Below are 69119 nucleotides of genomic sequence, written 5' to 3' on the forward strand. Positions count from 1 at the left end.
AATAATAGTATCAGAAGACATTTTTCTGCCTATGACAGTAGTTTCTGGATGCGATAAAACTGAATATGTATTATTTGTATTGTAGTATTCAGGTTAATATCAGCAATAGCTTGTTGAATTGAAATTGAAATAGTAACAGTGTAATTTAAGTTAGGAATAGTATGCACCAGTAAAGTAAAAGGAAGTAGGTTAGCAGCTGTAGAATAATAGAAGGTGTGTTCATGTTCATGATAGTATGTATGTCAGTTAGTAAGAGCATATGTATTATTATTGCTGGTTATGTAATTGAAAGAGCTCCCAAGCTATAACCCGTTAATAATATGTAAATTCCAGCCCAGTGAGGAAAACACAGTTAAGATGTGATACATTTATTTTGTTGCAAATTACACTTTTTGGTCCCTGTGGCACTATGGATAATGTCTTACTGAATGGGTGGGGTTTAGGAAAACATTTACACACAGGCGGGGATATGGTGCAAAATGATGCATTTTACAGACAGTGCACATGGTGATTCAAATAAAAAAGAATCAAAACCCACCACCCCACCTCTCCCAACCAACAGGATGTGCTGACTTCTTGTTTTCTGCAGGAGCCGGGCCAATCAGAGGAGTCAAGTCTTCAAAATCATGAAAGGCATCGACTACATCAAACCAGAGGAGCTTTTCCAGATCAGCAGGGACACACGCACCCGGGGACACAAATGGAAATTGGGCTTCAAGGCATTCAAGACAGAAAACAGGAGACACTTCTTAACACAGAGAGGCATCACAATCTGAACAAACTCCCCAACGATGTGGCTGAAGCAACAATTTGGGAACATTTAATCTAAGACTGGACAGGATCCTTGGATCACTCAGTTATTAATGGACACCAAACGAGCACGATTGGTTGAATGGCCTCCTCTCGTTTGTAAACTTTCTTATGTTTCTTATAAAGCTGATCTAGACGTCTTGGGGGATTAATCAACTTTGGGTAGGCACCTGACTCACAGGACTCCTCTGATTGGCCCAGCTCCTGCAGAAATACTGTTTTATTGTTTGGAGTATTTTACATTTAACAAATAAAAACAATTCAAATTTTTTAATACTTATGATTAAAAACTTTTTTTAAATCAATTCTTAAAATCACTTAAAATTTTTAAAATCTTTGTGATTTAACAAAAAACGAAAAAAACTTAACTTTAAATAAACAAGTGCACAAAACAACAAAACAAACGTGATTAAAGCAAAACTGCTAACCAACATAAAAGTCAAATACATTGATAATAACTGAAAATGCACTGGACAAAATAAAAAAACAATTAAAAAGGTAAAAATAAAAAACAAACAAAAAGTTCCAATGCATTTAAAATTAAATCCAAAACGGACAATGTATTTGACAAAAGAATAGAACAAAACTAAACCAAAAAACCCCTAAACAATTAGTCTTTTAAAAACAACTAAATCTTTAAAAACAGTTAAAATTCATTTTTAAAAGTCATTTTAAAAGCAATCATTCATAAGCTCCTGCAGAAAGACTGGAAACCAGTACACCCTGGAGTTCTGGGTGGTCATTTTGTGTCCCACTGCAGCCCTATCCTATATATTCACATATTATAATGGGATTATGGTGTAAAAACAGCTTAATTACTCTTGGGGCTATTTACATATACTTATACTATCATACATACTATCATGACATTTAGAACACTTGCTATTACACTAAACTACTAATTAGTATACTACTGACTGTAATACTATAGGGTAACGGGCGCTCTTTGATGACGATGCCTGTGAACCCGTGGACTGGGCGCTTGAGTTTTGCGAAAGTACCCAACATGGCCAGGGCGGCGCTGTCGTGACGTTCAAAGCCCTTTTCTATTGAGCCCGAGTGACGCACTACGTCCCAACGTAAAGTGACGTCAGCGGTCCTGCGTCTGCCGGCGAGCCAGCTTGGGCCGCATGTGAAGCACAGAGAGACGGGAGAGCCGGGGAGCAGGGCTGCTGCTACACTACACACATTTAGTTTTGTATTCCCATATTTTAACCCTAGAAAGGCCTTGTATTCCTCCAGACGACCGCAGTCTCGGATATATCCTTTAGGAGTGCCAAAGATGCCCAAGAAAGCGAAGGAAGTGGCGGAATGGCAGGACGGAGAAGCCAAGGCGCAAGCTGGTGAGATCCACATTATGTGAAAATGACAGTTAGAGAAAGAAGAGGGATGTGTGGTGTTTGTTCTCTCATGAGTGATATTGGTCATTATTAAAGGAGACATGCGTTATATACGTCCGATAACGATACATTGTGTCGGCAGTTAACGTACAAAGCATGAGTGAAACAATGTCCACTCTCTCAGGGGGAATCTGATGACGGGTACTTTTGAATGATGTAACAGGCCGTCACATCTCTAGTGTCCCAGTTGCTCGTCTTTGCCATTGACTGCAGATTGTCCACTAAAATGTATGATCTATTGGCTCAGCCCGGGGGGTTAAGGGCGAACAGAAGGGAGAGTAGGAGCACACTGGTGTGCAGCAAACTGGCCAGCCCGGGGTCATTCAGAAACAGACTAGTGATGCTCAACTGATGTAATGTAGCTATCAGGTGCAACCCCACTTGTAACGTTTCTCTATTATTAATATTATTATATTGATTTGCAGCAGTAGTGTTCCCCTGTAGGATCTTTATCTAGTTTTGACGTTATAGTGTAGTATTGTGCAGCACAATACATAAAGTATATTACACAGTCTGCAGTATATGACAGTACAGTATATTATAGTGCAATGGTATATTAAAGTATAGTACAGTGCATTTGTCTGAAATACTTGTAAGTTTATTTGTAGATAATGATGTATCACAAGCATTTCAAAGAAACTTGCAACTAACTATGCAATGATATGAATGCACTGTGACACGTTATTTGTCCATATGTTTGTCACATATCCCGTCCTTGGTTGTATGTGACACTTTTTAGTCCAGTATGACTTTTTATACTACTACTTAGTTTAAGCTCTACTTGATGCAACTGGCTAGGTGAACTATTGCTTAATTGGTGGTAATTGTGCTATTAACCATATATATATATATATATATATATAATGTATAATGATGGGTTATATAATTCTTCTTTTTTTTTTAAGATAAAGTGGTGAAGAAGAGCAAGAAAGACAAGATGGGGAAGAAATCAGTAAGCCGTTCATTTGTGTTTTATTAGTCCTCTGGGTTTTGAGCTCACACCTCGCTGCTGACCTGTGTGGAGCCACCCTGCCATGGGCTGGGAGTCATGTCTCTGATCCTCTGATTGGCCGGGTTATCCGTCTGATCCTGTGATGTGCTCTCTCTCTCCCGCAGTTCTTTAAGGAGCTGGCCGCCGATGACAAACAGGAGAAGGAGGAGGAGCCTGTTGTCAAGGAGGGGCGAGGCAAGCAGGTGCTGTGCTGGGAGCGGGGGGAGGGGCTTGTTAAAGCGGGGCAGGTAGAATTTGATCAGTGGGAGGGGCTTGTCAGAAAATCAAATTGACTTTTAAGAAAGTAAATGATAGACAGATGGATTCACTTGCAGCGCAGCCTGGGGTCCATTGTGATCAGTGCAATCCCTGAGCTTTTGCTACACTGTACAGCAGTCTGACGATTTGTTCTCTCTCTGTTTGTCTCCTTGCTGTGTCTCCATCCTTTCTTCAGCCCCAGAAGAAGAAGAAAGACAAGAAGAAAGGCAGGGGAGGAGAGGGGGGTGACAAGGAGGAGGAGGAGGATGTGATGGAGAAGTTGAAGAAGCTGTCCGTGCAGCCCAGCGACGAAGACGAGGAGGAGGAAGGTGGGGATCTGGACCCGGCTGGGCGGCGTCCATTGTGTGGTCTGCTGTGGGCTTCTGAGCGTCTCTCATCCTGCACTGATCCATGTCTCTCTTGTGTCTTTCAGTCATCAAGCCGGTGGCCAAAGGAGGCAAGAAGAACAGGGTAAGGGACGAACGGGGGTGATGTGCTCTGGGTTCCCATTTGATTTCAGATTTGCAAGTGATCCAGATTTTGCAGGAATGCCAGCCTTTGAAGCTTGGTGTCCTTGTGTGTTTCTGTCTGTCTTCAGGGGGGCAATCTGTTTGCGGCGCTGAGCCAGGGGCAGAGTGACGAGGAGGATGAAGAGGAGGAGGACGAGGAGGACGAAGAGGAGCAGAAGCCCAAAAAGATCCACAACAAGGTGGACAAGAACCGCAAGAACAAGGTGCATTTGTCCACCCTCACTCTCGGTTCAGTCACGGCCTGCTGTTGCTTCGTCCCCTGTGACATCGCCAACCTGACCAGTGTCTCGGTCCTGTGGCATCAGTCATCATGTCTCCCTTTCTCCTTGTGTGTGTCTCTCTCTCTCTCGGTCTGTCTCTATGCATCTGTGTCTCTCATTTTCCTTCCTCCTCCAATTCTCATTGCTGTCTGTGTCCTTCAGCGACCGTGTTGTGGTCGTCAGGGGGTATTGCGTGTTGCGTGTCGCCTGGTGTTGCGTTCTCGCGTGTTCGTTTCCATTGCATGCCTCTGTGTCGTGCTTTTAACTGCAGTGTTGTGTGGCGCTTCCTCATCACATCGGAGAGCTGTGTTCATGCGTGTGTGTCTGCATGTGCATGCATCTGCCTGTGCTGAAACATTTGCAGATAAAAATTAATCACCTTCAAGAGCAGAACTTCTCAGCCTTTGCTAAGAAAAAAACAAAGCATTTCCATGCTGAAAAGACAATGGACGCGTGTGTGTGTGTGTTCGTGATCCAGGCGCTCTCTGACAATGAGGGAGAGGAGGAGGAGGAGGAGGGAGCAGGGAAGAAGGGAAAGAAAGGGAAGAAGAATGACAAACCCAAGAGTAGGAAGAGCAAGGTGGGTTAGAACATGCGTGTCCTCAACGTCTCTGTGCGTCTTTCTCTCTAGCTGTACATCTGTCTCTCACTACCTCTCTCTTGTGCTACCCCTCTCCCTCATTATCTCTCTCTCTCTCTCTCTCTCTCTCTCTCATTAAGTCTTTGTGCGTCTCAGTCATTGTATCTCTTGCTGTCTCTGTCAGTGTCTCTCTTAAATTCAAAATTCAAAACGAGCTTTATTGGCATGACACGTTTACACAAGTATTGCTAAAGCAATTGGGTACATTGAAATTAAATACAATGATGTTGTACAAATAATACAAATATAAAATATCAGGTTATTTACATAGTACATCAATCACGTAAATTATATGTACAGTGTTGGTGGTGAGGAGACATGGTTGCAGTTCTCTGGCCGTGTGGCAGGCTGTGCAGTACTGCTGCGATCACAGCGCAGTCTCTGTGCCCCCAGCCCCCTTCTGAGCCGCGCCTCTGTGCTGAGCTGGGGGAAGTCAGGGACTCTGCTGCTGAATCTGGGGAAGAAGGCGTCTCTGACCTGTGTGTATTTGGAGCAGGTCAGGGTGAAGTGCGCCTCTGTCTCTACCTCCCCAGACCCACACTGTCTGCACCGTCCGGTCTCCACCTCCAGGCTGTGATCGCGGAGTCTGTACCTGGTCAAAGTCTGTCTCTGCTTGGGGTGTGTGACTTGTGTCAAGTAGTCTGCTGGGGTGTATCCTCTGTCCAGGGCCCTGTAGCACTCCAGTGGTGGCTGTCTCCTGCCTCAGCTGCTCAGCAGCTCTGTGCTGTCGGTGTGGCTCTGTGTGTGGCTCTGGGCACAGAGCCTCAGGGCCAGCTGGCCGAGGGTGTCTGTGTGGGGGGTGTGTTCCTGCTGTCGCAGGGTGCTGTGCTGGTGGGTCTCTGGGCTGCTGTGTTTCAGGTGCAGCCAGTATTTCAGGGTTCTCTTCTCTTCTGCACTGCACAGCCCAGAGGCAGGGGCCCCAGTTTGGCTCGGCAGTCATTGTTGGGGCTGCTCCTGTGCGGCTTCAGCACGTTCCTGCAGAACTCGGCATGCAGGGCTTCTGTCGGGCTCTTCTCCCATTTGTGGAAGTCGGTGCTGATAACCGGGCCCCAGACCTCACTGCCATACAGCAGGATGGGCAGGATCACGCTGTCAAAGAGCTTCGTCCACAGCAGCACCGAGGTTCAGGGAGCTGATCCTCTTCCTGATGGTGTGGTACGCCCTGCATGCTTTGTCACAGGGGTCTTGACAGTGAGGGAGAAGTTGCCTGAGGAGTTTATTAGCAGGCCCAGGTAGGTGTAGCTGGCTGTGTGCTCTATTTTGGTGCTGTTTAGGGTGAAATTGTAAGTTCTGCTTTGGATCTTGGCTTTCTTCTGGAAGATTATGACTTTTGTTTTGTCCATGTTGACCTCCAGGGCCCAGGCAATACAGTAGCGCTGCAGTGTGTCAGCAGGGTGGGGACACAGACTGTAGCTTTGCCTCTCTCTGCCAGGTGTCCACCTTCACGTTGATCTTGCTGCCTGTGTACATGGATTTGATCACATTGTATGCCCTCCCCCCGATGTTGCTCTGCAGGAGCTTCAGATACAGGCCGGGGTTGCCAGATTGAGTCGGGGAAGCAGCCCGAGGTCAGGATTAGATTGAACAGCTGTACCAGGCGGTGTTGCTGTATTTCAGCATCTCGTTTGGGATGCTGTCCTGAACGCAGGATTTCCTGGGCTTGACCTCCTGCAGTGTGATGGCTGAGTCCAGGGCAACTGTGTGTCTTTAATCACTCTCTCCAGTGTTTTTAGCTCCTGAAGGATTTCGGTTTGCTATGGGCTTAGGTCTTCGTCTGGGATTGGCTGGTATAGTGATTCAAAGTAGTTTTTCCGGATGTTTCCATTTTGGATCCCCAGCTGTTTGTCGTGTTTGTTTGGGTTCAGATTGTGCCAAAGATCCCAGAAAGTGTTCTTTAGTTATAATAATAATAATAATAATAGAAACTGTTGTACCACTTCACCATCTTAATAAAAATAATATGAAACTTTCTACATGCGTTTGCATTGCTTTCCAATTTATTAAAATGTAAACAAACTTCACACTCCTCCATGTCTGTCTGTGTTTCTGATGCACATTTCTTGCCGCATCCGGCACGTGTGGAAGAACCGGGGAGAACGTAAAGCGTCCTAATGACGAAAAATATTGCCGTAAAGAGTGGGATTTGTGACACAACGAAATAAACGATGGAGCATAATATGAAATGATAGACGTTTTTCTATCGTCGATATATATCGTCATATTGCACAGCCCTACCTAGGATTGTAGCCATGCCTGTTACGCAACCCTAAACTCAAACTGGGCGCAGAAATGTGTGTGACACTGTGGCCTGGACACAGACTAGAAGAAGGGCGAAGTAGGAAGGGGTGTGTTTTACTACTTGTTCCTCCTCTCCACTCCACGCAGGAGGCATCCGAGGAAGAGGAGGAGGAGAAGAAGGATGAGGATGAGAAGATGAAAAAGAAAGGGAAGAATGAGAAAGTGACCGCCAAGCCACAGAAGGTGAGCGGGGTGGGGGCGACAGGAAATATGTCAATCATATTTATAGCTGTTAAGCTGTGGGTCAGGGGTCAGGGGATCATCAGTAGCCTTCAGCGCTGGGAGGAAGTGGGGCTTTGGCAGAGGTACAGGGTGGGGCGTACTTTCTTTCTCTCTCTCCGTCTGCCTCTCTGCCCATCAGTACAGGGAGCTTGCTTACACACTCTCTCTCCTGCTCTTTTGCTCTTTCCTCTCTCCCTCTACCTCCCTATCGCTCGCGCTTCATCTTGGTCTCTCAGCCACCCTCCGAGGCAGAGGAGGACGAGGAGGAGGAGGAGGTGGTGGTGGTGGGGAAGGAGGAGGAGGAGGAAGAGGAGAAAGAGAAGCCAAAAGAGAAGAAGAAGAGGAAAGGCAAGAAGAATGACAAAGGGGCCGTGGCACAGCCGCAGCCGCCGCAGCAGCCGAAGGTGAGGAAGTGGGGCCAGTGATGCGCTGGTCAGCCCCGTCTCTGTCTGCCTGTCTCTGCTCAGTCACTTCCTCAGTCCCTGCTTGCGTTCGTCTGGAGGTCAGAGGTCATGTGAGCCCTGCTGGGCGGAGAGCAGTGGCTGTAATGCTGTGTGTGCGATCTTAAGTGAAACATGGTCTCCTCTCTCGCCTTCTCCCTCCTCTCTGTCTCTCTGTCTCAGAAGGGCAAGCCGACTCGCAGTGAAGAGGAGGATGAGAACAGCGAGGAAGAGCAGCAAGACCAGGTATGTTTGTGTTATCCCCACTCCCGATTTCTCTCTGTGCACTGTAGTATCCAGTACGTTTCTGGTGTCTATTTTCATCTCTTACTCTGTGAACTGTAAATCTACCCCCCTCTCTGTTTCTGTGTCTGTGGTTTGTACACTGTTAACCCTCTCTCTCTCTCTCTCAGGGAGATGAGGATGACGGCCCTGCCGAGGGAGAAGAGGAGGCTGGTAATGGGAAGGGTGCCGACCCTTACGCCAACCTCACCAAGAAGGAGAAAAAAAAGAAGAAGAAAATGGTACAGACCATGTCTTTTCCTGTGTGTGTGTCTGTGTGCGTGTGTAGGTATAGTTGTACTTTTTATCTGTGTGACGTTTCTTAATGCATCTCCCCTCCTGCAGATGGAGTACGAGCGGCAGGTGGAGTCAATGAAGGCCCAGAGCGCAGTGGAGGGGGATTTCTCCGTGTCCCAGGCCGAGATGTCCTCCCGACAGGCCATGCTGGAGAACGCCTCCGACATCAAGGTGAGGAGAGCCGTGCCCGTGGCTGGGGCTAGTGGCCGAGCTGGGTATTTCTCTCTCTCTCCCTCAGCACAGCGCATATTAACACTCTCTCTCTCTCCCGCGCGCTCTAGCTGGAGCGGTTCAGTATCTCTGCCCACGGGAAGGAGCTGTTTGTGAATGCCGACCTGCTCATTGTGGCTGGGAGACGCTACGGTCTGGTGGGGCCCAATGGGTGAGAGAGAGGGGACACTACAGCACATTAACACTGCCTGACGGACTGGACACTACAGCACATTAACACTGACTGACTGGACACTACAGTACATTAACACTGACTGACTGACTGACTGGACACTACAGTACATTAACACTGACTGACTGGACACTACAGCACATTAACACTGACTGACTGGACACTACAGTACATTAACACTGACTGACTGACTGGACACTACAGCACATTAACACTGACTGACTGGACACTACAGTACATTAACACTGACTGACTGACTGGACACTACAGCACATTAACACTGACTGACTGGACACTACAGCACATTAACACTGACTGACTGGACACTACAGTACATTAACACTGACTGACTGACTGGACACTACAGCACATTAACACTGACTGACTGGACACTACAGTACATTAACACTGACTGACTGACTGGACACTACAGCACATTAACACTGACTGACTGACTGACTGGACACTACAGTACATTAACACTGACTGACTGGACACTACAGCACATTAACACTGACTGACTGGACACTACAGTACATTAACACTGACTGACTGACTGACTGGACACTACAGTACATTAACACTGACTGACTGGACACTACAGCACATTAACACTGACTGACTGGACACTACAGTACATTAACACTGACTGACTGGACACTACAGTACATTAACACTGACTGACTGACTGGACACTACAGCACATTAACACTGACTGACTGGACACTACAGTACATTAACACTGACTGACTGACTGGACACTACAGCACATTAACACTGCCTGACGGACTGGACACTACAGCACATTAACACTGACTGACTGGACACTACAGTACATTAACACTGACTGACTGACTGACTGGACACTACAGTACATTAACACTGACTGACTGGACACTACAGCACATTAACACTGACTGACTGGACACTACAGCACATTAACACTGACTGACTGGACACTACAGCACATTAACACTGACTGACTGGACACTACAGCACATTAACACTGACTGACTGGACACTACAGTACATTAACACTGACTGACTGACTGGACACTACAGCACATTAACACTGACTGACTGGACACTACAGTACATTAACACTGACTGACTGACTGGACACTACAGCACATTAACACTGCCTGACGGACTGGACACTACAGCACATTAACACTGACTGACTGGACACTACAGTACATTAACACTGACTGACTGACTGACTGGACACTACAGTACATTAACACTGACTGACTGGACACTACAGCACATTAACACTGACTGACTGGACACTACAGCACATTAACACTGACTGACTGGACACTACAGCACATTAACACTGACTGACTGGACACTACAGTACATTAACACTGACTGACTGACTGGACACTACAGCACATTAACACTGACTGACTGGACACTACAGTACATTAACACTGACTGACTGACTGGACACTACAGCACATTAACACTGCCTGACGGACTGGACACTACAGCACATTAACACTGACTGACTGGACACTACAGTACATTAACACTGACTGACTGACTGACTGGACACTACAGTACATTAACACTGACTGACTGGACACTACAGCACATTAACACTGACTGACTGGACACTACAGTACATTAACACTGACTGACTGACTGGACACTACAGTACATTAACACTGACTGACTGACTGGACACTACAGCACATTAACACTGACTGACTGACTGGACACTACAGCACATTAACACTGACTGACTGGACACTACAGCACATTAACACTGACTGACTGGACACTACAGTACATTAACACTGACTGACTGACTGGACACTACAGCACATTAACACTGACTGACTGACTGACTGGACACTACAGTACATTAACACTGACTGACTGGACACTACAGCACATTAACACTGACTGACTGGACACTACAGCACATTAACACTGACTGACTGGACACTACAGTACATTAACACTGACTGACTGACTGGACACTACAGCACATTAACACTGACTGACTGGACACTACAGTACATTAACACTGACTGACTGACTGGACACTACAGCACATTAACACTGCCTGACGGACTGGACACTACAGCACATTAACACTGACTGACTGGACACTACAGTACATTAACACTGACTGACTGACTGACTGGACACTACAGTACATTAACACTGACTGACTGGACACTACAGCACATTAACACTGACTGACTGGACACTACAGTACATTAACACTGACTGACTGACTGGACACTACAGCACATTAACACTGACTGACTGACTGGACACTACAGCACATTAACACTGACTGACTGGACACTACAGTACATTAACACTGACTGACTGACTGGACACTACAGCACATTAACACTGACTGACTGGACACTACAGTACATTAACACTGACTGACTGACTGACTGGACACAACAGTCTATAAAAAAAAAAAATGCAATGGGGTGAAATTGAATCCCAGACGTACCCTCGCATGCGCTCTCTCTCCCTCTCTCTCACCTCTCCCCCTCTCTCCTTCAGGAAAGGGAAGACCACTCTCCTGAAGCACATCGCCAACAGAGCACTCAACATCCCCCCCAACATCGACGTGCTGCTGTGTGAGCAAGGTCTGTCTGTTGGTCTGTCTCTGCGCAGGGTTAGCGTACTGCTGTGCTTTCCCCGCCTCATTACCCCTCTGTCTCAGTGCAGTGTGACTGACTCCCTCTCTCCCTCTCTCCTCAGAGGTGATTGCCGATGACACCCCTGCGGTGCAGGCGGTGCTGAAGGCCGACACCAAGAGGCTCAAGCTGCTGGAGGAGGAGAGACAGTTGCAGGCCCTGCTGGAGAGAGGAGAGGACGCGGCCGGAGAGAGACTTGAGAAGGTGAGGGAGGGCCTGTGGACACACTGGGGATGGAGAGGGAGGAAGTGTAGTGTTCAGTCAGTCCTTGCTTCCTTTAACTGACTACCGCTCTCTCCCCGCTTCAGGTGTATGAGGAGCTGCGGGCGATCGGGGCGGCGGCAGCGGAGGCGAAGGCGAGGCGGATCCTGGCGGGTCTGAGCTTCACCCCCGAGATGCAGAACCGGCCCACCAAGAAGTTCTCTGGCGGCTGGAGGATGCGAGTCTCCCTGGCCAGGTGTGACCCTCCCAGAGCCTGATGCTGTGCGCTGTGTCACAGTGCTGTCTCTGTCGGTCTGTATCTTTGCTGTCCATGGGGTGTTAACGTGGCCTGTGTGTTTCAGAGCCCTCTTCATGGAGCCCACTCTGCTGATGCTGGACGAGCCCACGAACCACCTGGACCTCAACGCCGTCATCTGGCTCAACAAGTGAGTGTGTGTGTCTGTGAGTTTCTCTGCTACAACAGCGCTGGCAGTTCCGGTCTTCAGGGGTGGTGAAGGGGTTTCTGCCCTTCTTCCACTTCTTATTCCCCCTCTCCCTCCCTCAGTTACCTGCAGGGCTGGAAGAAGACTCTGCTCATAGTGTCCCACGACCAGAGCTTCCTGGACGACGTGTGTACTGACATCATGCACCTGGACAACCAGAAGCTGTACTACTACAGAGGCAACTACTGTGAGTGTGTTCTGTCTGTCTGTCCCTGTGTCCTACTGTCCTACTGCTTTGGGTGCGGCCTGTCTGTCCCTGTGTCCTACTGTCCTACTGCTGTGAGTGCGGCCTGTCTGTCTGTGCCTGTGTCCTACTGCTGTGAGTGCGGCCTGCCAGTCCCTGTGTCGTACTGTCCTACTGTTGTGAGTGTGGCCTGTCTGTCTGTATCTGTTTCCTACTGCTGTGGGTGCGGCCTGTCTGTCTCTGTGTCCTTCTGCTGTGTAACAGGTGTAGTGCTGTACCTCTGTGATGCAGTCTGTGACCTTTATCATGCTACCCATGAATGTGGCACCTCCGCTGACCCCTGTACTGCATCTTAGTGCACACTGGCAGTGTGTAGCAGCTTATACACTTCACTCACTCTCCTCCTGTTCCCTGTCTCCATCTCTCCTTCCTTCCCTCCCTCTCACAGTGACGTTTAAGAAGATGTATGTGCAGAAGCAGAAGGAGATGCAGAAGCAGTACGACAAACAGGAGAAGAAGCTCAAGGACCTGAAAGCCGGGGGCAAGTCCACCAAGCAGGCGGTCAGTTCCCCCCCCATGTGCGTGTGCATGTGCGTGTGTGTCTGTGTGTGTATTGTACTGACAACACACTTTTCTCCCCCAGGAGAAGCAGGCGAAGGAGGCCCTGACCAGGAAGCAGCAGAAGGGCAGGAAGAAGACGCAGGAGGAGGAGGCGCATGAGCCGGCCGAGCTGCTGAAGAGGCCCAAGGAGTACACCGTCAAATTCACCTTCCCCAACCCGCCGCCGCTGTCCCCGCCCATCCTGGGGCTGCACAGTAAGACTGGACACACACACACCGCCCGGCCCTGGACACTGGACGCACTACATTGCACCAAACACGCATTGCATAAAACTACACTGTACTGCACTGGGTATACACTGCAGACACACTGTGCAAACACTAATGCGGACACACAGGTTTCCACTGGACTGCACACATTATACAGGAGGACACACATCCCTGCACACTGTAGAGGGCCTGCACAACTATGGCCTGGACTGTAATCTACCGCACACACCGCTAATAAACATCACAGGGGGAAGCTGTGTTTTGCTGAAGCTCCCAAAACTCAGGTTCTCTCCTTCCCCTCTCTCCCCCTCTCCAGGTGTAGACTTCGGCTATGAGGGCCAGAAGCCTCTGTTCAAGAATGTGGATTTTGGAATTGACATGGAGTCCAGGAGTGAGTGAACCCGTCTGCACTGCCTCCTTCACGTGCTCTCTCTCTCTGCCTGTCTCTCTCTCTCTCTCTCTCTGCCTGTCTCTCTCTGTATTGTCCGTGAGTAACGTAGTGTGTTGTGTTGCAGTCTGTATCGTGGGGCCCAATGGAGTGGGGAAGAGTACGCTGCTGCTGCTGCTGACGGGCAAACTGACCCCGGTAAGTTCAGAGGTCAAAGGGCACTGTGTGAGTGTGACAGTGAATATTTGTCTTAGTGTATTCGTGTGAGTGTATTTTGTGTGTGAGTATCTGTGTGCGTTTGTGTATATGTTTCTCCACTGTTGTGACACTGGTTTTATTCTTTCAGACACGAGGCGAGATGAGGAAGAACCACAGGCTGGTGAGTTTCACTGCCCCCCCCTCTCAGTGTCAGTGTCCAGTCAGTCCTGCTGTCCCTGTATTAACTCCCCCCTCTGTCTCCCTCTGCAGAAAATCGGCTTCTTTAACCAGCAGTACGCCGACCAGCTGAACATGGAGGAGAATCCCACAGAGTACCTGATGCGGAACTTCAACCTGCCCTACCAGGACAGCCGCAAGTGCCTGGGCCGCTTCGGCCTGGAGAGCCACGCCCACACCATCCAGATCAGCAAGCTGTCGGGTACGCGCACGCACACACACTGTGTATGTCTCACTGACTGTGCAGTGACGGGTGTATTGACTGTGTGCGTATGTGGACTGTGTTTTAGGAGGTCAGAAGGCGAGAGTGGTGTTCGCAGAGCTCTCCTGCAGACAGCCTGATGTCCTGATACTGGTGAGTGGGGAGGTGGGAGGCAGATGAGAGAGAGAGGGATGGGGAGGAGGGAGGCAGATGAGAGAGGATGCAGGTGTGAGAAAAAGGGATGGGGCGAGGAAGAGAGGAGGAGGGAGGCAGGTGTGAGAGGGATGTGGCAAGGGATGGAGAGGGGAAGTGCATGTCCAATCATGTTATACACAGTGATTGTCAAAGCTTAGTCATTGCTCTGTCTCCCTCCCCTTTCTTTATTCTCTCTTCTTTCCCTCCCTACCTTTCTTGCCAGGATGAGCCCACGAATAACCTGGATATTGAGTCCATCGATGCTTTAGCAGATGCCATCAATGAATACAAGGGGGGTGAGTGACTGTCTGTCTGTCTGTCTGTCAACCCGTCTGTCCCCCGTGTCTGTGTGGCGCTCTGACAGCGCTGGCCAATTCCTCTGGTATCGAGGGTAACAAACACTGAATCCTGCTCCCTCTCTCGCAGCGGTGCTCATCGTGAGTCACGACGCCCGTCTGATCACGGAGACGAACTGCACACTGTGGGTGGTGGAGGAGCGCTCCATCAACCAGATCGACGGGGACTTCGACGAGTACAAGAGGGAAGTGCTGGAGGCGCTGGGGGAGACCGTCGTGCACCGGCCGCGGGAGTGAGCGCCGGAGACTGGGGGGACTGGGGGACAGCGAGACCTGTGGGGATGTGTGTGCGTGTGTGAGGGGGGTAGGAGGGACTGGGGTTTCTCTCATTATTGCCTTTTTGACTCCAGATCCAGGAGACGTGTGTATAGACTCGTGTAGATGCACAATCGGAGTGACGGTCACACTGAGAGCGAGACCCACACACACTGGAGAGAATTATTCAAATTATCGATTGCAAAAATAAAATGTATTCCACCAATTAATTATGTGACTGGAAGCCGGGCTGGAACAAATGGCAGGAGACGTGTCCCCTCTTCCCCCCAGAGACAATAATCTGCCCCCCCCCCGGTCTATAGAGTGAGGACGCAATGAGGATTATTTTTATAACACACAAAAACTAAAAACTTGCCAACTTCAGCCAGTGTCAATGCAAGCCTAGCCTCAGTGGGGAAAGCCACACACACTGGTTGTATTAGAGAGACACCCTCCTCCCAAGGTAAATTGGTAGCAACCGGTGCAGGATTCCAGTCATTGTTACAGAATGGGACTGTTCCATTTTCTGATCAATAGGGGGGTGTTATTGTACTGCCACAGTTGGACAGCTGTGTATTATAAAGCTGATTGACCTCTGTGACATGCTTTCCATATAACAGACACACATGATGGTATTTATATGCGATCAGAGTAGGCCGATCATGGCTGGGGGGCTGGGCGGGGGAGTACTTTGCATTTTATTGAGTTTTTTTCTTTTATGAGCTTTGAAATGTTTTGATGGGGGGGGGAACTAATAATAAATGTGAATTAAATAATAAATAAAAGGCCTTTTGCATCAATCTTGCGGTCTGTTTTATTTTATTCCACTTATTTGATGTTTCACAAGAGGTGTTGTTAAGGAACAGATTAAAACCTGTTCAAAATTTACTGTCCGCCCGCTGTGCCTCACTGGTCCAGGAGGGGACAGCAGAGTGGCCCATTGAAGTAGACTGAATGTGTTAATAGAGATTTGATTAATTCATAGCTTTTTGCTGTATGTGGGTGAACTGGCCCCACCCACATTAAAGTGTCCTGTAACATCGCTGGTAACTGAGGAGTTGAAACACTGATAATTATCTGCACAGGATTCAGTGTTTATTTAGTGTTAAGTCCCGTAGGGCAAATTATTTGAAGCCTGCTACAAAAAACACGGTACCAAGAACAACCACATACAGCATCCAATACAATTTCTGCAACACAAACAGAATGCAAAACCAAACCTGCACAAAAATGCACAATAATAAAAAGCACTTATGCCATCTGTGATGCAGTCTATTTAACAAGTTGATGTCTGAGGGAATGTATGACTATACCCATTAGTCTTGATCTGGGGCAGCCTGAATCAGGTACCAGAGGGCAGGGTAGTGAACTCTGAATGTAGGGATGTTCCCCATCAGAAACACAGGCTCTAGGGAAAGCCCAGGTAATTCTACCAAACAATTCAGGCATGTGTGCCACATAGCCTCCTGTAATCGCACTGCATCATCTGTCTCAAGATTTCAAAACCAACAAATACAGTGAGGGAAAAAAGTATTTGATCCCCTGCTGATTTTGTACATTTGCCCACTGACAAGGAAATTATCAGTCTATAATTTTAATGGTAGGTGTATTTTAACAGTGAGAGACAGAATAACAACAAAAAAATCCAGAAATACGCATTTCAAAAAAGGTATACATTGATTTGCATGTTAATGAGGGAAATAAGTATTTGATCCCCTATCAATCAGCAAGATTTCTGGCTCCCAGGTGTCTTTTATACAGGTAACGAGCTGAGATTAGGAGCACTCTCTTAAAGGGACTCTCCTAATCTCAGCTCGTTACCTGTATAAAAAGACACCTGTCCACAGAAGCAATCAATCAATCAGATTCCAAACTCTCCACCATGGCCAAGATAAAAGAGCTGTCCAAGGATGTCAGGGACAAGATTGTAGACCTACACAAGGCTGGAATGAGCTACAAGACCATCGCCAAGCAGCTTGGTGAGAAGGTGACAACAGTTGGTGCGATTATTCGCAAATGGAAGAAACACAAAATAACTCAGTCTCCCTCGGTCTGGGTTTCCATGCAAGATCTCACCTCGTGGAGTTTCAATGATCATGAGAACGGTGAGGAATCAGCCCAGAACTACACGGGAGGATCTTGTTAATGATCTCAAGGCAGCTGGGACCATAGTCACCAAGAAAACAATTGGTAACACACTACGCCGTGAAGGACTGAAATCCTGCAGCGCCCGCAAGGCCCCCCTGTTCAAGAAAGCACATGTACAGGCCCGTCTGAAGTTTGCCAATGAACATCTGAATGATTCAGAGGAGAACTGGGTGAAAGTGTTGTGGTCAGCTGAGACCAAAATCGAGCTCTTTGGCATCAACTCAACTCGCCGTGTTTGGAGGAGGAGGAATGACCCCAAGAACACCATCCCCATCGTCCAACATGGAGGTGGAAACATTATGCTTTGGGGGTGTTTTTCTGCTATGGGGACAGGACAACTGCACCGCATCAAAGGGACGATGGACGGGGCCATGTACCATCAAATCTTGGGTGAGAACCTCCTTCCCTCAGCCAGGGCATTGAAAATGGGTCGTGGATGGGTATTCCAGCATGACATTGACCCAAAACACACAGCCAAGGCAACAAAGGAGTGGCTCAAGAAGAAGCACATTAAGGTCCTGGAGTGGCCTAGCCAGTCTCCAGACCTTAATCCCATAGAAAATCTGTGGAGGGAGCTGAAGGTTCTAGTTGCCAAACATCAGCCTCGAAACCTTAAGGATCTGCAAAGAGGAGTGGGACAAAATCCCTCCTGAGATGTGTGCAAACCTGGTGGCCAACTACAAGAAACGTCTGACCTCTGTGATTGCCAACAATGGTTTTGCCACCAAGTACTAAGTCAAAGGGGTCAAATACTTATTTCCCTCATTAACATGGAAATCAATGTATAACTTTTTTGAAATGCGTATTTCTGGATTTTTTTGTTGATATTCTGTCTCTCACTGTTAAAATACACCTACCATTAAAATTATAGACTGATCATTTCTTTGTCAGTGGGCAAACGTACAAAATCAGCAGGGGATCAAATACTTTTTTTCCCCACTGTATCCTACTAAAACAAAGAACACATTGACACACGGGTAGAGGTGCAGGACTGTATGAAAAGGCTCCAATTGGCTGGTTTCTCATGTTAGAAATTAAAACTGTAAAAGAGATTGGTACAAAGACAATCCAGGTTAAATGAATCAAGACTATAGAGCACACTCTACAGGTACAAAGACTTTTATAGCTTCAATGGCCACTGCATATTAGCACACAAAAGGAGCCCCCCACCCTCATTCCAGGGTAACAACTCCGGTTCCCACACCTGTACCTTTCGCAGGCGATTACAGCACCTTCCCCAAAACACGTTAAACAGTCTGAATCAATGGCTATTGTTATGCTATTGATAAGACATTAACCTCCTCCATCCCACTGTGTCAAGGTCCTGTGAATCAGCACGCCACCCAAGAGCACTGAGGCAGACTGGACTTGCACCAAACTGTGGAATATTACCAGCGTGGCACTTTCCCAGTTTCAGTTTTATTCCTTACACAAATTATTTATAACAGATCAACAAGGGTTTTGCATTAAGCAATAAACAAATTACACAGAGTGAGTGAGGGACATTTTTATTACACTTGCAATGGCAGACACACAGTATATATACATCTATTTACATGTACATTACTTTGAAAGGGGATCATTTCATAGCATTAGGAATCCAGTGACCTTAAAACACACCCACACAGGGGAAATGTATTCACACCCTTCAACAAATTTATTCACAGATTAATTCAGTTAAATATAAAGATCACTCATTAAACTAGACTACCAACCATCCCAAGCTGTTGACAAGGTGATTCAGCTCTAGAGAGAAAACTGAAGTTTTAATTAAATTGAGTTAAGAAACATGGGTGTGTGTGTCTGAAAAATAAAATGTCTAACTGCTGTGAGTGAATAAAAGCCATCCAATTGTATTTCAGAGGATGAAAGAAACCAACAACAAAAGTAAAAGCTGTCCCCCCTCACTGCCCAGCAGAGGTGGGCACTTCCTGTTTGAGGTACTTCCTGTACAGCTTCGTGACCCGGCACAGCTCCTGGGGGTCAGGCTGGGTGGGGTGGTACCAGCTGTACCAGGGCTGCCCCCCCGAGCTGCTGTTCTCCCCTCCCTCGGCCTTGGCAGTGAGAAAAGGAGGGGGAGGGGTGTGGGTCACGGCACTGTGGGTGTTGGAATAATCCTCGCCCTCGAAATCCACAAAGGGGACGTGGAACGGCAGCAGACCTGAGGGAGAGAGCGAGAGACGTGGAGAGAGTGAGGCAGGGGATAGAGAGGGGAATAGAAGGAGTAGGAGAGCAGAGAGTGATGTGGTGGAGAGAGAGGGAGTCAGAGGAAAACAAAGTTTACAAACGAGAGGAGGCCATTCAACCCATCGTGCTCGTTTGGTGTCCATTAATAACTAAGTGATCCAAGTTTATTTTCAAATGTTCCCAAATGTTCAGCTTCAGCCACATCGCTGGGGAGTTTGTTCAGATTGTGACGCCTCTGTGTGTGAAGAAGCGTCTCCTGTTTTCTGTCTTGAATGCCTTGAAGCCCAATTTCCATTTGTGTCCCCGGGTGCGTGTGTCCCTGCTGATCTGGAAAAGCTCCTCTGGGTTGATGTGGTCGATGCCTTTCATGATTTTGAAGACTTGAATCAAGTCCCCACGTAGTCTCCTCTGTTCCAGGGTGAAAAGGTTCAGTTCCTCAGTCTCTCAGTAGGACATTCCCTTCAGACCTGGAATAAGTCTGGTTGCTCTCCTCTGAACTGCCTCTAGAGCAGCGATATCTTTCTTGAAGTGTGGAGCCCAGAACTGTCCAAAGTATCCAGATGAGCTCTAACTAGTGCATTGTACAGTCTGAACATTACTGCCCTTGTTTTAAATTAAAGACTGCTGAGCCACCTAGTATCATCTAGACAGAGAGAGAAAGACAGGTGAAGGAGAGGGAGGCCTCCCGGTATCTGCTGGCTCCAGCCCCAGGTGTTGTCCTCACCTACTGACCCGACCCACCTGAACAGGTTTATGAGCCGAGAAGGCCGAAAACAGACCGTCATAGCAAGTTCAGTTAAGGGATGCAATTGGAGTTAAAACCAGCAGAGAAATGAGGATCTCCAGGCCCAGGGCTGGGAACAAGAGAGCCACAGAGAGCCACAGAGAGCCAGGGCCTTACCGTGATCCTTGGCAGTCTCAATGGCTTTGGTCAGATTCTTCTGCTGCTTCATACAGACCCCTGAAAGAGGGGGAGAGGGACAAGGACACTTTAAGCTAAACCCTTCAGACTTGCATTTCAGAACATTTTGCGACAGTGACGGTGTGTCAGTGTGCAGCGCTGTGGGGTGTGTGAGAGGGGGAGGGTACTGTAGTGTACCTGTGCGCGTGGCATCGTACACACTGCCACTGTGAGGGCTGATGAACTGCTCCAGCAGCTTCACATTCTGGAGAGGGAGGAGTGATTACATTAGTGATTTTGGGAACCGTCAAACAATTACAAGCTGCTTAGGGGCCGTCAACATTTTACAAACAAGATCATACTTTGCTGCTAGAGCACACCGTGCCAATATGGTGACACGCTGACTGAGAAACTAGTTGACTGACTGACTGACTCACCTGGTGGTGCACGATGATTTTGGGGTCTCTGCAGATGGGACAGGGGTTCCCACAGACCTTGTCTCCTCTCTGAGAACACAATGCAACACAACACACAGAGTGAGCATTACACAGCACAACAACCCCACTATGCATTTCAGCACCAATGGGTAGGTTTGTGTGTGGCTGCACACCTCTGTAGGGACCGGTGTGTTAGTCGATCACCCTGTGTGTGAGTGTCTGTGCTACGGTGACACTATGTGATGTGACCAAGCATGATGGCGTGTCTGAATATGACTAAGTATGTGTGTCTATGCTCCTGTGTGTGTGTGCGTGTGTGTGTGTGTGTGATCTATATATGACTCCGACTGTGTGCCCGTGTCATTCTGCCCATGACGGTGAGTGTGTGGGCTTTAGACTCACAATGCAGGTCTTGCGTGTTTTCTGTGGGGGGATCCCTCCCTTGTGGTTCCTCCTGTAGCCGGCCCACACCAACTGCGTCCCATAGCGCTCCACGTACTCTGAGGGGGAGAACACATGTGACACGAACACGTCACATCACACACAAACGCAAGCGGACCCCAGGGTGTCGAACTAGGCCAGACACCTTGCAGCTTTAATGTACGGGTTGAAAGAGAGACTTGAGACAAATGAGGTGTGAAATAAACGGTACCCTCGCTCTCCAGGTACTCCCACGGCCGCTCCCTGTAGCGGGCGATGCTGTCGAAAGGATCTGCCTCGGCCGCGCTGCTCGACTTGCCACTCTTGGCAGGCTGGCTCTCCCCCGCCTCCGAGCTCAGGGAGCGCCATGCTGGCACCGACCATACCCGAGCCAGAGGCCAGCAACTGGCAGTGGCCTGGGGGAGGGAAGCGCACACACAATTGAGAGAAACACAAAGAATGGGAGGTCTGACAAATATGAAAGAAAAGGAAAGTAATACAGAAACAGCTGAGGCCCTGTCTAAGGTTATTAAACATTCTATGATATGTGCATCTTTAACAATGACATTTTAAAAACTACAAACCATTGCACACTTGATGTAGTGATTTGGTGATTTAGGTTTGATTATTTATACTAGATTTGGGCAGTCGCTTTTTTTTGTTTTATAGATAGTACAGGGCATGTGGTGCTTGTATAATCACTTTGCACGGCATTTAGAAGTTACATATACATGTGTGACAGAAACATACAATAAAGTGGATGACATGCGAAATGTGACAGGTGATACTTTTAAAAAGGAATAATTATTTTTCAGTAACGCAATTACATATTACAGGAGTTGCATTGCAGATTTCTTTTTAAAGTTGCAGCAATTCCTACTTTAACATCAAATATATGGAAAATGAAAGAAACGCGACTCTTCGAAGCCAGACCAATAGATGAATGTTTAACCCCACTGTAACCTCCTTCGCCATCTTTCTTTCCTTTCCAAAACTAAATTCAATGCGACGGCGCAAATATAACTACGAAAAATAATATATTCCGAATACACAAAGACAAGTGCCAGTTTACGGATTTCGAGCTATACCTGGACGTCTCGGAGGCCTCTCAGAAAGACAGGCGACCCACGCAGAAGAAGACCCCTAAACACGCCAGCTATGGGAGCCGCCATCTTGTGCGAGATGGCAAGGGTCAAGGGTTAAGGGTAAACGGAAAGGAAGAGGAAGGGACAACAAAAAATAAAAATAAAAACTGGATACTATTTTTTTAAAATATATATTTTACTAATACGAGGCGTGTTTAATTATTATTTCAAAAACGACACGCATATAATAATAAATAATAATAATAATAATAATAATATTCTGAGCTGTTGCGCAATGCGTGTCCGTTGTTCCCATTGTTCGTTTGTCCTTGAAGATAAAATGTAGCCAATTAATAATTTGGACAATTTTAAATGAACACCGTTTTAAAATACAACCCGATTGGCATATTAATTAAAACACTTGAAAGTCTCCCGGTGTTTATTAAATTACTTTGAATAACGTGCGTTTGGCCACAGGGTGGGGGAGCGGACGTGACTAGACTCGTGACCGCGCATGATACATACTTTTCACTGAAGTATTTTTATTTCATATAATCTCACTTCTAGGGAAACGCGGTGTTGCCGGCAGACACAATTACACAGTGAGCAGCGGCTGAGAGCTCTGCGTTGTGCGTTATTAACCATGATTTTAGTTTTTTAATCATTGGTTGTTTTTCAACTTTGAGAACAGTGCTTGGTGAACACTTGTGTGTGAGCCGACAGTTTCGTGGTCGTGGCTGAGTGCAGGAGGAGCCGCGTGTTTGTGTATTTGCGTGTTTTGCGTGTTTTGCGGGCTGGTGGGGGGGCGCGCCGGGCGCCTGGCCCTTTAAGCGCGCCTCATGCTCGCCCCCGGACTGGCTGGCCGGGGACGCGCGCCGCGCCCTTTGGCCGTTGTCTTGGTAACGCCCTGCCAGGCGCGCCGCCGAGCCGGCCCTGACGTCAAAAGCGTCACGGGGTATAAAAGCCTGCGCCCTCCCCCCCGCCCGCATTCCTGGATTGTCTGAGGTAGGTATCGCTGCTCGCCCGCTTCCGATTATGCTAACTGCGCCACTGGTGTTTGCCGTGCTTTCTCCGCGTCTCTCGCCGCCGCCGGTGACTAATTCCCCGCTGTGTCTGTTCCTTTTGCAGGTGTCGCTTCGAGAGGAGAGCCGGGTGTCGCGGACGCACCGAGCCTGAAGACGAGCTCCAGAGCCTCAGTTTTTTCTTCCCGTTGATGGACATTGATGACTTGTTTTTTCCAGAAGAAAACCTGCCTCTCATTCACCCGCCCATAACAAAAGCAAATTTTTCAGCCATAAAAGTTTGCTTGTTCTATAAGCCATGACAGTTTATTCTCTTAAACTGTTCTAACAAAAAAAAAAAAAAAGAAATTGGTTGCTTTAAAGCACAATTTGCCATAATTACCCGAGGCGCTGAGGAGAGAGTTTTTGATAGTAAGTGTCGATTTTCCAACCAATTTGAAACCAAAATTGACCGTTAAACCATTTTTTCTTCTAGGGAATCATATTTTTTAAATGCTGTTAAAAGTAATCAGGGGATTGTTTTGAGCTTTTTAATTAAATGAGCTCACATACAACAGACAGCGGGGCTGGTGGATAAAGCTCCGCTTCTTTGTGTGTGAGACGCAGAGGTTGCCGTTTCTATAAGCAATCTGTACATAAAGATTGCCGCAGTCAGGGCAGGTGTCTGGATCAATTGTCTTTTAATATTGTCGACTATCTTGTGTTGTAGGGGACCAAACCACAGGCATCGCAGTCTGCACATAAAGATTGCTCTAGGAGATTGACCCAGGATTTCATTAATGAATGCGCGGACTTTATCTCAGGGAGAAAGTGTGTTTGTAGGTCTAGTTGGCGTTTAGGTCAGACTTTTTATATTTGTTTTCTCAAACTGTGATAATTGCTTCCCCAGGTGTAAAATAAACATCAGAAAAACGGCAATCTGGTGATAAAGATTGCGAATATAAGGGTCTAAAGGAGCTTAAAACCGTTGATGTACAGTAATAACGACATGAATATATATTTTTTTGCTTTTCATGGTCGGGACTTCTAGATGCTACAAAATGGCGGACGGGTTGTCTTTTTTCCTCCACTTCATCCGGATATAAGGCACATAGGATTGCCGCTTTCTTTCGGGCGGTTGTGTTGGATATCGGTGTTTTTTTCTCCAAACCGAAAGAAAAAACGCGACCACCCCGAATGGATAGTAAAGCGAGCCGTCCATTTCAATATTTGCCTTCATGTAGTTATTTTTGTGTTTGCTATTTGGACATGTGTTGCGAGTTTGTTTTAAAATGGCGGCGCCTTCCTCCTCCTCGCTGCACAGTCGTGCGGGATCGCTACGTCACAAAGGAGTGGGCAGGAAATAGAGCAGCCCTCGGCAAACCGCCTCCCTGTTGTGTCCTGATGGACAGAAGCAAGGGAGGCTTAAATTATTACACTTTTTAATCTTCGATACATTTAAATAGCTCTTTTTTTATTATTCTTTCCCCAAAAAGTAGGTGTAGCTTTGTCTTCAGAATATTGTTGTGCGTTACATGTGCAAGAGCGATCTATGTAATTTATTAGAATAAGCCTCATGAATATTAGGCTACATATTGATGCTGTTTATCTAGAAAACGAAGGATTTACCAATTCTCATTCATTTTTCAAGAACATTTTGCCATATATGCTGTACACAACCACGTAACTTCTTTTTTTATTGTCTTTTAAAGACTAGCAGTGTTTTTTCACAATGTCTTCTCAGTGTGTGATCAATTGAACCAACTGACCAGACTTTTTGTAACCTGTTACTGATAATAATTAAAGAGCGTTTTGTAAAATCTAATTTATTGAAAATGAACTGTTTGAAGTAATCTATCAGTATTTAAAGAGATTCAGTGATTTATGTTTGCATTGTTTTAATGATAGGTAGCTAATAACCTGTTTTGTACAGCATTTTACTGAAATGCAAATCTCAGTCACTGAGTCTCTTTAAAACAATTGTATTATACATTTCATCAGCAAAGAATTTCAAGTTTAAAATAAACCATAGGATATTATGAGATGTTTTTTATAATGTAATTTTGTATATTAGACTGTAATAGGCCCCTCTCTGTGTCTTGTCTCTCTCAGGCTTTTGTACAGTTGTTTACTTGTGTCATGTACAGATTCCCACCACCTTTGTGTTTGTATAGTTGTCTTTTGACCCGTGTAACACTTTTACCGTTTTAAGGAGATTTGTGGTTTGGCAGTGTGTAGTTGGGGGTTCCACACTAATTATTGTTCCATCTCCAGACTAAAACGTCCGCATTGTCACTGGTAAGATCAAACTACTTTCTGGTATTTTTTTTTAAATATATATATATATATATTAACATTTCACGACTTCCATAAATTCTTAATATTGATAATTAATTTAGGCTAATTACTGTTTATATTACTGTTGTACTAATTTGATGGCAGCATCTGCCACCCAATGCATTTTTTTAGATCATTACTTCCAAGATACTTCTCTTATATGCCAAGTCTGATTTATTTTCGTCAATGCTAGACCGTGCATGTCACTATCCATCCGGTTAGGAACCCGAGTGCTTTGAGAGCCATAGCACAGCTGTCTGCACAAGTGCTAACATTGTAAACCAGCAAGCAGACCAGAAAATCAACCAAATGCATGCGTTCAATTCCCACAATAGTCCTGTGCAGACATGGAATTTATTATTAATTAATCGTACAAGCCTATTGAATAATTATTAATGCAAACGTCCACTTGGATTGTAACAATCCCAAGTAGAAGCACGCAGAATATGAATTGATCTACTTATCTACAAAAAAATATGTTAAAGATTAACAAAGTGCATTGCATTGTACACAGTGTGCACTATTCTGTAGATAAGGGTCTGTGGGAAATAGGCTTCTGTAGTGAGTAAAAGTTTACTGTAGATATATTTAAAATGTGCAGTACATTAACTAGTTCGGATACAATACAGTATTGAACTATTTTGCAGACGCCTTTCTTGCAGTGTGAGGTAATCTGGAAAGTTATACCATTTACAGTGAGACATGGCTCGAAATCGGCTCCAGCAAAACTGGAACAAATAATTGAAATATATTGTATGCCTATTAGTAACGATTACAAATATAGCAGTAGTGGGGCATGTGTGCCCTGGGAGCAGGACCGCTGCTGTATTGGCGGCTCAGATGCCGTGGCAGTGCCTGAGAACAGCTCTCAGAGCCGGCGGCGCTTCAGCCCAGACCCGCTCACATCAGAGGAAGTTGCATAATCAACGTTTCATTGGCTTTTTCTTTTCCCCCCCTATGTTTTGGATACTTAATGCCTTCCTTTTCACCGACACTTACAAAACAGGAAATACATTTTTAAACATGTTAAACTTTTTAGATTAAATTGCACTTTGATCTACATTACTATAGCACTGAACTTTGCATACTAACTCACTAGAGACTCCCATCAGTATTATTATTATCATCATCATTAGATGTTGTAAAGGACAATTTTGCTCTGGTGGGTTTTGATGTTGTAATGTTATTTTGTTTGCCACCTGGTTCGGCCTTGTCGTTTCGCCGTGTCGCCGCTTGATGGCGCTTCGCGGCGAGATCTCAGTACTGAACCATAGAATCAATCTCCCATAGCGAGTGCCCTGTTACATAGACAATGCTTTGATTGTATTTCACTACAGATTATTAAGCATTGTATTGTTACTCCAAAGTGTACTAACTTTACATCGATGCAATTAAAGGGAAACCTTATGAATATTAATTGTAACCAATACCCTGTTATTATTTTGAATATATTAATATGCATGGAAATCACAGCTATTAATGTTAAGGTACACAATTACAGGGAGTCGTGAAATTTACAATAGCCACAGTCAAGTTTTCAATTTAATGATTATTATTAGTAGTAATAGTCATAGTATGAAGCAGTTGAATAGCAATCATTTACAGAGGATTTATTTTCCATTAAAGTGTATTAACCAGACACCCTGGCACTATCACAACGAAAGGCACCCATTATTGTTCAGAAGCAAGACCGGTTGCGTAAGATGATGATTAATTGTGTTGTGATGTCTGTGTGAAAGTGTCCTCTGAGCATCTAGACTGAAACTTTGTGTTACAGAGATCATTTAAAAACAAACGTACTTTAATCGGGCTGTGTTGCTATCTCATGCACCTCAGCAGGTAAGTGAATATAGCTATACAGTATATCATTATATAATATGATCATGTAATACAGTGTAGCCCTGTAGTTCTGAGCTTCCTTCTTTACCAAGTCAGGCACTACCTGATTGTGGATTTTAATGTCTGACTGATGTAGTCACGGTCGTACAGCCACAGCTCACACTTTGAAGCCCCACAGCGCTTCTAGTGTAAAGGACCGGTGTGTAGCTGACCAGTCAGCCCTCTTGCTGTGGTAGGATTAGTATGAGACACACTGGTAACTAGGTGTCAGTCTGCTGTGCTCTTGTAGTTACTGAATACATCAGTCCTAACTGCTGTACTGTGGTTATCATTTAGCAGTGCTGTTTTGTGTGTGTTTTTCTAGGCACCATTTCATAACTAATTCTGTCCAAACTGTGCAGTAGGTAATGATGTCATTCTCGGCCGGTGCTGTACTGTAGCTCTACAGGAGTAATGCTCTCGGTACTGTATTCGAGATTTAGTAAATGCTCTTATTGTTAGCACAGGACTGCTATCTCACACTCACTAGAGAAGTTAGTGCAGCCAAGTCAGTAAAGCCGCTAGTCTGCCTGTGCAGGGCTGTAGTCCTAATCCAGCCAGATCGTCTTTATATTTGAATGTGTGAGTGAGTGAGTGCTGGGCTGCAATGTATAGTGATGCTTCTTTTTCTGCAACAGGCATTCAGTGGGCAAACTGCTGGGCTGTAGCAGCTCCAGTTACTCGTCAGTGCAGATCTGTTTTCCCCTGCCTTTGCTGTGCTTGTACTGTACTTGTTGTACCTTAGTTTGTGTGTCAGTGATGTTGTATTTCAGTGGTTGTTGTTTGTAGTCCTTTATTTATATAAACATTTCAGCACCCCGGTGGGGATATATACAGTACTGGCAGTGTGATTAAAATGCACACTGGGCCAGCACTGTAGTCAAGCTCCATAATGCTGTCTGCTTCTTCTGTGTAACATTTATGTGTGCTGTAGTCTTCATTAAGTAATACCGATCTGTACTGCGGTATTCTGTAACATGTATCTATACTATAGTACGGGAATAATAGTATCCTATATATTGTATTTATTTTATAGTTCTGTATCAGTTGAGGAGGGTTTTTCCTTTTTGCAGAAAAGGAGTACCTCCAGTGTTTTCTTCTCCATTTTTGATTGTGCTTTTTTGTAATTTGGAACCCCCAAAATAATGATTGTTTAGTTACTGCTACTTGGCACTCAGGTCTGTGTATATTTCAATATATGGTGTTATTATTGTACATCAACTGTCCCGCGGTTCCCTGTCTTTGTAGTTCATGCGTTCATGTCCGAAGAGAAACAACCCCCTTTTCATTCAGCTTGCTGTTAATACAGTATATGGGTGTGGGAGCTGTAGGGCGTTATTCTCAACATTCATACTTTTCCAACTATTGTGAGTCTAAAATCAAACTTTTTAATACAAATTCAGTGTGATGGACTGAAATATAGTTATTGAGGTTTTGACCCTCCCCATTTTAGATTCATCATAGTATCTAATGAGAACTATGAGTGTTGATAATTCCATATGCATAACAAATCTGTATCTGTACATGTTGTACCAGTATCCTCATCACCTGATGAGAGCAGATTAATTTCATCTTGTATTGAAAACTTCAGCTACTATAAATGTTCCTGTTTCTTATTTTGTTTTCCTCCGATTCTCCCTCTTGATATGTTTCCTTGTATTGATATCTTTGCTGCCTCTCTTCACCTCTCACTCTTTGCAGTATCTCTCTCTCTCTCTCTCTCTCTCTCTCGTATTAATTTGGCCGGGAGAGAGGTGGGGGTGCTCTGCGGGTAATTGCCTACCCGCAGAGCAGGGTCTACACAAGTGGTTGCAGATTATCTCTCTCTGGAGAATTGGGTCAGGAAAGGCCATACTCATCTGTCTGTTTAATTAACTAAATCTATGTATGTCTGTCTGTCTGTCTCTATCCATGCATTGTTAGAGCAGGTACAGTGCAGACATTGGAAATTACAGCTTCACTCTTTCTCTCCCTCTCTCTCTCTCTCTCTCCCTCCCTGCCTCTCTGAGCTGCTGAACAGAGACCTCGGAGGCTGCTGTACTCCCAATCTGAGTGCAGTGCAGTGCAGTGCAGTGCAGTTCCCTCACACAGACCAGTGTTTGTTAGCTAATTGGTTTTGCTCCTTACTCATGCTCTGTCTTTTACAGGTAGACAGCAGGTGCCATGGAAATTGTTCTATGCTACAGTTTTATTAATTTATTAATTTTTGTCTTGATTTATTTTCAGTGTTCCTGGAAAAATTACAGTTTAAGTAACTGCAAGTTTTTGTTCTGTGGCTGTGTGAGTGCACTGCACTACACTGCACTGCACAGGGACTGTAGTGACTGTGCTGTGTGAGTGAACAACTGGACTGGACTGCACAGGACTATAGTGACCGGCAGTGTGAGTGGACTGGACTGCACAGGGACTATAGTGACCGGCAGTGTGAGTGGACTGGACTGCACAGGGACTATAGTGACCAGCAGTGTGAGTGGACTGGACTGCACAGGGACTATAGTGACCGGCAGTGTGAGTGGACTGGACTGTAGTTACCGGACTGTGGTTACAGCAGGGTGCATCAGCAGTGGTGTCTCCTTTCTGTATTGGGGCTCAAAACCTCTCCAACCACCTCTTGTCTTATTAAAATGCATCTCACACTGGCACTAGGACAGCGACCCCCCCCACCCTCCACTCTAAAGACCCAGTGTAATCTCTGAATTGAAACGGCATTTGGAGACTGTTTTGTAGATTAGACTACATTTTTCAGATTGAGCACCAGTTACCTTTCTCCCCTTCGTACAGCAACAAACACACTCACAGACACAGAGACACAAGAGCAGGAACACACACACACACACACACACACACACACACACACACACACACACACACACACACACACACACACTCCCCTAACCCCTCTATATCTCCCAAATGGAAAACTGAAAAATACCCAAATCAAAACAGACCACATCAGAAAAACAACAGGGTAGTAATGATGTGTTTACTGTCGTCTGGAGAGCTGACTGACAAACAGGCTCCAGATCAGGGGCTTCCCGAACTGTTAAAGTACGAAGTGACAAACCCAAATTCCAGCCTTCATTGCGACCCAACTGTTATTGTCACCAAGGGGAGCTCTGGCACAGGCAGAGTCGGGTCCTGCCTGCTGGGCAGACACTTGACACAGAACAGAGGCCTCCGTGTTTGTGTAGTTTGGGGGTGGTGGGGGATGTGAGGGGTGGCCTTTATTACCCTCTCACTGACAATCATGCTTTTACGGTCGCCTTGTTTTTCAAACACTCTAATCTCCCTTGGACACATATAAAGAAACTACAGTTTCAGTGTAGGTTAAAAGATGCTGGGCCTGGTCTGCTTGAGCAGATGACTGATTCCATTGCACAGCATGGATGAACACAGTGGGGGTGGCCAGTCATTTGTTCATGCAACTCCCATGTGCTAATTGATATCTCCTGCTCTGTTCACCCAGCCTGTTATCTCCCCCGCCTTTTTCCTGGGCTCCCTGATCGTTAATTTCTGAGGGACTGCTGTGCTCTCTGCTTTCTTGCTCCCTGTGTCCCTGTGCTGCTCTGTTTATTACTGAGAGATTATACAGAATCCCTTTGGTAATAAGCACATACAAAATGAGAGAGAGAGAGAGAGATGGTGGAGATAAGAAATCTCCCAGTAACATGCACACGACAGGATAGGAGAGGTGACTAGAATATTAAAGCCCCACAGACCTGTTCCTTTTTCCTTCTGAAAATGAAAGTTTAAAGCAGCCGACCCAGTAACCAAACTGGTTGTAGTATTCTCCCCTGCTTTTTGGATGTGATCTGAGCCGACCTGCTGAACTGGGTTTCTCTGAAGTCGGCAGTGTCTGGACACGCAGCTCTCACCCGAGAGAGTCGCTGTCTCTGCCTGGCTCTCTCCCTGGGTCCTCCGAGCCCGGGAACCACAGTGTGTGTGTGTGTGTGTTCGTCTTCACTCGGTCCTGTCACACTCCCACAGTCCAGGTCACCAACATCCTCAGCCAGGCAGCCCACTTTTTCACACAAAGTAAATGGAAAATAAACATCCATTAAGAGCCTCTACACTCCCAAACGGCAGGTTAGCAAACTGTTCTGGCCCAGCTTGTATCCCTACATATGAATAAAATTACTTTAAATGAAAGTTTGAAATCTTGGATGTAGTGTACTGGGTAACACACTGTAGTGACCGGGTTATGTGTAGTCTGGACTGTAATGTACAGGGACTATAGTGACTGGGCTGTGCGAGTGCACAACTGTACTGTACAGGGACTGGAGTGACTGAGGGGGGTAGACTGTCCTGTACTACACAAGGACTATAGTGACCGCTGGGCAGGGCTACACTACACAAGGACTGTAGTGACTACTGTACTGATAGGAACTATATGAATAGCTACCGACTTTCGAGGTGCAGGTCCAATACACACACAAGCTACACAACCAGTGCATCGCGTTCAGCCCAGTTTTGACCGGGTATACGTCGCGCCCCACCACCCGCAGGACTTGTTCACCCTGTGCTGTGGTTTACAGTAAAGACAGTTTCCTACAAGGGTCAAAAAGCACTCGGCCACTGGTGCTCTGTACCTGTCCAGTGTAAAATGGCAGGATGGGTTTTGACATCCAGGGTTGTGTGTATTATGTGGTTCCCCAGGCACTGTAAGTGTAGTGCTGAGCGGTCAGTTTTGTGTTTTTTGTAGGAGTGCAGAAAATGAGAGGGGGTGTCTGGAAAGCACTTGAATGTGTGAATCCCACTCCCTCTGTCTCTGTATTGGATTCTGTGAGCACACACTGCCTGCAGGCCTTTTATCTGCCTGTTTTCGATGCACAATGGCTGAGCAAGGTCATGCAATTTTGTTTATCAGTCTTGTGCCACTAGTATTCGGGGGCCCTGTGTGTTATCGTGCCTACTCGTCTCAGGTGTCGTGCTCTTATTTTAAAATTTCGAGATTTCCGTGGATGTAATTAAAACTGCTTTATTTCGGGATGATGTTACAGTCAATCAATCAGTCATTTATTTGTCTCCGCCTGCGTTCACATTTAATCTCACTCTGCTCACGTAATTAGCCATTCACTTCACATGTGAAAAACGTATTCTAGTAAATTATTTAAAAATTTCACAGAGGGTCAGTGTAGTACTGTATTGTAGAGTCCTATTGGTCAATTGTGAATCCCCCCTTTACTTATTTGGTGTGGTGTATTGTCTCTCTCTCTGTCTCTGTCTCTCTGCACTGTAATGCAATTGTATAACTGAGTCCTTGTATGTGTCTTAACCCCTCTCCCCATCTCTCCTCTGTGTGCAGGTTGACGATGGCGGTGGGACCAGTGGACCCCCGTGAGCTGCTGAAGGGAGTGGAGTCTCTCCTGGGGAAAGAGGGGGACATCCGCAACCCTGAGGGCGTGGCCAAGATCTTCAGGTAGGAGACGGGACAGCGAGGTTCCTGTGATTTGTTTGATCGAGAATGTAGTGTGTGCTTGTCAGTGTTGACGTGAGTTCTCACCATCATCATCATCATCATCATCTCTCTCTGCTCACAGTTTAATGAAGAACAGTCAGAAGATGGTCAGCAGGTGTATGTATCTGAACATCGTGCTGCAGACCAAATCACAAGACATCCTCAACAGGTAAGAGACCAGCACTGGACCTTGTGTACACACACACACACACACACAGTGTCACAGCACAATCTCCACTGCCAACTGTTCTTGCTGGCTTCACGATAATAAGTCTCTCTCTCTCTCTCACCCTGTGCACAGGTTCATCAGGGTCGGAGGCTACAAGCTGCTCAACGCCTGGCTGACCTACTGCAAGAGCACCAACAATACCCCGCTGATGCAGCTCATCCTGCTCACCCTGCAGAAACTGCCCCTCACTGTGGACCACCTCAAACAGGTAAGACTGTCCCACTCACACACACTCACTCACTGTGGACCACCTCAAACTGGTCACACGCTAACAGCCACAGTTACTCAGTCACAGTAGATCACCTCAAACAAGTAACACACACACTTACACATTTGCCCCCGGCCCTCCCTAATTCTAATGCCTCTGTCTTTTCTCTTCTAGAACAATACGGCTAAGCTGGTCAAGCAGCTGAGCAAGAGTGGCGACACAGAGGGTAAGGGTCTGCGCTCACGGCCTGGCGCCTTCATAACCCTCCACGACAGCCAGTCGACACACAGCAACCTCCCTCTCCCCCTCTCTGTGTATTGTTAATGCGCTTGTAGTGTTGCTCATCATTCCTGTATTGACCCTCTCTCTCTCTCCCTCCCTCTCTCAGAGTTGAGGAAGCTGGCTTCAGTGTTAGTTGAAGGCTGGATGGCCATCATTCGTTCCCAGAGTGGAGCAGCAGCTGCGGCTGGGACCTCTCCAGCAGGTAATCATTCTCTCTCTCTCTCTCTCGCTGTGCTCAGTAATCCTGTGGACAGATGCTCTTTCCAGGTGAGAAATGTAGTCATGTTTCTTTCATGCAAAATCATTTGAACACTCTCTCTTTCCCTCTGTCTGTCTCAGATAAGAAGCGTAAGAAGGATGAGATGAAGGGGAAGGCAAGTGAGGCGAAGGGGGGAGATGGAGGAAAGCCTTTGGAGGAGGAGAAGAAGAAAGAGAAGCCCAAAGCTCCCCGCACCACCGCCCCCAGCCACGCCAAATTCAGATCCACAGGTGAGGGGCTCCGACGCTCGCAGACTGACGCACTGAGACACCGACCGACTCGTACATGACACGCAGGTCCAGAGGCGACGGACAGTGTGGTGGGCAGCGATAGTAACGAGGCTGGTCTCTTTGTTCTCGCAGGTCTGGAGTTGGACACCCCCACCCCTCTCCCGGCCAAGAAACCCCCAGTCCCCCCCCAGCTGGGTGACAAGTACAACATCAAGCCAGCGGTGCTGAAGAGACAGAGGTAAGACGGGTGTGCACGTGTATGTCTGTCCCTCTGTTGCCCACTCTCTCACACCTTTCTGTGTGTTAATTCCCCTCAGTGTTACAATGCTGCACCTGTCTCCCTCTCTCTCTGGCTGTTTGGCAGGAGTGAGATGTGTAGACACAGTGTGCATTGATATAGTCTCTGACTCTCTCTCTCTCTCTCTCTCTCTCCCTCCCTCCCTCAGTTCGTCGGGCCCTCCGGACGCTCCTCCCGTGGAGAAGAAGTACAAGCCCTTGAACACCACGCCTAACTCCACCAAGGAGATCAAAGTCAAAATCATTCCTGCACAACGTGAGTACTGAACACTGCATCCCTCTGTCCCTCCCTTTGTCCACACTCGGCCTTCCCTTGTGGGTCTCCTGCTCTGTCGTGTCCCATCACTCAGGTGTGCAGTAACCCCTCTCTCTCCCCCGCTGCAGCGATGGAGTGCACAGGCTTCCTGGATGCCCTGAACTCGGCGCCAGTGCCCGGCATCAAGATCAAGAAGAAGAAGAAGGCTGTGTCGCCCACCAGCAACAAGGTAATGCAACATGGCTGCAAGCACACACTCACATACACTCACACCCCACTCACAGACACGCACCCCACACTCACACACACACTCTCTCTCACACTCTCGCACACACACACACACACGCACACTATCAGCTACTTTGCTTGTAGGGTGAGGTGCATTTTGATTAAATCTCTCCCCCTCTATCTCTACAGTCTTGCCCATTTGACAGCAAGCAGTCCCTGGACGCCCCCACCAGCACCAAGCCCTCGTCCCCGGAGCCGGCTGCCCCCCAGCAGGCCTCCCCCTCACAAGACCCCCCCGAGCTGGAGCAGCCGGGCACCCCGGTACCCACGGAGGAGGGGGTGGAGCCCATGGACACAGGTGAGGAGCCCCTGTCCTGCGGGACGCTGCTTGTTGCAGCAGAGACGCTGTCTCGCACTGGGTTTGTGGTGTCCTTATTAACACACAGTGTGTCGCCTCTCTCTCTCAGCAGAGAAGCCCAACGCACTGTCTGAGCCCCGGGGGGAGGAGGAGCCCCAGCTGACAAAGAAAGGCAAGAAGAAGAAGAGTGTGCGCTGGGCAGAGGAGACCCAGCTGAAGGAGTACTTCTACTTCGAGCTGGACGAGACCGAGAGAGGTGAGACTGACAGAGAGCGAGGGGGAGACAGAGGTGAGACCGGGGGCAGAGAGAGAGAGATAGTGTCTTTATTATTGTTGTTGTTATTGTTATTATTCCTGTTTATTACTAGACATGCATTGTGGCTTTGGCAGTACTTTCACTGCTCATGCCAGTAAAGATTTTAAATTTGAATTTTGGTGTCTGAGGAGAGAGAGAGAGAGAGACAGACTGACTGTGTGTGTGTGTGTGAGTGAGTGAGAGAGAGAGAGAGAGAGAGAGAGACGTGTGTGTGAAGATAGTAGTACTGTAAATGTACTGTAAATCAGTGATGTAATGTCCTGTAAATGTTTTCCTGTCTCTGCACTGTGAATGCACGCTAGTGTCCAGCCAGTTAGTCACTGTTTATTAACCCCTCTCTCCTTTTCTCAACCCCTCCCTCCATCCCCCTCTCCCATCCCCTCCCCCTCCTCTCCTCCCTCTCTCCCTCTCTCTGCCCCACAGTTAACGTGAACAAGATCAAGGACTTCGGCGAGGCGGCCAAGCGGGAGATGATGATGGACAGGCAGGCGTTCGAGACGGCGCGGCGCCTGTCCCACGATGCCATGGAGGAGAAGGTGCCCTGGACGCCCCCCCGGCCCCTGCTGCTGCCCTCCAGCCTGGTCCTCCCGGGTAGCTCCAGCCTGGAGAGACACACACAGCTGGAGCGGGAGAAGGGCATCCTCCAGGAGATCTTCCTGTCCAAGGAGAGGTAAGAGGAGGATACTGTATAATAACTGATACCCCAGTGATACACAGGAACTAGATATACCGTGCTGTTTAATATATATGTAGGTTAGTATAATAGTGATCAGTATAGCTGTGCGGACAGCGTTGAGTCAGGTGTTCAGTGTCTGACAGTCCTGTCCTCTCCACAGTGTTCCTGACAGCCCTCACGAACCCGACCCCGAGGCCTACGAACCTGTGCCCCCCCGGCTCATCCCACTGGACGAGGTACGCTTGGTCTGTTCTCTCTCTCCCATTTGTCCATACAATAGGGGTCTGCCTTCCTTCCTTCCTTCCTTCCCCCCTCTCTGTCTCTCCATCTCCTCTATTCTCTCTTTTTGTCTTCCTGTCTTTCCTCTCTCTCTCTCTCTCTCTCTCCTCTGTCCCCCCTCTCTCTCTCTCTCTCTGTGCTGTGCTGTGCTGTGCTGTAGAGTTCAGTTGGACAGTCAGACTATATTAACCCCTCCCTCCCTCCCTCTGCAGGACAGCAGCTCAGTGGATGACAGTTACCTGGAGCCCATGGACACAACGGCGCCCTCCTCTCACCCCCCCGAGGGCCCTGGCGCCAAGCTGCCCCCCGTCCTGGCCAACCTGATGGGCAGCCTGGGCAGCGGCCGCAGCCCCCAGCCCCAGGGCACGCCCCCCGTCAACGTGCAGGAGCTGCTGTCCACCATCATGGTGAGTCCAGGGTTGACTGAGACACAGACTGAGAGACACTGCGAGACACCGAAGATCCAAACACTGATACAAATGCTGACCCCGTCTCTAATTTATTCTCTCCTTCCGTCTCTCCCTTTCTCAGGGGGGACAGGGAAACCAGGCCCCCGAGGACCTGATCAAGCAGCCTGATTTCTCCGACAAGATCAAGCAGCTCCTGGGCTCCCTGCAGCAGAGCCAGCCGCCCCCCCAGCCTCCACCGCCCGGGCCCCCCCCAGGTGAGAGACGCACACACGCTCTCGCAACACACAACTCGCAACACACGTACAATACACATCACATACACATGTGCACAACACATACAAAACACAGAGCACATGCGCGATCACATATACACCCCAGTGAGGGGCTCAGTTCTGGGCCTGGTGGTGCTCTGCCCTCTGGTGGCTCCTCGGTGTCACTGCTGCATCTCTGTGCTGCGGTTTCACAGCTGGCAATAGAACAGCTGGCAACTGAATAGAACTGACTGACAAACTGTCCGCTTTTAAATTCTACATTCTATTCTAAAATTCTAATGATAATAGTGTTATAGATGGTGCTAGAGAGAAACCACAGTCCAGAGTGATACTAACCAGTATCCCTCTCTCCCTCTCTCCCCCCTCAGTGAGCTCAGGGTTACTGGGTCATGGTCCTGGCATGAACGGCGGCTTCCCTCCCCCCAAGGGCGGCCCCCACTACCCCCCCCACGGCCACTGCCCCCCCGGCGGACACTTCCCAGGGCCCCATGGCGGGGGAGGAGGAGGAGGAGGGGGGGGCGGCGGACCCCCAGGAGGACCCCGGATGATGGGGCCCCCGCCACCTCACCCGCAGACCCGGGGGGGCGACGGCGGGTACTGGGAGCAGCACGGAGACCCCATGAGGGGCGGCCCCCACAGCATGCGGGGCGGAGGAGGCGGAGGAGGGGGGGGAGGCGGACACTTCCACAGGGGCCGAGGGGGCCGCGGCGGGGGGGACCCCAACTTCCGAGGACGGCCGGGCAGAGGGGGGCCGGGAGGCGGGCCCCTGAGAGGAGGCGGAGGGGGCCCCAACGGGCCGCACATGGGAGGTGAGCTGAGATCCAGTTTCTATGCTTTGTTAGTTTTGAGAGTCATTATTCTGCGTGTTTATTTCTGTGCTGTGTGTAGAGCCCCTGTAGTGTGGAGGCTACTGTGACATCCGTGTTGCCAAAGCATGACAGAGCGGCCCGGGGGAACAGATACAGCATTGAGACATGTTTGATTTCACATGTATTTACAGAGCGTCTCTCTCTCTCTCTCTCTCTCTCTCAGACATGTCCAATCGGCCGGTGTGTCGACACTTCATGATGAAGGGCAGTTGTCGCTATGAGAACAATTGTGCGTTTTACCACCCCGGGGTGAACGGCCCGCCCCTGCCCTAACTACCCTTCTCCCCTTTGACTGGCACTCAGACTCTGCCCCGCCAGCGCCGAGGTGGGCTGGACTCACCCAGCCGCACGCTGTGGGATGAGGGAATTATGGGGAACAGGATTTGTTTTTTTGTTTTGTTTTTTCCTACTGGGATCGATGAGAAAGACTTTGAGGAAGTTTGGATCGATTCCCTTTCTCCCTCCTTCTCTCGGGGACCCAGACCCCCCCGGCTGACCCGGCCCATCCTCCAGCCTCTCCTGCTGTACTGGAAACACTGGAGTCTCTGCAAAGGATTTCCCCACTATCCATCACATGAGGACGGAAAGAAAGACGATACATGTTTTTTTACTTTATTATTTAAGGACTTTATTTTTTTTTATATCGATACCTCCATCTCTGGGCTTAGCTTGAAACGGAGAACTCTCTCTCCCTCTTCCTCTCTCTCTCTCTCTCTCTCTCTCCCTCTCTCTCCAATGCAGAATCACAATTCTGGTCTCCCAAGTTTGAGTAGGTTTTTATTGGCATAACAGTGGAATATTGATATTTTGTGGGCCAAAGCACTTAAAACAGACAAACTTCTATTCCTGCTGTACACAGAAACTCTCTCTCTCTCTCTCTCTCTCTCTCTCTCTCTCTCTCCATCCCCCTACTCCTACTCCTGCACAGGGGCTAGACTACTAATGACTTTGTGCAAGAATACAGAACCAATCAGAAGTATTGTAAGCTCAATAATGCACACAGCATGCATGCAGAGTCACAGTGTGTGGGTGTGTGTGTGGGTGTGAGAGAGCAGTGAAAAAGTAATAGTAATATTAGGAATTATATTGATCAGTTACTAGAGGGTGCTAGTTTATCATACTGTTTCATCAATATTTTAAATTGGTTCTTTCTTGGTAGTGATAATCATAGTGAAAGCAATGACATGGTGCTACTCTCAGAGATTGTTCCATCAAAATTATAATTGTTATATCTATTAATAATTATTAGGAATGGCTACTTCCAGATGTTTCATTATTGTTATAACTTAGAATTAATAATTTGTCCATCTCAGTTATTGTTAGTAATAGTAGTATGAATTAGTGGGTGCTACTTTCCAATACTGATTCATCCAAAATAATATTTAAATTAGAAGTGCTGCTGTCAGCCCCTCGCTGTGACTCTCAGTACTGTGTGCCTGGATGTGTGGCTGAGTGATCTCTCACATGCTTACACACACACACACAATCTCTCTCTCAATTACAGCAGCTCTCTCTGTGTAAATAGTTTGTACATTTCAAACCAAAAAAGTGTTGGAGCTTATTCTTATGATTTACAGTTTGAGTTGCTACTGTGAATATTCCTGATTGTATGATACACTATGACCACTAAAGAAGTTTATTTTATTTTACTTTTGGGGGGGGGGGGGGGAGGGAGTTCGTATCAAGTCCTATTATTGTTAGAGCGGACATATCGCAAGGATCGTAATGAATTGGACTTGTCTGGAATGTATTGAAGGCGGGAGCCGGGAACTGAAGTCCTTCCCCACCTCCGTCTGTCCACTAACCTCTTGGGTGGAGGTGGGGGGTCACTATGGATCTGTGGTTCTGTGCTCTGTGGGAGTACACTAAACTAGCGGTTTGATTTCTTATTGTTTCCCCCCTCCCGAGATTTCAAATGATGATGTGTTGTGGTTGGCGGGTGGGGGTCGGGGTGTAAAAGTGGGAGCCCTGGCGGATATTCCAAGAGAACATTATCCCCTGACCCCCCAGTGTACTCGCCGACACCCCCCCTGTGGAGGGGGTTGCGTGGGATGCTACCTGGACTGGGTCCGCAGGGTCTTGGCCCTGGTCCTGGAGAGCAGTATTGCGGAGGTCCTTTATTTTTCTTTCCAGTCCAATTCTCGCCTAAGTAATGGACCCAAATAGCGGCTTGTCTTTAAGATGTCGTCCAGACGAACATGCGCTGTGGCCCCCGATTGTAACCCTCGCAGCGGCTGGGGTCTCTTCTCGGGGAGTGTCCAGTCTTGTCCTGTCTGGTCCCGTCAGCTCTCTGGGACATCAAACCCGAGTGTTTTCCGTGAAAACTGAGATTTTTTCTCTGTCTCTTGTGGGACTGTATTTTTTGTTTTATTATTTTTTGATTCACTTGATTATTACATTGGTGATGTTATTTCATGTTTGTTCCTTTTTTTTTTTTTAACAAAACAAAATAAATGTTGTTTTTTTTTCTTCCCCCAAATGGACATGCCTATCTGAATGGATCTGTGTGTGTAGGTATATATACAGATTCACACACAAACAAATATATATATATATATTTTGTACATTTATTAATAAATGTGGAGAACCTTTAACCTGGTCTGGTCTGTATTATTTTTTCTTTTGAATATCTGCTACACGTCTGATTTGAAATACTTCAGTCCAGGCTGTGTAGAGCAGGTCTCTGTCTGGCTTCTTAATCACTTAATTGAATCATTAATTGGGCCAATAATGTACCTACATTTAGACTAAGTGTTTCACTGACTAGACCGTGGAGAATTGGAGTAGTTTACAGTTCCCAGCCGTTTCTAGCTCTGAAAAGAAGCATCGCTTGGAGCTCGGATCCGTGAGCCCGGCTGGGTCGGGTCTCCAGCAGCACCTGTCCGAACCAGAGCTCTGTCTCCTCTCCTCCAGGGCCCAGTGTGTCTCCTCTGTCTGCTGCCCACTGGCCCTCCCAGTTAATTAATTTATCTCCCTATGAGACTAATTTTATACCTATTGCATTTTGTCGAAGGTATTAATTGTTTTAATTGATTTTGAGCTTGATGACTCAATCATTTCTTTGGTCTGAATGGGCCCCTGCCTGCAGCACCCAACCTAGAGAGACTAATTCGGGGAGGATTAGAACAGCCAGGGGACACCCAGGAATAGAATTTGAGCTGGAATCCCCCACATCAAGTAGTGCTAATAAAGACAGGCCAGAAAATGTGCAAATAAATTAATGGAATTTATTATTTTGAAAACAGGTACGTAATGCCACTGAATAAAATTATCACACTCCAAAAATACATAAAAAATACAAAATCAAATATTAAAATAAATACATTGTGTGTGTAGAATTTGCAACCACTGGGTTTGTGTGCTGTATCTTCAAAAACAAAAGGAGTAGCTCATTGCAATATAATTCAAATATATTATAAATTAACAAGGGATTGTGTATATGAATATTTCTGTAGGTGTGTGTGTGACACTGACCCCTGTACAGAATAAGGAACCTGGAACAGATTATCTGTGCAGAGCATCAGCAGCCCAGTCTCACTTCCTCTACAGCCCGATCTCTCTCTCTCTTCCCTCTTCCTCCTGTCTGTTCCTACACTAGACATCCCTCTCTCTGATTTACACTACTTCTTTAACCTGCCCTACCTTCTCCCTTCCCCCATCTCTCTCCTCTCTCACTTCACCAGGGCCTAGTGCTCCTGTTCTCCTGTTTCCTTCTCACCCACTGGGCTGTACAGGGCTGCCCCCCCACGGTCCAGGAGGTTGGGGGGCTATGGGGGGCCTGGGGGGGCTCTGTGCCTGAGGGGGGGTGCTGGCGCCTCTCTCTCCCTCCCTCCCCCTCTCCCTCTCCCTCTCGGTCCCGGTCTCTCTCGCCCTCTCTCCTGGGGTGCCGAGGGGCCGGGGGGGTCAGGGGACCCGGGTGTGACCGTGAGTCCGTCTCAGCAGGGGGGAGGGCGAGCGGGAGGGGGGGCACTGGGGGGAGCCCGGAAGACCTGGGTAGAGAGGTAGAGAGAAAGAGAGAGAGAGAGAGACGATGTGTGGACAGTGTGGATAGCCTGCAACTGCACGGGCCCACTGCTACAGGGAGGGGGGGCGGCCACACAGCCCATAGTCTGGTATAGGATCAGTGCATCAGAGGGGGGGCAGTGTTAGAGCTGTTTTCTAAGGTGGGGGGGACTTTACTGGATGAGGAATTAAACGTTTTTATCAATGTCTCGTTTTTTTTTTCTCATAAATATTATTACTGTTACTCACTATGATATACTGTATATTACTTCTATGTATTGAAATGTACCTAATCATACTATTATCAACTATGAACTATGTTTAATCTATGCATTTATTTTATTTTACTTTATTTTCTATACATGTATATTTTCTTGTTTATATGTATCAATTAGATCACATGCTTTGGCATTACTTGTATACAAATGTCATGCCAATAAAGCTTGCATTGAATTGAATTGAGAGAGATTAATACAGACACACTGACTGACAGAGAGAGAGCGTTAATACAGGCACACAGACTGACAGACACTAAAACCACAGAGAGAGGCTACATGTGGAATTGACTGTGATGTGATAATGAGTGACAAGGTAGGAGATGGTGACGCACCCTGAGTTTTAGCTTTCCCTCCACCTCCCTTTTGAGAGGCAATTACTTTCCTTGATTTCACCAGTTAAAAGCACTGTGTCCTCCAGGGACAGGAGCCAAATACCTCTAACACTTCAAGTCAAGATATAAACATATCAATTTCAAACAAGACTTTGGCTGACTTGTCAGGATCCTGTAATGACTGATGATGTAACGGTTTTAGTGGGAGTGAGAATTCTGACCCATTAAGCCCCTCACTGTATCAATTAATGTATTCCGGGACTTGGGGGTAAATATAAATCAGGAGTGTCGGCAGCCTTCCGGGAGTTGGTATAACTCCTGTGAAATGAAACCATCGCTGCGTCTGCGCTAGGGGGCACAGTGAGCTCACTTCCTGTCCTGCCTCCACCGCCTCCAGGAAGAGCGGGTGTGGGTGCCGTTTACAACCCTTCTTGGTTGCGACTCTGGCTTCCTTACTCTGTGCGTCCGGCCAGGCTGTCTGCACTCGGCTCCGGGACCCGGGCTCGGCCGGCACTGCTCTGGCCCATTTCCACCAGCGCGGGGAAGTGCACCCCAAGCGGCCTGGCACCAGTCTGCGGCTGCTCCTGCTCCAGCCTCGAGTGGACGTCTGCGCTTATAGGAGAGGTGAGCAAGTGAGCGAGCCAGTGTCAGGAGAGAGTGAGAGATTGAGAGAGTGGGGAGCAGGAATCAGTGCAGAGAGCGCCAGGATTTGGGAGAGGAGCCACCACTGTGAGGGCTGGCGCTAAGGATCATGGGAGTTGCAGTTAGGGGGCAGGGGACGGGAAGGTGCTCACAACTTCCTGTAGTCACAGTACATCATGGGAAATCTTGTCCTTTTTGGTTTGATTGGTCATTTCCCCGATCGAGTGACAAAAGGCAGATGTGCAAAGGTGGAGGGGAATGGAAAATGTAAATAAAAAACAAATAAACAGACAAGCATACACATGAAAGACAACACAGTGATGCTAGCTGCTCTCGAGTCCATTCACAACCCCCCCGGCAGACTCAGTCAAGGCCCTCCCCTATAGAGCGCGTCTAGACTGCCTGTGTGACGCAGGGGCCGGGATAAATAATGTCATGGGTTCATTTAATTGCAGGGCGATTGTTTCTTGTAATCATGGAAGATTCTAGAAACACGTGAGTCACATTGCCACCATAATCATAATGCATTCATATGATGTTAAGCCTGTACGCATGGCTAATGAAGTGCTGATTCATGCGATTTTCCTCCGTTTGTGCATTAGTCACAAACCCCCGCATGTCACTTGGCAACGGTTACCTGGGTGTCTTGGCTGTTTCTCTGGCAACACCCCAAAAGTTCCACTGTTGATATGGCGACTGTAGAGGTTCCCCCTGGCAACCAGGCCCTGCTGGCTGTAGGGACCGAGGAGAGAGAGAGAGGGGGAGAGGGGAGAGAAGGAGAGAGAGAGAGAGAGAGAGAGAGAGAGAGATGGACAGGAAAAGGGAGATACAGCAAGGGAGAGAGAGGGTGCCTCAAGGGAATGAAAGTTATGGTAGAGGGTACAAAAATTGGGGAGAAGTGAGAGGACAGTGGAAAAAGGAAACAAAAAAAACAAAAACAAAATCATAATTAATAAAAATGTAAAATAATAATACAACTAATAATAAAGATATAATGAGATATTGATAACAGAAAAACAATCAAAGAGAATGAGAATGCCGCCGACTATGGCAACATTGGGACAGATATCTGATGCAGGCCAGTCCAGTATAACCCAGTCCAGTCCAGTGACTGTATTCAGTGGTAGGAGCTTGAGGGGCTGATGGGTGTTCAGGAGTTAACAACGATCCCCAGAGTGAGTGACTGACCAACACGGCGTCCTGCTCCACTGAGCAGAACTCAACGAGTCCAAGTCCTCAGAAGTAGACGGCTTATTGAAGGGATGACCTAGAAAGCGGTTGGACTGCGTCTCTGTCACACTGGGCATGGCAACAGGCCAGATGCCAGGGGCTGGAGACTGTGCCATTGGCCCATCGGGGCTGCATCACCGGGAGTCCCAGCAGGGCTTTGTGCACTGATGACCTGCTGGCTTTGTGTTCAGATGCAGATAGCCCTTCACACGGCCACGGCAGGGCAGTAAACGCACACTGAGTGTGGATTGGGGATGGATACAGCACATTCACTTTTTTAAATTCACTCACTTTGATCCTCACGCACTTCTGTGTCACCCCCCGGGCTTGTGTCCCTGTGTGCGCTCGGTAAAACAGTCTCAACTCACTAACACCTGAGGGCAGCTTACAGAAAATGACCGACACTGTACAGTGCTGTGCCGACACCAACACGACACACAAACTGGCATATCGAAACAAACCGAAAAACAAGGAACAGAGACAAAAAGAACGAAAGACCTTCCCCGAACTGGAAGCTGCACTAAGACTTGGTGTTTGGAGCCGATTTCCACAGCGGTCCCCCCTGCCCCCCCCGACAAGACTGGGAATAAGCATCACTCAGGGAGGCGGGTACGGCATCGTCTTTATTATGAAAGCCAAAGAGTACGACAGCCTACTCCTGTACAACAGACTCTGTGTGTTATTGCAGGTGTGCGTGTGTCTGTGCAACACAGTCCCAATTGCAAACAATCACACACTGTAATTATTGCCCTAATCGCCAAACTCAATTTTAAAATATATCTATATATTTAATCCACAGGCCTGGAGAAAAAAAATCTTCCAATTATAGGAGCCTGTTAAAAAAAGATTACAATGAATTAATCATACTAATGAATCCAATTCGGACACGTGCGAGCTCAGGATTGGAGGACAGCTGTTCTATCCACAGCTGTGATGCAGCTGATCGGCCAAACCCTCTCGGAGATGAACGACACCAGTGCTCAGTTCCAGACAGCAGTAATCATAAGCAAGAGGGCATTCAGTTGTGCAGCCCGTCAGAAAACAGTCCCTTCTCAGTGTGTTAAAACGAGCCTGCGGCAACAAACACTCGAAAACGATTGAAGTACTCTACAATTTCAGTATTATTATTGCCATATATTTCGAACAGTAAAAAAATAATTAAAAACTGTGTGTTCAGTTTGTGTGCGGTCAGTGTTCTCCCACTGAGCTCGAGGTTAATAAAAGCAGATTTGCGCTGACAAAACATGTCGCTGTTCATGTGATACACAAGAGTTTCATTGAGTCTGTGCAGGGTTGTTTGAGGTTAAAACTAGGTAATATATGGCTAAGCACAAGCATCAGTACAAATAATAATAATAATAATAATAATAATAATAATAATAATAATAATAATAATAATAATAATAATACATCCATTTTATTCACAGTGTCTGTAGGGAGTCTGGCTGTAAGTTCTGTCCATTTTTATGCTTGCGTCCCAGTAGTTCCCTTCCCGTACTATCCCCTCGATAGAAACAAGTGTTAAAAAGACAGACGCCCTGGTTCTGTAGTGGTACTGGCAGGGGTGGAGTCAAAGGTCAGAGGTCAGTGGAAGTAGATCTGGGAGCGGTTAAGGGAGCTGGGGGAGGAAAAAGGAGTCCGAGGTGAGAGGTGAGAGGTTAAAGGTGAAACGGTCAAAGGCACAGTGAGAGAGAGAAAGATAAAGGGGGGTGGAGAGACGATAGAAGGGAGAGAAAGGGAGAAGGAGAGAGGGAGCGATCGCAGGGTTAGAGGAAAGGTCAAACTAGGGCAGAGAACCAGAGGGTGTCTCGTGTGGGTATAGCGGCACTAGCGTGTATCTATGTGCGTAAAAGTGAATGGCTCAGTGTTTCAGTGTGACAGTGTGCGTGTAGCACAGTGAAAATTACAGTGTCAATCTACTACAGTGCGTTTCAGTCTAACACAGTACCTGCCTCTCACAGCGTGCGAATGCCAGTCACTCACAGCGTGCGCGCGCCAGTCTCTCACAGCGTGCGCGCGCCAGTCTCTCACAGTGTGTGCGTGCCAGTCCGGCTCTGGTGTCAGTGTTACCTGGTCCTGCGTGTCCTGTGGGGGGCGCTGTCCTGCAGGGCCGAGACCCCGTTGAACTGGGGAGGGCGGGGCCTCTCCAGCCGCAGGGCGCTGAGGCCGGGGGGTGGCCGGGGGGGGCCGTGCGATGGGGAGGAGCCCACGCTGAGGGAGCGGTTCATGGAGGAGGAGGAGGAGGGGGGGGGGGAGAGGGTGGCTCGACTGAACGGCCAGGGGAGAGTCCTCTGCTCCTCCCTCAGAGCTGACAGAGAAAGAGAGAGAGAGAGAGAGAGAGAGAGAGAGAGAGGAGGATGGGGGGTGGGCAGGGAGAAGGTTAGAATCAGTATTAAAAAAGGTATACTACTATGCAGCTGTTTATACTAGTAGGTAGTAGTAGTAGTAGTAGTAATTGTAGCAGTATTTGCAGCAGTTGTAGTCATGTATTTTTAGCATGAGAGCATCAGTGCCTATGTGAGTGTGAGTGTGAGTCTGTCAGTGTCAGTGTGAGTGTGTCAGTGTGAGTGTGAGTGTGTCAGTGTCTGTGTGAATGTGTCAGTGCGTCAGTCTCTCACCTTCCCTCTCCGACAGGGAGTATGGCTTGATCTCTCCCTCTGGCTTTCGAGGGGGGAGCTTTCTCACTTGAACCACTGAAATGCAGAGAGAGAGAGATAAAGCGATAGAGAGAGCAATGGAGGAAAACACTGCAGTTAGCCAAACTGACTGTGTCGCAGTGGTTCCCAGCTCTGTTCCTGCAGTCCCCCCCAGGTACACTCAGTGTCGTCTCTGAATTCTTCAGCACCCTAGAAGTACCCCCAAATACACCGCAGCAGACATACTGGGTCCAGCACACAAACGGCCACGCTGGGAGCCCTGGCTGTGTGTCGTTCTGTTCCAGCTCAGCTGTTAGGTTCATTAAAAACGTTACCTGATGCATCTCCAGCCACGTTCCAGCGAAGGTGCAATCATTCAGCAATGGTTTAATTATGTTCCAATTAAACATTTTTTTTTTTTTAACTGGAACATAAACCCACAGTTTGGGTGGTCACGCTGCGTGCAGCACTCACACACTCAACAGGATCTACAATCGGACAACCGGGGGGGCAAGTGGTGGGGGGGATGTGCAGGATAGGGCCCAGACTGGAGCAGCGCTGTGTGGACTATAGGATAGGGCCCAGACTGGAGCCAATTAAAATTAATAAAGGATGTTTATCTTTTAATGCTTCATCTTTTCTGTTATTTACTTAGCTCTATTATTTTTATTCCATTTCCTCACGCTAACAAAGTGACCAAGAAATACATTAAAAAGTCACCAGACACACAGTTCAGTCCTTCAGTTCAGACACAGTACAGTGTTTCTGGCTGAGGCGCTGGGGCTGAGTGGGGCGAACAAGGTAGGGCTGAGGGGGTTAACTTTCTGCAAGCCAGGAAGAGAGAGAGAGACAGAGGAGGAAGGGATCTGAGAGGAGAAGGGGAGAGCAGGAGAGAGAGGGAAAGGTAAGAAAAAGGAGAGAGAGAGAGACAGATGTCTTACAAGAATCCGAAAATACCCTGGTCTGGCAGCGGGGGGAGAGGAGCTCCGAGGGCTCCTGGAAGAGAGATGGGAGTCAGTGTGTTCAGGGCTGGCCTGGAGGTCTGGGGGAAACTCAGAGGACAACACTGAGGCTGCTGCTGTACCCCCCGCTGCCTCCCGTCTCCCTGTCCTGCTCCGAGTGTTTATTACTGAGGAAGTCTGTTCTCTCTCTCTGTCTCTCCTGTTCTATAGCATGTGTTTTTTCCCAAGGGACTCTACTCTCTCCCCTCACTCTCTCTCTCTTTCAACACCCTCCCTTCTCTCTTTCTCTCAATCCCTCACTCGATGTCTCTCCTGTTCCCTTGTGGGGTTTATTCTGCTCTCTGCTCTGTCTCTCTCTCTCAATTCCTCCCTGTCTCTCACTCTCTCGCTGCTTCTTTCCTACTGTTTGCTATTCCTTAGGGATTCTCTTCCTCCTTCTCCTTGTGTGTATTTGTCATTGAGGGACTCTCCTCTCTCTCTTCCCCCTCCGCTGTCTCCCTCTCTGTCTGCTGTCTCTCCCTCACATGGTGCCTAGCATGAAGAGAATCCGCCCATGTTACACACTGCCAGTGCAGTGACAGGAGACAGCGGCAGAGACGGGAGGTGAGAGGGGGTGACAGCGCAGCTCCACACAACTGCCCTGCTTCACTCTGTCAGTAACACAAGGGACACGTGTGAAGGAGGTACCTGATTTCTCCCTGAAGAAGCCGTCAAACACCACAAAGTTGTTGACCTGCAGAGAGAGAGAGAATAAGGGTATACGGCGACTGCATTGGACAGTAGTGCGTACAGTGACACAGAAGAGCGACTGTGTAGTACAGTGGTAGTGTGTGCAGTGACAGTGCAGTAAAGAGCAGTTGGGTGCTGGTGTGTGCAGTGACAGTGCAGGACAATACCTGGGGGACACAGTGCTCCAGGCTGTAGTGTTTCTTCAGGAAGGACTGGAACTTGGGAGAAGGTCTGTCAAAGGCCATCTGCTGGGGCTCCACTCGCTCACACTGAGCCAATCAGAGCACGGGAGAGAGGCGAGACTGGACGTTAGGCTCAAATCAATGACCAGTCCTGGAGACACACACACACACAAAGCCACCCACCACCTGACTCGACAACTGTCAAATCTGCCCCTCTTTTTCCCTCCCTCCCTCCCTCCCCCCCCAACCTCCAGCATGTAGTTGAAGATCTCTTTGCCATAGCCGTGTCTCTGCAGACTCTCGCTGATGTAGAAGTCCAGCACACACAGTGGCTCTGTCTCCAGGTGCGCCCCCCTGTGGTTCTGGGGTGCAATGACACAAACACACACCGTCACATTAGCAGTGCAGTACATTAGAGAGTGCAATACAGCACAGTACAGTATGGTATGGTACAGCACAGCTATAAAGAATCTAGTTGGACTCATGCTACATAGAAACCAATATCGTGGCGGTCCAAACATTTACACAGACACACACATTCATACATACATACACACACGTCTCTCGTTCTAATTTAACCCAATTTAGAACACAGTTCTCTCCTCATCAGTGTCTTTGGCAAAGACACCTTCAATCATCTCCGATCAACATTAAATCTGGCTTGACGAATGTTACTTTTTTTAACTCAGTGGATAGAGGAACAACACAGTGCAGGTCTGAGACTCACCAGCAGGAAAAGCTTCTTGTAGCCCACTTTGAGAAATCCCACTGCCATGCCCCGGCCCCTGGGGGAGAGAGAGAGAGAGAGAGACTGAACAGACTGAACACAGAGAGCCTCAACACTCAGTAACACTATGTACACAACACTAATATCTCAACCACATTTTCTGTAAAGATGTCTGTAAATGTACATTTATCGTATTTATTCTTCCCCACTGCACTGTTTTTGAGCACTAGACCTGCATGTAAATTAAGCTGAAAATATGTGTTGGGGTGGGTGGTGCTTGTACCCGTTGCCCTCTCTGTCCTTCAGCAGGTACAGGTGATGGCGATTTGACTGCATCTTGGCAGCGCTGGTGATTGGGGTGGCCAGCTGCTGGGCCTACAGAGAAAAAGGGGGAGAGGGGGAGAGGGGGAGAGAGAAAATGAGAGAAAGAGACATTCTCTCTCCTATACTCTACTGCTACTGCTCTCGAGTCCTGCAGAAAGGCCTTCTTTGTGCAGAGCATATTCTGCAATACATAACTGTGTCGCTGCTGGCTGAACACACACAGACGCAACGCACGCTGTCCAGCACTCCAGTACAGAGAGCAGCCCACACACTAACACACACACTAACGCAATGCAGTAAACACAGACACACACACACACACACACAGTCAGAGGAGGATCTTGCCCAGGTCACAGGATTCAGAAAATGAAAAGCCATTCACAATCAGAATGTTATTTATTTATTTGTTTTAAATTCCAGATGAATCTGGATGCAATGTGTGTGTGTGTGTTTCTGCTCCTGACAGTCAGTCATTCAGTCAGTCATTAGTCAGTGAACTGGCCAGTCAGTCACTCCACCAGTCAGATTGTAAACTGCAGCTACAAGGTCTGTTCCACACCCCTAACACTCTTTGCGTAAAGAGGTGCCTGATATTGTCAAGACCTATGTACCCCTGCTCTCAATGTCCACTTGGACATGAGGATGATGCCATTAGAACCCCTCCCCCGACCCCCGACACACATTAGATGGAATGAGCCGAGGAGCTGCCTGATGTGTGGGGTGGAGGAGACACAGACACACACACACACACACACACAGATGCGCAAACACCTACTTGCACAGTTGTTCAGTGCTCTCATGCAGTTGTGGAGTATGCATTCACATACTGTCTGCTACCCACCCACATGCACACACACAGTTCTCTACTGTACCTTGGCAGAGGCTTTTCCCAGCTCATCGATAACAGTGGCAATTTGATTGTGGGTGTCTGGTCTGAAACAGAGAGAGAGAAAGAGAGAGAAGTTAACAGTGAAGACACAGTTAGAACGGGGATAGTGTTGCTGTGGGACTGACTGTCACACCGCTTAGTTATACACTGCTTGACTGACTGATACAAACTGGATTACTGCCACACTGCCTGCCACACAAATGCGGTGCCTGGCACCCTGAATGACTGACTGAGTGACACTATGAACTTCCTCTGGGCACACAAACCCAAGGACTAACACACTGACTTACTCACTGATGTGTCTGACTGATGTCTAGCACAGAAAACAAACTGGAGCTGACACTGGTTGTCACGTTTCATCCATACAACCCCCTTTCAAACACCTGAAACACTATGCCACTCATTACTACCACTAATAAAAACTGTCACAAACGCACTGGATGAATGAAAAAACAGAACCCACTCAAAACATTTTTCTGAGTATCTGAGTATATCTATCTTTGCCTATACAACTCCTCATTACAAAATAACAACACAAATATAAAAAAACAGGCCTATATTTTACCTGTCAGGTAAGCTTTGGCACAGCAGTACTCTTGTGCAAGGTGCAGCACACAAAGACTTTGCGTAAACCTTAAACGTATTACGCACAATTGTGTATTACTACGGCTGGTAATGACAGAGACATGTTTTAATGTAACCAGAGGACACCACAATGTCACCATATTATCATGAATAATAGTAACGTGCTGAAGCTGTGCTGCTGTGGAAGCGCCGCGGTGTTTCTTTGTGTCTGTGGCGACAGCCCCGCCCGGCCGCCTCCGGTTATTCACATTACACACCGGCAACCAGCCACACACTGTGCAATGCAATCATTAGTGCTTTTATTATTGTACACTTACCTTCCCCAAGCTTTGCGAGCCACCGTCAGATTTTGATCCAGCACCGAAATGCGGTCTGCAAACAGCTGATTGATATCAAACGGGAAATCCATAACCCATCCAATTAAGACGACAATGTAACAAAGGCAATAATGAAAGTGCCAATGCGGCAAATCTCCACACAGGGTGTGGGGGAACAGACTTGAAAGTTACAGCAGGAAGAACACAAAGTCAAAATGAAATGATGGTGTGAATGGTAATCCGGGTTCAGAGCGGCAGGTCCTGCGGTCCGGCGCCGGGCTGCCGTGTGTGCGTGTCATCTCCGCCAGGCGTCACAGCTCCGCCGCGGCTGCCGCGGGCCACCGTAGCAGCACAAGAGACTGGAGCTGCGCTAATTCAACAGCCTGTTGCACCAAACGCTGTGTCCCAAAACACACTTCTTCCACATGCCCTATAAACGCGGTGTTAGTCGTGCTCAGGGTAAGTGTTACAGCACACGCACCGCACTGGACACAAAGGCGCGGCGGCCGGGCTGCGCCGCTATGCTGGGATATACGGTAAACACAGCGCTGACAGCGTCCCTTAACGACCAGACCGCGCAGGCGCAGTGTGGCCGATGTGTCTTTCAGTGTGTTATTATATTACTATTATTATCACCATGCTCCTCTGATCACTCTCCTACAGTCCTTGCGCTACACACCACAATACCACAATTTCTGTACAGATATGAATAATCGATACATGTTGCTGTGGGGTTTGTTTGTAGTCTTGTTGTGTGGTTTAAAACACGTTACATATACCACAGTATGCTTTACCACGGTAAAAACACAGTAAAGTGTAGTTTGATGTACCCTGATTAAAAAACGTGCAGTAGTGTGGTGTACTATGCTGAAATCAGAGTGTGGTGTCACAAGGCAGTACAATGTAGTGTTCTGCCCTGTGGTAAAAACAGTGAGTGTAGTGATGTACTGTGGTAAAAACACAGTAAGTGTAGAGTGATGTACTATGGTAAGAAACATAATAGTGGTGTGTTGTATAGTGTACTCTTTGAGCCTATTGACACAGTAATGTGTGTGCCACAATCTGTCTTGCCATCAAACTTCAGCTATATAAAATTAATCATTGCATGTGTTTGTTTGTTTTTTAAACAATAAGAGTGATATATATGATTGGCAGGGATATTTGAAAACGATAAAGAGACAGAATCACGAAAGGGATAGATAGCTAAGCAATGTAACATCTGAAAGCTCAGGGTCCCTGCTTTCCAACGAGCTAAGAACCAGATGTAAAGTGAATTAATCAAGCTGGTTTAAATCCAGCCCTGGGGCGTGTGATGTGGGACTTTGGTCCAAATGGTCTGTGTGTATGTATATACACTAACTATACTACACCGTATTTTACCATGCTATACCACACTACACTTTACGCATACTACATGACACTAATCATATTTTACCACGATTTTACCATTATTTTATATTTTACTGTTTACTATTGTTACCATATTTGTAACATACTTATACTTTGGCTATACAATATTTTTGTACCATATTTAACTATGCTTTTACCACATTTTAGCATTCTACAACATACTACACTTTACCATATATTATAAAGTCTTTATCATGGTACATCACACCACACTTTCTAAGCATTTGCTTACCATGTTACATCACACTACACCTTACTGTATTTTCACCACAGTGCACCACACTACAATAGAGAAGGTGTCATAGCCTCATGGGCTGATCCTGTATGACATTTCCTGTTCGCTTATGACACTTTTAAGATGTTTTCTACTGCTTAATGAGATCGTAGTTGTGTGATAACAGCTTATATTACAATTACATTTACAACAGTTCAAGAAAAAAGAAATGTTATGTTATCTCGGCTGAGTTGGGGAGTGCGCGGCCTGCTGTCACTGTGGAGTAAAGCAGAGGAAGGGGAGATCATGCTTTTATCCACTGTACTAACACAATAAACTCCTCTTAAACTTGTGAGCCGAGAGAAGGAAGGCAATGCGATGAGGAAGGGAAGTACACCAGAGGGGCGAATAGAGATCTGAAGGCCGAGAACAGTGCCCCCTCCTGCGCGGAGCTGCTCTGGGTCCTGAAGAGGGACGAGGCGGCCCGGAGGAGGACAGACTGGGGGGACGTGGCTGCGCTGCCCTGGGGAACAAAAGCGACAGACACTGGATAGCGCAGGCGCACTGGAGCATCTTCTTTATTGCGGTCACCCTGTCTTGCCTGCTATTGGAGAAACGGCGCGATTTGGAATGTGAAGGGTTTAAGATTCGGATCGTTTGGTTAATTTATTTCGGGTTAGTTTAGGTTAGGGATTAGTTATATATATTTTTTTTCTTTTTTGACACAGTTTTAATAACGACTTTAACTTTAGTTATACTTCGTTTTAGTAATAGCTATCCCCCTTAATGTAATTGTGTGCCAGTGCAGGCTTGGTGTCGATATTGCGGTGGAGTTAAGGTTATACTGTGACAGGTAAGTATCTTGCGTTTACAGAGGACAGACCGCCAGAGCTGCTTCCACACAGAAGCGAAAGCACCATACAGCTAATTAAAACCCCATAAACATTGCCACTGGTCTCTAATAAACAATTGGCAATAAATCAATCAAGGTTGAACATACTAATAAGCAATTGCTTTTATACAGGATAGGATTATCAGTTTGGAAAGAAGAACAATGTACCAATTAAAACAGACCACAAATCAGTTCCATAAAACAGTACCACTCCTCAAGATGATATTACATCAATAAAGCCATTTCATTAATATGAATTATAGCGGTACACCTAAATAACACCCAACTAATTTTAGAGCGGTCGTGTTACCAGTGATGAGATCAGCACATCCACTTCTAACAGGAGTAAAACAGCTGAGTGAACGATGCAATAGCAGATATTTGCCTACATTTAGAGGAAAACTGAAGTGGAGAAAAAGGAGTTGAGGATTTCGAAATACATTATTTTTGTTGTTTTTCATCTCAAGATAATGATCTTATGCCATTGGGAAATATTTCGTAAATAATGGTGTGGTTTTCTGATTTCAGCTGTTTTCATTAATACTCAACTTCCTCTGGCTCGAGAATTTCTTTCAATAGTGTCTTTGTAATTTCTCATATATCCTTTCTTGTGTTTGTATTTGTATGTCCCTAGTTTTATGATCTGTGCTCTATATCGTTTCTCCGATTCTGCTTTCAATCTGTGCTTTCATGCTGTCATGATTTTGTGCATTTTCGTTTTGGATTTTCAATTTCACAAGTAAGAGACATTTATTGCAAATTAGTCAGACAGACAGAGAGATGCAAAGTGGAAGAGAGAGACACAGGAGGCTGGTGAGGGGGTGGGGTGAGAGATTGACGAGATGAGAGAGAGAAGGAAAAACAGAATAAAACATACATTTAGCTCCTTAGAAAAAGAAAGCTTGGTAAGATTCTTGAAATGTCCAAAGAGGAAGCTGAGGTTTTGAGTCAGAGAGAGAGACAATATTTAGAGCAAGAGTGGGAGGGGTGGGGGGAGATTAAGACACACTGCCAGAATGACTAGACAGTACAGTACATTATCTTGGCACAGAGCGAGAGAGAGAAAGAGAGAAGGAGAAAGGGAGAGAGAAATTGGAGGTTAATTCAGTGTCTGAAAACTACAGTATATCAGAGAGAGAGAGTGAGAGGGTGTGAGTTTTATTTCAGATTTTACTATGATGCAAAACACAGTCATTGTAATTTGCACTTTGGTCAGCCTCTCTCACAGCATTGGTAAGTAAATCTTCACTTCTATTCAGTTTTGTAAACATTATTGATTCATTTCATCGCACTGCATCATGTTGCAATTCTTTTACACTTCAGTTTTTCGTATTTATTTTTTATTTCTTTGCGTGTCTCTTTCCTCTATGTGTTCCTGTCTTTGCAGTTGCTATTTATTATTTCTTTATTATGTCATTTGAAGGCATATTATTATTATAATTATTATTGAATTTTGATACATAGTTCACAGGTTACTAACAACAATGAACAAAACATACAAATTAACATCATTCAAACAGTACAGCAGCACACAGTTCATGATCAAGAAAATATGACGTGAGTGTGTTGGATAGCAAGAATGTAGACTTTAAAACTATGCCACCGGGTCCAGGGCTGGGGACACTGCTGTGCTGTACTGTAGCTATTTGCAACGTTCAATCATTTGCTCCATCGAAAGGTCAGTTTTGCAAAGCCCACACAGCTGTCTTACGAGAGCTTACAATACTTTTTGACACTGTGCCTCACACACGTCACCTCTCCGTTGTGCTGCCTCTGATCTGAGCTGAACCTATTTTGCTCAGCAGTGCTGTCACACACAGACGTGAAACTGTTACAATTCTGGCCTCAGGCTCGCAAGAGGAAGCCAAACTGCAGTCTCTGCAATGACGCACAGTGCATCGCTATGATTGAGAGCAGCACGACATGACAGACAGAAGCCACAGTCTGCACCACAGCTTCGACACCCTTCGCACTTGTGTAGGTGGAGAGTCAGGGGTTGTGGCCACAGCTTATACTGCCATTTGTTCAGTGCAGACTTCCGTCCTTTTCATGGTTCCTACACAGCCCGCTTAGAGTAGGGTCTGCTGAGCGCGAGCAGGGTCAATATTCATCAACAACATCACTCCATTGCCTTGTGAGTATTAATGTAGTTGCACCACTTGACTGCTCGGGGTCTCCACTCTGACTCAGTATGTCCGAGCATACGTGTGAGATCCATTTAACTCCTGTTCTGTATTTTCTGAGATTTAGCCACTTGGAATACTGAGGCACCCTGTGTGACACTAACAATACTGCAGAAACAACAACAGCTACGACTAGGACAAAACACAGAAGTGTATTCATGTAGCTGAAGAGATGGCATCATTGCTCAATGGGCAAGAAATTAAATCATCTCCAGTTGATGTTTAAATAAGTATATACAGATAAGTTATACACACAAACTCATCAGTTCACCAGACATCAGTGTCCTTAATTAATAATAAGTATACAGTAAACGTAACAACAATAATCATAATCATAATAATTTGAGACTTTCTTATGTTCTTCTTATGTTCTTATCCTGATGATTTGTTGTGAGGTTCGCTGAATGTTGATTCCTGAGATAAACCCAGTTTCCAAAGTCCACAGCTTCTGATCAGCATCGGGCGCTAAGGGGTTAACTCTGCACAGGTTCTTGGCAATACATCTCCTTTGTGGTCACCAGGCTCCTTAAATAGTGTGACCATGCCCCTCTGACACATAAGAGAGGAAACAGGAAGTGTGATTGTCTCGGTGAGTTTTTCTTCTTCGTGCGGCGCGTGAGATTGGATGCAGGGAGGTTGCTTCTTTAGAACTGCGCCGGCTGCACTCGGGCCTGGCCCCACGAGCGCCCTGAAATGACTGACACAGCCACCCACAACTGCTACTCTTAGTGTATTGCTATTAAACAGGTTTCCCATTGGTAAAAATCTACAGCAGTGTGCAGAGCCATAGGTGACAGGATGTGCATACAGGGTAATACAGCAGTGTGTAGAGCCATAGCAACATAGGAGAAGATTGGTGGAGTTTACCAATAAGCCTGACAATTAATTTGCTCCTCAATAAAGAGTGGGGCTTTCGTTCTTCATTCACTTGTGCTAATTGTAGATGTGTGACTGGTCTTCTCACACAGTTGCCCAGAGAGTCTACACCTCTGTCGGGGGCACAGCTCTCCTGCCCTGCAGGGACAGGAGGGCAGTGGAGAAGGCAGGCACTGTCCAGTGGGAGCACACTGCCGTGGAGGGAGTGCAGTCACGCAGAGTGCTGACCGAGGGCCGATTCACCCTGAAAGCACGCGCCGCACTGCAGATCAGCAACGTCCAGCTCTCAGACGCAGGGATCTACTACTGCGGCCAGGGAGCAGGCAGCGACCTGCTGGTTCTGCAGGGTGAGGCCAGGCTTTTGCTCAGATATAAACACTTTATAATCAATCATATTCATAATCATAATTACAATCAACGTCACAATAATCATGGTCATTCTCAGTGTAATATAATCAGATAAAAGTCTAAACCAAGCAATGAAATATATAATCTGAGTTTGGGAACCTTTTTTTAATGTGTGTATGTGTCTCAGTGACCTCTGACCCCTCTGACCCCCTTCCTGATGACTGGGTCATTGTGACATGTGACGTGAAGTGCCCTCGAGACTGTGGACACTACATCCTCAAGATGAACAGCACAAGACAGACCCAGCCCAGCGGAGCCCCTCCTCAGGACTTTTTCCAATTCCAAGAGACGGACCGCGGCAAGACATTCCGTTGCTGGCTGGAGGTCAATGGCCTCCCCCAAACGGACGTCTCCTTTGGGTTGGCCATCCAGAACCACACAGGTAAACATCGCCCCCAATTGGTCCAGCATTTGCTTAATTAAGACAAGCTGACATATTTCCTCAGGTCTCCATTTACATTTAAAGCCACAGTACTAGGGCCTCTGAGGACCAGGGATGCAGATCACAAAGACTTAAATTAGGATTGTGATTTTATATCATAAGAGTATGTTCTTCTATACTAGAGGTTCAAATCAGTATAGATATGTGCACGTTCCTTTTTGGGAGCTTTTAATCTAATTTATGGTTTTTAAATAAATGTATCTTGTGACCTTGTTTATGTGTAGATTACTTATTTATTCCTGTTGTTCTATACGATACAAACTGAAGGTAAAGCCCTACTGATGTTTATGTCTTACATGAGAGATCAGGCTCACTCCATCCCTCCTGTCTCCAGCAGGGCTCCACAGAGTAGCGGCAATGGCTCTGATCCTGGCCTGTGCTGCCCAGCTACTCTAAGCCAAGTCCAGTCCCTCCACTCTGGCTTGGACAACCTACAGGACAACCTCTTCGATGTGAGGAAATCTCTAGTTTCTCAGAGCGTCTCTTCTGCACGTCTGCTGTGGGACCTCGCTGCTGTGGATGCTGCTTCTCGGCTTGGCCCGGCTGCTGTGGTGAATGGAGATTGAATCGAGCTCAGACACTACATGACCGCCAATGTAATGAACATCTTCAAAAAACAGTTTTGATAGTGACAATGACAAATGCTCCTCCTTGATCGTCTCCATTATGAGACCCTAGCTGCACAAGTGTGTAATAATAAACAGGCGATTGTGATACAGTGACACGGGTACAGGGCTGTTGCTACCATTTGGTGAACTAGGCAGTTTCATAAGGTGCCAAACAGGGCCAGATTGTGACAGACTGGAGCCCTAACATATGTCAAGTTTAAGAGGCCCCTTTACCAAAACAAAGTGTATCATTCTAACACAAAGGACAATGAAAAAAAAAAAAAGGTTAATAATCTTAACTAAGACACTTAACTTGCAATAATGTGAGGCCCGAAAATTGGAGCTCACAGAGCTTACGCCTAAATCCGGTACTAGTGCCAACAAGACCCCTAAAAACAGAGGACAATAGAGGACAATGCAGTAGGCCTCAATCCACACTAACTACTTCTAGTCTTCCTAGTCTAGTCTATGGGACCAGGGGCTGGTTGTACTAACAGGATCATGAAAAGGTGTTGTACGAAGCAGATCAAGATCCGGCTCCGCTGAGCCGAGTGTGTGATCCGATTATGAAGCAGCGTGGGCGGTGACTATGGAGTTTCCCATTCACATAAACTGGCTTGTTAAGTGGTGTGTGAACCTTTCAGAAACCTATACTGTGCTATATTGATGACGAGTTAATTAATTAAACAATCTTAATTGTTCACTATGTTTCCCAATGCAGGTAAATGTCAGTGTGCTTATGCCCTCGTTTTAAACTGGCCACTGGATCCAACACATAATTTGTAGTCCGTCATACGAAAAGTTATCCATCGAGGACATTGCGCATTGGATCCGTTAAAGCGCACAAAGTACACATCCTTTCCAGTTTCTTGCACTAGTGTGCATCTCACAAGCTACGCCACTGTTTCTTTAACTCCTCAACTATAAAAAATAATATAATAATAATAATAATTAACCAATAATACATTTTATTTATAACGTGCTCTTCTCATACCCAGAGAGTCAAGTAGTAAAAACAGGCAAGATCAAACAGGCAACACAGCAACTTGCAACTAAGAGAGATCCTTAAAATCTTTGTATAAATGGATTGTAGGGGTGCTTCTCAAAGTGTTGCACAGCCGTGGAGCTGCTAAAGCCGGCTCTGTCACCCATCGTCTTGAGTTTGAAACGGTGGTGCTGAAGAAATAAGAGCTTTTACTCATCCCCTGTTCCACTCCTGATCTCACACTTCCCAAAGAGAGGCTGCTTTAGGTGGTTGGCCACTCTGAATTGCCCTGTTCTTGTGTATGTGTGTGTGTGTTGCCCTGTGTTGGACGGGCATCATGTGCAGGATGTGCCCTGCCTTGTGCCCAGCGTTTACTGGGTTGGGCTCTGGCTCACTTTACTACAGTTTCTTATAGAGAAGATATATTTAAATCATTTTTTTAGTACCACTGGAATTGCTATTGCTGCTGTTAATACCTCCACTGTTACATCTGCTCCCTGTAAATGTTACAGGCACATAAAAGTAACATCGTAGATCTTGTGGGCTTGGCAGTTACAGAAATCCCCAGTGCTGGTTGATAGGAGATTGAAGATTGACTGTGTAAGTGTTCAAGACAAAGGCTCAAACCAGTATTGAACCCCACAAGGCATTGAAGACACTGTTTGGCTGCTGCAAATTCCGCATTCAGATTTTCACCTCCACCTGCTGGTAGGAAGAACAGCCCCATTGAGAAGTGGGGGCTGGAGTGCTGTTTATTACCCTGATTGGCTGATTGACCTTCAGGAGAATTCAGCTGGTCAGTTGGGCTCTATTGCTTGCTCATGTCAGGCAGACCGCAGTGGCTGTCAGCTGATGTAGCCTCTTCCTTCTGCTTAAAGGGCCAGTGTTGGTATTTCTGGGACAAATTAAACCTTTTTCTTTCAGTCCACACTGGACATCACCTGCCCCCCACATAGCCAAGTCGTACACAATTAGATTTAATGATCATCTAAACTTCCTTCTTATCACTAGGAGGCAATATATGATTTAAAACAGGCTCCAAGGACAGCTAGCAGAGGTTAAATCTGAATAAGTCTTTATTTAAAATGTGTCTAGGCCACCTATGTACATACTTCCACTCTTGTTAAAAGAAACTGGTTCCCATGCAGGAATGGATGTGTGCGTTCAGGCTCTCTGCACTGATGTGAGCACATGGACATCCCCTCCAGTGTGGCTCAGGTTCCACTGCTGCCCCGAGGCAGAAGACTGAGGAACTGAAACTCAGAAACCCAGTACCAAATAGTGTCAGCCACAAGGCTTATGTCAATAAATGTTAAGCATATTAGCTTTGTAAACATATATCATGTATTTTCCTTGTGCAATGATTATAAAATAGATGTTGAAATATTAACACCAATTAATTGAAATGCTCATTGAAATCATAGTTAGCTGTTATAACCCCCCCTTTAAAAATGAACCACAAAGCATGTTAAACTATGTTTTTTTTATTGGTTCCAGTAAAAACATTACAGTGAAACAGTGAAGGAAGATTTCATATATAAAACAAAGGATAGTTCAAATAGTACTGATTAATAATATACAAATTAAAACTGCAAACTGTAGCTCATTGTCTGCACACCACCGATCTGACCTGAGCCCAATCTCAGTGCTGTTACACTGTATGAAGTGTGTAACGATTCTTGGCAGGAGGGGAACACAGGGGGATGGGAATCCTTATTACCCCCCCGACACCCAGCATCCTCCAGTAAAACTACAAGCATCATTTCACCCGACATGGTTTAAAAATTATCATTTCAAATGCAACCTCTCCTATTTTAAATATAAGAATACACCAATCTTTCCTACCATTCATTACATATATGAAGACACACTCACAATTGTGTAACTTTGGTTATTGCCTGATGACCTTAAAATAAATACAAACTTAGAAACACAAGGCTAATAAAACAATGTAATGTATTTTGTATAAAACATTTTTTAACATAAAAAGCAAATGGCATAGGTGTAAATCACTTAGAATTCAAGCACTAAGTAACCCCGCACAGTGTGGATGTGGGTGCGGGTCCCTTTGAAGTCAGTGAGTGGGTTTCATTTACTGAATTTAATAAGTACATTGAAAAACTGCCATGCAAGTATGCAATTTGTAACTGAATATGCAAATTGGCCAATGAATTCCCAGTAATCATCTGTACCTGGTGATGAAATGTACCTGGTAATGAATTGTGCATGATAAAATGTTCGTGATGAAATGTCATAGACCCATTTTTGACAATGCTGAAGTCTCCAACAACCACTTAAATGCCTTTATTTTCTAGTTTTTGTAAAATATTCTGATAAAGTTCTTTGAAGAAATTGTATTAATTTTTAGGCTGTCACTCTCCTAGTGGGTGATATAGTGTCATGCTGTCTACTGGCACCTTCCCCAGCTCACCACCAGATGTCACCCTTCACCTGTTTCATTTTTCAATTATCTCCACCTGTTCCTGATTTCCCACACTCATCTCTGTGTATTTAAACCCAGCTAAAATCCCAGATCATTGCAAAGTCATTGTTTGCATCTGCACCAATTTCCAAGCCTTGTACCTGTAACTACTCTCCATTGTGTTTGACCCTTGCCTTCCCTTGACCACGGTTTTTCGAATCTCCTTTATTGCCTTGTCTGTCAGATAGCTGACCTTTTGCCTGGCTGTTTTTGACCACGACTTCGGATTCTCTGTAGTGCCCTGTTTGCCTGTGACTCGAACTCTGCTTGTTCTACTGACCATCGATTAAGGAACTGTCTGTGTTATACTTGTCTGCTGGCTCTCGACCTCCCTGCCTGGATTGTGTTCGCTCCGCACCTGGGTCCCCTTACTCCCAGTCTGTTCATCATGACAGACGTGACATATAGCTTTTTAGATGTTGGCTCTTGTTGATCTCATTGCTCTTGTTTATTGGATTGGCACCCAGATTCTTCGTCAAATATTGAATTTATTTAAACCCTTCTGATCACATTCAAGACATCCTGGAAATCCTTATCGACATCAACAATAGGAATTGAAATGCATTTATCATAATGAATCCTAACCCCAGTACTCAAATTGAACTCTTTCAGTACATTTTGCAGAGTTACCAAAGACTCTTTGCTGGGACTTGTCATGAAAATTACAATTGTATTTCTCTCAATGTGTACTATGGGTTGCCTATCCTCTAAAACCTCTATTCTCACTTCCTGATATAATTTCTGAACCAAGGGCTTCAAACACAGTTTGAGCAGCACAGGGATGAGAGGACAATCTAGATAGAGTACAGAACTTTCAGGTTCTCTAATTAGCTCATTGAGTATCTTGATTAGTTCAGGAGGGAGATCAGACTGTTGGAGTTTATCTAAAAAGTTTTTGTCAATATCCAGAAAAGAAACAATGACAAGTATTCTACTGCCTCTGCTTGTAGCCTGGCGTATTGGACTGAGATAATCCTCCACACTGACCTGCTCCTCCTTTACACTGTGTTTCAGGAAGCTGTTTAAACGTCTGGCCAGTATTGTCGTAAAGATCATATAGTCCACATTAAAACAAGACTTTGGACATTCTCTATCTTTCAGGACTATTACCTGTTTGAAAGACATAATCACAGATGCACTGTCAAGTATGTCATTAATACAGAACATTAAGGATTTGCTGAGCTGCAACCTAAAGACTTTGTAGAACTGGACAGGAAAGCCATCAGAGGTTTGATTTCCAAAGTCATGCAGAGATTGGATTTCCAGCAGTATTTGTGTTTCAGAAACATGGTCTACAAATGCTTTATTCAACAAAGTTTGAAGGTCAGGTACATTCCCTGTTAACAAATTTCCTACAAGATCAGGGAAAATGTCAGAGTCTATGTTACAGCTCTCATCTCCACCTGCCTGCATAATACAAGACTGTATGTTTTCTGAAGGCATTTTTGAAAAAACGAATTCCTCACACCTAAGCCTGGACTTTAACCCCATCCATGTTTCTGAGTTTTTCTTTTCTGAGAATGTCTCAATAATGTCTGTTAAACGCTTCACTAGATTTTCATTCTGTAGTAAAGTCTTGTCAAACTGCCAGGGCTGTGAACTGGTGAGGAGCTGCAGTGTAATGGGGGCATGGTCTGAAATATATTTTGGTTTAGATGATTTTGTGTTCTTGGGGCGGGGATGTATATTGCATTCAAGCACACGCTGGTGCAGTGTTTCCTCAGTAATGAAGAAGTAGTCTAATCTGGATATTCCTTCTTTCCTCACATAAAAGGTGTATTTCTTGTCATTAGGATGAAGAATTCTCCATGTGTCGACAAGATTATATTCCTGCAAAAAGTCCTCCAGGTGCTTCAGTTTTTGCTTGTGGCGCTGATTTGAAAGATGAGATGTCTTATCTAACTCATTATTTAAGACAGTATTGAAGTCTCCAGCAGCCACTATAATACCTTTATTAATACCATTTTCATCTAGGCTTTTTAAAATATTGTTGATTTCTTCTAGAGTTATTTGTGTTGCATCCTGTGTTTCTTTATCTGACTTCATTTTTTCTGTTTGCCTTTTTTTGTTGGGTTCAAAGTACACACTGATAAAAGTATAGATTTCTTCCTTCAGTCTACAGTTCAGGACTATGTATCTCCCATTTGCATCTCTTCTCTCATGAATAATATCCTCTTTCTTAAAACCCATCTCCTTCCCTATCAGTATGGCTACTCCTTTCTCTGTAGGACTGCATGCTGTACAGGGGCTGAATGGAGACCAGCCTATTTTCAGTTCATCTTCTTCCCCTTCCCCAATGTGTGTCTCCTGCAGGAGAGCTACATTGACATTTCGTAATTCTAGTTGTTGCTTTACTTTATCTTTTTTAATTTTAAATCCATTAATATTCCATGAGAGGATTTGAAGTGTTCCTGCATTATTGGCCATGGTTCATAAGAGATTTCCAGGTGTGAGTGACTGAGATACTGGGGCCACAGTGAGATCTCTTTTATCTGCTCAGGCCTGCTATAGACAGAAAACAGGAGACACTTCTTCACACACAGAGGTGTCACAATCTGAACAAACTCCCCAGCGATGTGGCTGAAGATGAAAATTTTGGAACATTCACAAATATACTGGATAGGATCCTTGGATCACTATGTAAACTTTCTTATGTTCTTTCTTATGTTCACAGCTGTCCAAATCTGAGAAATACACAAAATGATATTTTACAATCACTAAAAACAAGACTTTGCGAGCACAAACAAGGTCATCTAGCGGTCATGAACAGAAGTGCACTGTGAAGGAATGACAGAATTTCACCAGAAATTTAAAATCAGAATTTAAACACCATTTCAGTTTCCACCTCTTATTCTTTTAAGCTATCAGCATAGACCTAATCAAGGTGATACAAGATTTTACATTGACAAATTGATTTATAAATTAATTAAATCATTAATGATCTACTTTATGTAAAATCTGTCACTTCCAGTATTGCTCTCACTGTCTGACATTTAGTGGTCATTCACATCTGCTTAAAAACAACCAGTGGGTGTTGAGTTTGTGAATGTATGTGTTTTAATTCATGTTACTATGATACTATACTGCTCTATATGTATGTGTGTGTGCAATGTTCTTCACTATATATAAATGTGTGTTTTTCCTCCTCTACCTGTATCAAAGGGTTCCCATTTCCTCTGTGCTCTGAACCAGTTATGTGTCACAATACTGTAGGAAGTATAATTCTGTGACACTATGTCCTTGTGCTCCTCGTGTTCTGAATCTGAGATGTCATGATGGATAACAAATCATGCAAATCATGTCTCTGAACCCTGCTGTGTACCCTCCCTGTACATATGGAAATGTGTGTTTTTTCTTCCTTATGCTGTATGCCACGGCTCCTGTCCAGGTCCTCTGTGACCTATTTTACCCTCAGGTCCTTACAGTGACTGAGGAGCCCCAATTACAACAGTAATTTCCATAGAGACACGGCTGCCACGCCCCTGTACCCTTGTAACTCCACAGCTCTTCATACACTTTACAGTTTTTGTAATGTATTTCAAATTAATTATATATATATATATATATATATATATATATATATATATATATATATATATATATATATATATATATATATACACTCACCTAAAGGATTATTAGGAACACCTGTTCAATTTCTCATTAATGCAATTATCTAACCAACCAATCACATGGCAGTTGCTTCAATGCATTTAGGGGTGTGGTCCTGGTCAAGACAATCTCCTGAACTCCAAACTGAATGTCTGAATGGGAAAGAAAGGTGATTTAAGCAATTTTGAGCGTGGCATGGTTGTTGGTGCCAGACGGGCCGGTCTGAGTATTTCACAATCTGCTCAGTTACTGGGATTTTCACGCACAACCAGTTCTAGGGTTTACAAAGAATGGTGTGAAAAGGGAAAAACATCCAGTATGCGGCAGTCCTGTGGGCGAAAATGCCTTGTTGATGCTAGAGGTCAGAGAAGAATGGGCCGACTGATTCAAGCTGATAGAAGAGCAACTTTGACTCGATACCACCGAGGTATGCAGCAAAGCATTTGTGAAGCCACAACACGTACAACCTTGAGGCTGATGGGCTACAACAGCAGAAGACCCCACCGGGTACCACTCATCTCCAATACAAATAGGAAAAAGAGGCTACAATTTGCACAAGCTCACCAAAATTGGACAGTTGAAGACTGGAAAAATGTTGCCTGGTCTGATGAGTCTCGATTTCTGTTGAGACATTCAGATGGTAGAGTCAGAATTTGGCGTAAACAGAATGAGAACATGGATCCATCATGCCTTGTTACCACTGTGCAGGCTGGTGGTGGTGGTGTAATGGTGTGGGGGATGTTTTCTTGGCACACTTTAGGCCCCTTAGTGCCAATTGGGCATCGTTTAAATGCCTACCTGAGCATTGTTTCTGACCATGTCCATCCCTTTATGACCACCATGTACCCATCCTCTGATGGCTACTTCCAGCAGGATAATGCACCATGTCACAAAGGTCGAATCATTTCAAATTGGTTTCTTGAACATGACAATGAGTTCACTGTACTAAACTGGCCCCCACAGTCACCAGATCTCAACCCAAATAGAGCATCTTTGGGATGTGGTGGAACGGGAGCTTCGTGCCCTGGATGTGCATCCCACAAATCTCCATCAACTGCAAGATGTTATCCTATCAATATGGGCCAACATTTCTAAAGAATGCTTTCAGCACCTTGTTGAATCAATGCCACGTAGAATTAAGGCAGTTCTGAAGGCGAAAGGGGGTCAAACACAGTATTAGTATGGTGTTCCTAATAATCCTTTAGGTGAGTGTATATATATATATATATCCTGAATTACCTAGACGACTGGCTGGTGTGTGTACAATCCAGGGAGCAGGTTCTAGCCCACACAACCCTGGTCCTCAACCACCTCCGTGGTCTAGGACTTCGGGTCAACTGGAAGAAGAACCGTTTAACGCTGACTCAACAGGCACAGTTTCTAGGGCTGTGCCTCGATTCCATTGACATGCGTGCCTTCTTGGTGCCCTTGAGAGTTACTGCCATCACTTTGTGCCTCTCCCACTTCCGGTTGAGAGGCAGCGTGACGGTGCACCTATGCCAGAGGCTGCCGGGCCTCCTGGCGGCTGCGTCTCAAGCCCTGCCCCTGGGCCTCCTGTGGTTGAAGCCCCTACAGCGGTGGTTTGCTGCTCTGTGTGTCACTCCGGCGTGTTGGAAGGTGCTCCATCGGTGGTGGAGCCCTTCGAATTTGACCCTCGGTGTGCCCCTCGGGCCAGTTTGACACCGTGTGGTTGTGACAACGGATGCCTCAGACCAAGGCTGGGGCGCCGTCTGCAATGGTCGCGGAGTCAGGGGAGTGTGGGGCGAAGCTCACCGAGCCCCCCACATCAATGTGCTTGAACTCCGGGCCATCTGCCTGGCCACGAGACACTTCACACCAGTCCTGTGGGACCGTCATGTGCTGATCCGGACGGACAGCACGGCTGCGGTGGCCTACATCAACAGGCAGGGCGGACTGCGATCAACTGCACTCAATCGCCTGGCTCACCACCTGTTGCTCTAGGGGCATCCCCTATTCTGCTTGCTCCGAGCAGTTCGTCTCCCAGGTTGGTCCAATACAGCGGCGGACCTCCTCTCCAGGGGGCCTCCCCTGGCAACTGGTGAAGCGGATTTGACACCAGTTTGGCAGGGTGCGTGTAGATCTCTTCGCCACTCGAGAGTCCACGCACTGCCCTCAATGGTTCTCCATCTGAGACCTCGAAGGGCCACTGGGACACTACATGGATTTGCGGTGCTACATGGATTGCACTAGGGGGAGCCACGCTACGGACCAACTCTTTGTGTCTTATGCGGCACGGATGCTAGGGAAGGCCGTCCCACTGGATTGTGGACACGATCGCTATGGCCTACGAGTCAGCACGCATTCCAGTGCCCGAACACCTGGTGGCATGCTCCACTCAAGGCGTGGCAGTTTCGTGGGCCATCTTTCAAGGTGCCTCGCTTCCCGATATCTGTCCTGCGGCGAGCTGGGCTTCGCTTTCATTTGCTTCTACAGACTCTATAGGACATCCGGTGTTGGCTTCAGTCAAGCCTCACTAGCCTTGTTGGCTCTGCCCCTGGCCTCCCGTCCAGTGTCGGTGGTTGAGCCCTGCTCTCCCTCCTAGTTTTCCATCCATCTGTGCACCACTGGTCGTGCACATCCTCGAAGGCTGTGCCTTGGATGTGCCCTTCTACCTTCTTCATGGTAGGGAGCGGCCCCCGGCCACTCCCCTACCTCGGCTGTTCTACCGATGAAGTTGAGGCCTTGCCCTATCTGGCCGCGGCCTTGCGGCAGCCTCCTTATCTCTCTGCTGCCGGCCACCCACACGACGCATTGGGTATACACTGACCCCTCCCCCTCTGGGCGGTTTCTCAAAGGATAACGATAGGTTGCGAATGCAACCCCGGTTATCCGAGAAAGAGAAATCGCCCAGAGCTGGCTTGTCGTGCGGAAGTCTAGCTCCGGCAAAAGAGGAAAAATGGGGGTGTGTGTCCCACTAATTATAGCAGATGGAAGAGGGGGTCTGCTGGGGACACACACACCCCCCCCCCGGTCCGGTAGGCAGCTTTGATACACTTATGTTCACAGAGTTCCCATGAGTAACTGCATAGCCCCTCCCGCTCTGGGCGGTTTCTCTTTCTCGGATAACTGGGGTTGCAT

The 69119-nt window shown here is 46.6% G+C and overlaps 5 protein-coding genes across 14 annotated transcripts; 3 read left to right on the forward strand and 2 right to left on the reverse strand.

Moving 5' to 3' along the window:
• The first annotated feature begins 1903 nt into the window (after positions 1-1903).
• On the forward strand, positions 1904-15852 carry abcf1 (ATP-binding cassette, sub-family F (GCN20), member 1). 4 transcript variants are annotated; one of them, XM_066723578.1, is made up of 27 exons: positions 1904-2153; positions 3116-3162; positions 3327-3404; positions 3656-3788; positions 3893-3930; positions 4058-4192; positions 4728-4829; positions 7275-7370; positions 7646-7813; positions 8033-8095; positions 8263-8373; positions 8477-8599; positions 8710-8810; positions 11367-11452; positions 11568-11707; positions 11812-11960; positions 12067-12150; positions 12270-12394; positions 12840-12952; positions 13035-13206; positions 13538-13612; positions 13737-13807; positions 13956-13988; positions 14078-14246; positions 14335-14399; positions 14665-14737; positions 14868-15852. In XM_066723578.1, the coding sequence occupies exons 1-27, from the start codon at positions 2093-2095 to the stop codon at positions 15032-15034; spliced, it is 2778 nt and encodes a 925-aa protein (XP_066579675.1). In that variant the 5' UTR covers positions 1904-2092; the 3' UTR covers positions 15035-15852. The 4 variants fall into 4 exon arrangements, with proteins under 4 accessions (XP_066579675.1, XP_066579677.1, XP_066579676.1 ...); XM_066723580.1 differs by lacking the exon at positions 7646-7813; XM_066723579.1 differs by lacking the exon at positions 4728-4829.
• A 2840-nt stretch (positions 15853-18692) lies between these two features.
• Positions 18693-22347, reverse strand: mrps18b (mitochondrial ribosomal protein S18B). Its single transcript, XM_066724659.1, has 7 exons — positions 22234-22347; positions 21378-21561; positions 21128-21225; positions 20726-20794; positions 20487-20553; positions 20289-20348; positions 18693-19361 (listed from the first exon to the last, which is right to left on the reverse strand). The coding sequence occupies exons 1-7, from the start codon at positions 22315-22317 to the stop codon at positions 19105-19107; spliced, it is 819 nt and encodes a 272-aa protein (XP_066580756.1). The 5' UTR covers positions 22318-22347; the 3' UTR covers positions 18693-19104.
• Positions 22348-23240: 893 nt separating this feature from the next.
• ppp1r10 (protein phosphatase 1, regulatory subunit 10) lies at positions 23241-40667 on the forward strand. 4 transcript variants are annotated; one of them, XM_066724661.1, is made up of 18 exons: positions 23241-23663; positions 32752-32865; positions 32987-33073; positions 33206-33341; positions 33516-33567; positions 33730-33825; positions 33963-34112; positions 34245-34350; positions 34559-34665; positions 34794-34894; positions 35083-35251; positions 35364-35540; positions 35991-36237; positions 36404-36479; positions 36735-36929; positions 37054-37186; positions 37573-38013; positions 38237-40667. In XM_066724661.1, the coding sequence occupies exons 2-18, from the start codon at positions 32759-32761 to the stop codon at positions 38344-38346; spliced, it is 2490 nt and encodes an 829-aa protein (XP_066580758.1). In that variant the 5' UTR covers positions 23241-23663; positions 32752-32758; the 3' UTR covers positions 38347-40667. The 4 variants fall into 4 exon arrangements, with proteins under 4 accessions (XP_066580758.1, XP_066580757.1, XP_066580760.1 ...); XM_066724660.1 differs by having other exon boundaries at positions 23242-23663; positions 35361-35540; XM_066724663.1 differs by having other exon boundaries at positions 23245-23663; positions 35364-35507.
• A 613-nt stretch (positions 40668-41280) lies between these two features.
• atat1 (alpha tubulin acetyltransferase 1) lies at positions 41281-52423 on the reverse strand. Of its 3 annotated transcripts, none has more exons than XM_066724075.1 (12): positions 51909-52423; positions 50990-51050; positions 50077-50168; positions 49794-49851; positions 49315-49428; positions 49052-49153; positions 48843-48888; positions 47176-47250; positions 46628-46865; positions 43965-44059; positions 43142-43292; positions 41281-42062 (listed from the first exon to the last, which is right to left on the reverse strand). In XM_066724075.1, the coding sequence occupies exons 1-12, from the start codon at positions 51998-52000 to the stop codon at positions 41750-41752; spliced, it is 1437 nt and encodes a 478-aa protein (XP_066580172.1). In that variant the 5' UTR covers positions 52001-52423; the 3' UTR covers positions 41281-41749. The 3 variants fall into 3 exon arrangements, with proteins under 3 accessions (XP_066580172.1, XP_066580174.1, XP_066580173.1); XM_066724077.1 differs by having other exon boundaries at positions 41852-42062; positions 43142-43297; XM_066724076.1 differs by lacking the exon at positions 41281-42062 and having other exon boundaries at positions 42069-43297.
• A 3019-nt stretch (positions 52424-55442) lies between these two features.
• LOC136771713 (uncharacterized) lies at positions 55443-59055 on the forward strand. Of its 2 annotated transcripts, none has more exons than XM_066724188.1 (4): positions 55443-55657; positions 57576-57830; positions 58019-58273; positions 58668-59055. In XM_066724188.1, exons 1-4 carry the CDS (start codon positions 55600-55602, stop codon positions 58727-58729), a joined length of 630 nt encoding a protein of 209 aa, XP_066580285.1. In that variant the 5' UTR covers positions 55443-55599; the 3' UTR covers positions 58730-59055. The 2 variants fall into 2 exon arrangements, with proteins under 2 accessions (XP_066580285.1, XP_066580286.1); XM_066724189.1 differs by having other exon boundaries at positions 55444-55657; positions 58671-59055.
• The last annotated feature ends 10064 nt before the right edge of the window (positions 59056-69119 follow it).

The sequence above is a fragment of the Amia ocellicauda genome, chromosome 15 (genome assembly GCF_036373705.1).
Source record: "Amia ocellicauda isolate fAmiCal2 chromosome 15, fAmiCal2.hap1, whole genome shotgun sequence".
Taxonomy (NCBI): Eukaryota; Metazoa; Chordata; class Actinopteri; order Amiiformes; family Amiidae; genus Amia; species Amia ocellicauda.

What these genes read in the sequence shown, in the direction of transcription:
- abcf1 (XM_066723578.1), top strand. Translation starts at nt 2,093, where the DNA reads ATGCCCAAGAAAGCGAAGGAAGTGGCGGAATGGCAGGACGGAGAAGCC. An exon ending in TGACCGCCAAGCCACAGAAG is followed by an intron (nt 7,371 to 7,645) that starts GTGAGCGGGGTG and finishes TTGGTCTCTCAG; the next exon opens with CCACCCTCCGAGGCAGAGGA. An exon ending in GCCGTCATCTGGCTCAACAA is followed by an intron (nt 12,151 to 12,269) that starts GTGAGTGTGTGT and finishes TCCCTCCCTCAG; the next exon opens with TTACCTGCAGGGCTGGAAGA.
- mrps18b (XM_066724659.1), bottom strand. Translation starts at nt 22,317, where the DNA reads ATGGCGGCTCCCATAGCTGGCGTGTTTAGGGGTCTTCTTCTGCGTGGG. An exon ending in AAACACGCAAGACCTGCATT is followed by an intron (nt 20,795 to 21,127) that starts GTGAGTCTAAAG and finishes TTGTGTTCTCAG; the next exon opens with AGAGGAGACAAGGTCTGTGG. An exon ending in GTACGATGCCACGCGCACAG is followed by an intron (nt 20,349 to 20,486) that starts GTACACTACAGT and finishes CCCCTCTTTCAG; the next exon opens with GGGTCTGTATGAAGCAGCAG.
- ppp1r10 (XM_066724660.1), top strand. Translation starts at nt 32,759, where the DNA reads ATGGCGGTGGGACCAGTGGACCCCCGTGAGCTGCTGAAGGGAGTGGAG. An exon ending in GGCGTGGCCAAGATCTTCAG is followed by an intron (nt 32,866 to 32,986) that starts GTAGGAGACGGG and finishes CTCTGCTCACAG; the next exon opens with TTTAATGAAGAACAGTCAGA. An exon ending in TGTCGCCCACCAGCAACAAG is followed by an intron (nt 34,895 to 35,082) that starts GTAATGCAACAT and finishes CTATCTCTACAG; the next exon opens with TCTTGCCCATTTGACAGCAA.
- atat1 (XM_066724075.1), bottom strand. Translation starts at nt 52,000, where the DNA reads ATGGATTTCCCGTTTGATATCAATCAGCTGTTTGCAGACCGCATTTCG. An exon ending in AAGGACAGAGAGGGCAACGG is followed by an intron (nt 49,852 to 50,076) that starts GTACAAGCACCA and finishes TCTCTCCCCCAG; the next exon opens with GGGCCGGGGCATGGCAGTGG. An exon ending in TGGAGCACTGTGTCCCCCAG is followed by an intron (nt 48,889 to 49,051) that starts GTATTGTCCTGC and finishes CTCTCTCTGCAG; the next exon opens with GTCAACAACTTTGTGGTGTT.
- LOC136771713 (XM_066724188.1), top strand. Translation starts at nt 55,600, where the DNA reads ATGATGCAAAACACAGTCATTGTAATTTGCACTTTGGTCAGCCTCTCT. An exon ending in CGACCTGCTGGTTCTGCAGG is followed by an intron (nt 57,831 to 58,018) that starts GTGAGGCCAGGC and finishes TATGTGTCTCAG; the next exon opens with TGACCTCTGACCCCTCTGAC. An exon ending in GGCCATCCAGAACCACACAG is followed by an intron (nt 58,274 to 58,667) that starts GTAAACATCGCC and finishes TCCTGTCTCCAG; the next exon opens with CAGGGCTCCACAGAGTAGCG.